Source organism: Calypte anna, chromosome 3 (assembly GCF_003957555.1).
Source record: "Calypte anna isolate BGI_N300 chromosome 3, bCalAnn1_v1.p, whole genome shotgun sequence".
NCBI classification, from domain to species: Eukaryota; Metazoa; Chordata; class Aves; order Apodiformes; family Trochilidae; genus Calypte; species Calypte anna.
In genome coordinates this window covers 16,506,179-16,567,126 of record NC_044246.1, presented here as the reverse complement: position 1 = coordinate 16,567,126, position 60,948 = coordinate 16,506,179, and the positions used below count along the sequence as shown (strand labels likewise).

Sequence of the window (60,948 nt, the reverse complement as noted above, 5' to 3'; positions counted from 1 at the left end):
TTTTTATGATTCATGCTGTTTGGTTGCCTTGTTGACATTTCCAAAATGAGGTTTTTAAGCCCCAGTCTCTCCTTCCTCCCCTCTCCCCTTTTTGTTTACCCCGTTTATGGGCCTGAGAGAAGTGTTTCCAACCCTGATAATATCTTCATGTTTTGTTGACAAAAGGTCAACCTAAGAATAAGCCAAACTGCTTTTAGGAAAAATATTTGCTTATTTAGTAAGGGGATGCATGTCAGAGACCAAATTTATGAGGGTGAAATTGAGTCCGGTTATTTAAAGGATTCTGAAATAAGAGCTTCCCACCCACTCATGAGGGGAAGAACAAGAGCTATAAATTGCTTTAGGCTGAAGGTAATGTAGAAATAAACTTAAGATTCTGTGCAAAAGGTAATAGGATCCAAAGCAAAGACTAGGGCTTAAGACATGAGAGGCCATTCACTCCCTCGCACACAGCACTCACTCCACACTGCCATTCCTTCCAGAAGAAAGGTAATAATTTTACCCAATATCTGACCTTCCAGTTCCACAACAACTGGCCAAATTCTTACTCAGACTCAGAAAAGAAAGATCCAGCAGCTTTGCTGGTCATGGAAATCTATTTTGTAGCACGTTTTCTCTGAGTTGACTTTAAATTACAGTTCTAAGTCAGATTTTGCAAACCTTTTCATGAAAATGGCCAGGAACCCTACTCAATTCAGGAGGACCCATCTCTTCATTGAAATTTGCATGAGCAGCACTGCTGAACAAGTGTGTCTGGAGGATCATGCCCAAAAGGATTTCTCTCTCCCCACTGAACAGAGAAGCCAGCAGTGCAAAAGGTTAAGTCACCCTTTTCCATACAGACTATCAAGAGGATGTGAACCACACTCACAACTTATGTATCCTCATAGCTTTTTAAAATGTGTGTGTGTTTGTGCACACGTATGTATATCCACAGGAATTTATTAGAACAATTCAGTCTGGAAAAGACCTCTGGAGCTGATGGTGTTCAACCTCCAGAAAGACAGGTTGCTCAGGGCCTTTTCAGCTGAGTGTTGAATCCCTCCAAACATGGAGACCCCACAGCCTCTCTGAGCACCTGTTCTGATGCTGCCTCACCCTCACTGAGAAGAGTTTTTCCTACTATCTAATGGGAATTTCCCTTCCTGCAGGTTGTGACTCTTGCCTCTCTCCTGCCACTGTGCCCTTTGAGGACAGTCAGAGATGTGTATGTGTGTATATACGTATGTATAGATGCATGCACACATGCATGCATGGTTTCTCATGTTTCTTGCTCTCTGCCTCAGCAGATAACAAGCTAAGAGCCCTGGTCTGTCCCAGTGTAGCTATTCTTATTTCTAGTAAACTCTGAGTGGCTGCAGAAAGGATCTGGCATCTTTTCCCTTCTCCTGCTGTTGCACAGCTCCAGTTTCTTTGTATTATTTAGACATCTGCCCCCCTTGTGGCTTGGGACATGACATTTCTTTCCTCTTTAAACTTTGTTGCTACAAAATACAAATTGGAGGAAGAACTGTAGTTAAAACAAACAAACAAACAAAACAACTCTTTTAAGGAAGTCACTGATGACACTGAATGCTTGTTGAAAACACAACAGAGCAGCAAGTTTTTAAAGCTAGCAGAGAGAAAGGAAAGTCACTATTAAAAGAATTGTGTTAATCTTACCTCCACAATACATTTCAGCAAATTCCAGATGAGGAGAAGCAGGATGCAACAGTGAAACCTCATTTGCTCTAAATTTTATATTTTTTTTTTCACAAAATATCAACATTGTTTGTAGATGCCCTACATCTCTACGTATAGCCACCACAGATCAGCCCTACAGAATGGGAGAAGAGATGTCATAAAATGCTGCTGGAGACCTTGGAAGCTGGGCACAGCTGCATATACCTTGGGCTTACAGTCATAAGAAGAACAAAGCCTCCAGAGCAGAGGCAAAGCCAAGGAAGCTGCTTGATTGTGAGGCAAGACTCTTGCTGCCAAAGATACTCCAGGTTCATAGATGCTCTGTCCCCAAGCAGAACACAAATAGTGTCATCAAGCCTGAGGAGGAATTATTAGAGAGAAATAGACAGTCAATGTTCACAGCTACAGTTCTGATAGAGCATAAAAGAGAAGAAACTATTTGTGCCTGTGGCCAGTCCTCTCCTTAATAATGTTTGAGGTTTTTCTCATTCATGCTTTTCTCTCATACATGCTCCTGTAGAAGATTAAAGAAGTTACACAGTCAGAGCTGTAACCTCTAACCTTTACTTCATACTCTAAAAAGAGCACATCTTCACATTTCCCTTCAGGAACAACTTGGGCTTAATATGAGACAGGATTTTAATCACCCAAGTGCCACAACATCTAATCAGGGTAATTTTTTTTTGTCTGATTAACATCACATCTTCTGCTATTTGCCATCTCTCAGTGGCCCATCCACATATCTGGAGAGCTTTTCAGTAGTCATTTCAACCATAGTTTGAATTCTGCCTTTTCCTACACAAGAGAGATCCCATCACCCTCCCATCCTTCCCTCCCACCACAAACACCACTCTCCATTTTCAGGTGAAGAAGACACTTGATGGCACCTTTCAATCTCAGGTAACAAAGATCTTCACAAACACAACAAAGTCCTAGACCCAGTGCCACCATCTTTCAGAGAGATCCAGATTTTGCTCATGAAGTACAGGTGCATTTCTGTGAAATTAGCCACATTTCACTGCTAGGCAAATTGGGCAGCAAGAGGTAAATGCTGTAGGAAAGCCAGAGGTTGGGTCTTTGTCAGGATGAAATCTCAGTAGTTGATACCACTTGGGTCTGAACCTGAACTGTTTAATACTTGTGGATGTGCTCTGAGCAGCAGAAGGCAATCTGCAGAGCATCAGTGCTTCCAGGTGTGTCCCCTTGTCTGACTGCTATGCAAGAGCAGGTGACAGTGCTCAGGCAAATCTGCTTATTTGGAGAGAGAAAAGAGTTTCATCTGTTTTGTGGTGAGACACCTGAGAAGCCAAGAGAGCTGTTTCAGGAGGAAGCACAGAGAAGGTCTGAGCACTTACAACTGTGCTTTCAACACCAGAATATAAATCATCTTCCCACCACAGACCCCATTGGAATTACCTGGTATGTAAAAGCAATTAAGATGTTACTGCCTTGCTGTTACAGAGCAGCCTGGATTGCTGTTTCTTGAAGAGGTGTAATGGGAACAGGGTGGTAAGTTCTGGTTGGGGACTTTATTGTCCTGACTTCAGCAAATATGTCTTTATATGGAGTTATAAATGTGATCCCTACAAAAAGTGAGGCTGGGTGCCTTCCACCATGGGTCCAAGCACCATCATTGCTTGGGCCAGCACAGGTGAGTTTGGATCTGCTGTTCCACCAGCTTAATCTCAGTTAGACTTCCCTTGAGCAATCATCTGCAGGTGGGTTCATATCCCCTGCTATTCTTAGCCTGCATATCTCAAGACTAGGTGTTAAAAGAAACTCAGCAAAAACAGAGGAATCACTGCTGTAAGACAGAAGTTTCAGCACACTGGGTCCAGTAAAAGCACAAATGAGTTTCAAGTGGTTTTACAGGTCAAAACAGAGAAACAAAGCAATATATTCATGGTCAAAAGTGTGAATGCACCTGCATATACATACACACAGCTGCACAATCAACAAGACATTGCCAGAATTTTAAAACTCAATTAAGCAAATTGGACTGATGTATAGATCTTTCTTTTAACTTAACTAATGGTTTGTTTTTCTTTCTTCTTCCACATCTTAACCTCACATTCAATTTGAAAATGAAAGTGAGAGCTCCTAAGACAGTGCTTAATTTTCAGAATGTAGAAAATTAACCCCCCTCCCCCCACACCTTATCATGTGTACAGCTATGCTGAGTGTGCAATTATAATTCAGTGCCCCAGAACAAGAGAATATGTTGCTATATGGCTACCAAAATATATATTGCTGTAACACATAGAACTGCTAATCAAAATATCTCACAGCCAGCTGCCCAAATATTAGATTCTCATGGGCCTTAGGGCATCAATGTCCTATAAATTTAAGAGGATTTATTAGGTGAATAAAGACTTCCACAGAAGTGGAAGTTTTGTAGCAGTGGAAATGTATGGTAATGAGGTAAACACATGTGACAAAGAAAACACAAACCAATCTTGTGTTCTGTGCAGGAAACAGCAGATTTAAACAATCACTTCTTTAATGCTGAAGCAAGGCCTGTGAGCTGGCTACAGGATGATCTACTTGTTAAAGACACCTTTCTGTGTCCTGTACCCAGTTTCACAAGAAGGTAGCCAAGTAGGTGTTATGCTCCTTTGAATGCTTTGGAGGACCTTACGAATGATCCTTTCCTTCTTCAGTGGAGGGTTACATCCATGGATGCCTGGATGTGGCTTTTCCTTAGATAAGCAAGAGGAAGCGCTTTTAGGGGACCATGCCCAGAGATACGGTCGGGAATCTCTGCTTGCCCTGAGGACACACAGGGTATGGTGAGGTCTGTGCATCATGAGCTCCATCTGGAGGTGGTTTGCTCTAGTCTGTGGTTTTGAAAGGAGAGGAGAGAATATGCAACAGTGTTGGGTCAAAATCACCAAGATCCAATGGCATCTGGAAAAAAAAAATGACCTTGCAAGCCAGAAGAGCTGGTTGATGTGGAGGTTTCACACAGAGAATAATGGGTGGTGGGATGAGCTCTACTTGCAGGTGGTGGTAGCAGACCTTACAGCTCCACTGGATACACAGTCTTAGCTGTACATTTCCTTACCCATTGGTCAATGCAGCAAAGCAGAGGCAGGAAACGTGGAATGCAATCCAGACTGTCCTCCTAGACCCTGCTTAGGGAGGGAACAGCTGCCCTCCCAAGCTCCCAGGGTATGTATGTGAAAGTTTATCTTTCCCCCCCCTTAAACATAAGATGGGTGGTGGAGAGAGAATCCATAGAGCGTGTGTGGCAATGGGAATGGCCCATCCAGAGGTTTGGGGCTAGGTAATAACTGGAAGAATACAGGTGTATTAATTTGGATGAGGTGTGGCTGCATGAAGCTCATGAAGTGCTTATTCTGGGTGTAGAGCAAGTTGCTGATGACTTATGCCAGATGTTCAATCCTGGTGATTTTGCTCAGCTCCATCTTGAAGCTGTCAGCTTGCACAGCTTCAACTAGAATCTGCCACTGTTGATTTCAGCACTATGAACTGAGAAAAAAAGCTTCAGACTAGGTCAGTGCACATGTACAAAATAAGAGGGAGCTGAAATGTGATCAGACTTTCCACACAGTTACTCTCACTGCCCTTTCTGATGTCAGAGACAAAAAGCCATCCTGTATGATTCAGCCCCAAACCACCAGTGATTATCTTTATTTTGCTGCAGGTCTCAGGGCAGCGAGGGGTCTGACAGATGCAGAACTGCTGAGTTAATAACAGAGCCTCCTGTGCACAAGAAGGTCATGCTGAGCAAGCATCCCCTTGTTTGAGGACCTGCTGCTTGTTAACACATTCAGTGTCCTCCTATCTGAGGGGAAAAAAACCCTGTAAGATTCTTAAACCAAGCCAGAGTCCTACATAACCCAAGACACCTTTCCTGTTCTGACACAGTGAACATCTTTATGGAGTTAGGGAGGTCAGGAAAGGTATTTCCTTCATAAACTTTGACATACAGGCTATAATCAGACCCAGAGCTGTAAATACTATTGCTAAATGACTGCACTCTGCCACAAGGTGCCCCAGCTGCAGACTGCCATGTGGGTCTAGGGAATTCAGATTCACTTTTATGCATGTATATTTAAATTGTTTTTTTCATATATTTAGCATATACACAGTAAATAGGAACATTTATAAATACATGCAGGAAGAAGATCCATGAGGCCTGGCCTTGCACCACAAGGAGGCTGCCAATGGTGTAGTGGGAAGGGGCTTCCTACACTGACATACTGAGGGGCCAGGGGAAAGGGTTAGGTCCTTCTAATAAATGTTTGCAGTGCTGTTACCTCTCTATAAGGATGCCTGCTTGATCTTTGGACTTTCTTTTTTTGCTTTAACAATATTTGGTGGTGAAGAATGTCATAGCCTAGTTATAGACACTCAAAACATTCCAATGGCATTAAGATGGTGCTTTGCTTCTGTGTTGTGACAGGAGAGGAACAGGGTCCAGTAGAAGCCTTTCCAGGATACCCTTCCATCATTTCTTCAGTTACCCTCTGATTCAGGATAAGCAGTGCCAGCCTCTTCAGTCCTGTGGTGTTTCTGCACCTTTATAGCAGTGTGTGCTCACCCTTTGCAGTCCACTCCATACCAAGTGCTCCAAGAGCAGAAATTGCATGAGGGAAGAGTGGAAACAGTCTTCTTTTAAAAAAAGAACTTTTTCTTCCCCACAGAAAAGGAAAAAAACAAAGCCTCAAGTTATAGACTGTGTTTACTGTGACAGTATTTTCAAACAGCAGCCACAAAATAAGAAACACTAGGGTTTTACTACTAATTGCATACACCAACATGAATAAATTTTATCTAAGCTGTGGTGAGGTGTATCTTTTTTAATACTTTTGGTTTTGTATATTTTTATTTACAAAAGGAAAATGAGCCTACAGTTGAGCCAAAAAAAAAAAGGACAAGGCTAAAAGTGGAAAAAGAGACAGAAGAACATGTGGGCTTTTACTTTTTTAAAAAGTATCTGGTAGACAAGCAGGACACACAGGGAATGCTAACAGCCAGAGTGGCTGCTGATGCCCTTGAATTTGGAACAGCATCTGAAAAAAACAACTCTTTTATCTTTCACTTAATGTGTGGTAAAAAAGAGTCCAGAACAGAGCAGTCTTTCAAACCTCAGATGTATTCTGGGAGTGCATGAAGCTCAGTAGCCGTATTTTTCATTAAGATGAGTCTTGCCATCACCACTTTGACCTAATGGACAAACAGGAAGAGTTGCATTATGTTTTCCCCCCTTCATTCAAGATAAATTTGTATCCAAGTATGAAATAGTCTCTAGGCAGCACCATTCAGACATGTGCAAAGAGGGTAAATCAGACCAGATATTAAAAAGATTTATACTTATAATTACTCTTAACCTTATTAAAAGTGTCAAGATCACATCATATATTCTTAGTTTTGTGTTGGGTTTTTTTATTTGTTTATTTTCTGGTGCTCTCATTATGCCAGTTTAGACACAAGTTGAGTCTGACTATTAGCAGGCAAAAACAGAGAAAGGAGCTCCCTGTTCCAGACACAGCTCATTTGGCTATCCCTGACAAGACCTCAATGAACTGGGTATTTTGTGGATTCAAGACAGAGAAGTGCAGTCTTCTCACTGAAGGATGATTCACCAGATTATAGATAAATGAAATTTATTCTCATTTTTGTTATTCTCTCTGAAGCCTATGTATATATTATAAGCCTGTAACAGCCTTATAAAAATTATAGTAATGAATCTACTAAATGACAGCTAAGCTTTGCCCTTACTATGAAAACCTCAATGCATTAAAATGAATTCTGCATTTTAGTGAAATTGAAAATTTATTCCACTGTTTAAGAGTAACCTCTCCTAGCTAAAAACTTCGGAACTAAAGCAAAAAATGCGTTCAACATATACTGGATGCATGCATGAATTATTCATTGCCTTCACCAAAGCATTTACAAGATTTCTCTCAAAACTGCATGACCCAAAGTTTATGTTAGAGTCATTTTTGCAAAAATCTGACAAGACTTGAAAATTTCACAGACTTCTATGAAAATTGAGAATATTAAGATTGCTGGAGCACTTATCCCTAGTGAAGGCCTGAGCCTCTATCATGATGTGCATAAGGAGTTGGTGCTCTCAGGTGTTACAAAACTGAAAAACAAACTTCAGGTGCATCTGTTCACTGAGATGAAGCTACCACACATTTGGTCTTATTTCACTGCAAGATTTGCATGGTGATACAAACAATGTGGGGCATGACATGCCAGAAAACATCATGTTCTGGGTAAAGTATGCCTAGACTGCTTTTTGTCAAGAAGTTACAAGGATATTCTGGCTACTTATTAGGTAGATTTTTGAGTTGTAAGACTAAAAATAGTAAGCAAGTGGCTGATACCTGCAGGAGGAATCCATATGCAGTAGTCTGGGTCATCATCTGGGTACTGCGAGGAAAAAAAAGGTTGCTGGACCTGCAAAAGGAAGGAAGATTTTTAAGGTGCTGCACACCCCTCTGACAACGTATCACAGACACTAAATCTCTCATTAATTCAAATACTGGAAGGTGAAGTATATTTCTACAAGAGTCAAGGATGAAAACAAGAATACAGAGGAAAGAAGAAAGATCAGACCCTCAAATAGATCCAGTTTATTCCCAATAGAGTCACAGAATAATAGAAATGCTGGTTAGATGGGATCACTGTAGGTTGTCCAGTTCAGCCTCCTCATCAAAACAGCAGCACTGCCAACTGTCCACTTCTGGACAGTTTAATCTTGTCATCCTAATGTTTGTTACTGTCATTTGACACAGAATTTCATTATGCAAGCAAAAGCTCTAGAGCAGGATTTTCAAGTGCTTTACTGATTTCAACAAAAAATCCCACTGAAAACTTTGGGTTTAAGATGATTTAAAAGTGGAGTATATAACAGTTCAGCTGTTCGCAGTTCAGCTGTTCAATTCAATTTTTACAAAAAAAAAAAAAAAAAAAAAAAAAAGAAAAAAGAAAATAAAATTTTTTCATGTCTCACTGGTTTCACTGAAATGCTTAAAACAAACTGAGATGGGCTACTTGCAATTCAGATGTTGACACAGCAATTTATTTTTGTTCCTAGACTTTTAGGTTTTGCCACATCAGCATAATTTTCTCAACAGCTTTTGTTTTCAACAACTGCAGGTAGCTATAAAAAAATCATATAGCTGTAGAGTGAAAGACTTAGGAGTTCAAAATGTAGCCAAGATACTCAGCACTGATTTGAACTACTCTTCAGAATTATGACACAGCCATAAGTTATGCAGCTGAAGCAATTTTTCATTCCCTCAAAAACATTCTTTCCCCAAATTAACCTCTAAAAGATTTCTTGTGGAAGACTAATGTTTTCCAAAACATTAGACTGCAGAGTTGAACAGTTTTTAAATATGGCTTGTGAACAGTCACTTCAAAATTGTTTTTCCAGTTTTATAGGATTCAAAGTTACTCCTCAAATACTAAAAGAGAAAAAAACAAACAAAAAAACAGAGCAAAGCTGACTTCTGGTTGATATTTTCCATGCAAGATCAGAGCCCAAAGGCAGAGACAGCATGTGGAAAAAGTGATTTGTGATGGGAGAGAGAATATAGCTAAGCCATCTGGTATTTGGAGAATGCTCAGTGTTAGAGTGAACTCTGTGCTGATGAGAGGTGCTGACTTGACTCCCTCAGCATGAGAAGCTGCTTTGTTCTCCCACATTCATATAGGAAATGGTATAACTTGGGCTTTAACAGTTTAAATTTACTTACGCTTTCTTTATCAACAAGCTTTATAGAGCAGCAACAAAGGGCAGTTTCTAATTACCTAGTCCTTGGCTCCTTTGCCAGAACTAACAAGGCAGCAGTTAGCACACACAGCCTGCAGGGAGTTAAGGTGCTTTAAGTAAGTGATACAGGGCTAAAATTGGATTGCCACCACAAACAAATTGTCATAATGATCAAAACTCAAGGATCTCTTAAGACAACTTCCCTCTTTCCACATCTACAGGGAAGGATGAGGTTTGGTAATGGCAATACAGATTACCCACAGTTGTAGTACAGCTTGTTCTGAGTCAGCCAGTACATAACTCCCAAGGTAATCTCCAAGGAAAGTTTTGCAATGCAATTGCTAAAGCCCAGAGAGCATCTGTGTTGTACAACACTCATGACACAGCAGAAGCAGCAATTAGTAGAGGCAAACTGCCAAGTGAAAAGGTGAAAAAGCAAATTTGATTGAATTGAGAGCCTGTATCATGCTTGAAAGGCTGTGTTTTACCTTCTTGTGGGAGACTGCAAGAGCTGTGCCCAACAGTACTGTGTGATTCTACCTTTGGGTCTTGGCAGAAAAGCACTACTAACACCAAGTTCTACTCAGTCAGAGTGGTACAGTTTCACTAATAAGGAGCCTACTACATGATTCCTTGAAACTCTTAAATTACAGGAGTCCTGGTATCATAACAGACCTTGTTGGAGCTACTGGTTTTCTTAACTTTCTCAGGTGTCTCTTCAGGTTCCTTACATACTTCCTCAGATCCTGACAAGAAAGAGGATTTGGTTTACAACACATCACAACTGACCAATTCTATCAGAAATAACCTTATAGAGAGTTCACAGACAAATGGATACATCTAAAAGGAAATCCAAGACACTCTGCAATAAAATTCATACTTAAGACTGCCAAACATCTTTGTTTTTTCTAGTTTAACTTATGCTTCATACATTGCCAGTTACCAACCTGAATGCATTTTTATAAGGTCCTATATTTGGGATTCTGTAACACAATTTCTCCTAAAGACAGATGTTTATTTTCTAAAAAGATATTCTCTATCTGTATTCACTGCAGTGGCTGATTGGGAAAGAAGTAGTAGGAAATGTGCAGGACCAGCATGATATTTGTTTTGTATAAAAAAAAGTAATTTCACAGTAGCATAGATAAGAGGAAGACAGAAAGACAGAAGTATGCCTGTTTTTCTTTTTCTGCCACTTCATCTGTGAAATATTGAGGCTCTTGTGGGTTAAGTTTATGGACAAGACAATATGGACAAGACAACATCATCAAGAGTCTGAGTTAAGAAAAAATAGAAAATTTATACAGACCTCCTCCAAATACACTGTACACCAACCACAGCTTTCATTTTGAGGACAAAATTTCATTTTTTGTGTGTGTACATGTAGAGGGGTAATGTGAGTCATTAACAAAGTGCTAGCTAATGTTACACAGTGTTGTCACTTTATAAAAGGAAAGTTGTGTCCTTAGAGTTAAGAGCTACTGCAAGACAATGCGGGGGGAAAAGGCATTCTGCTTATGCACCTACATTAAAATTATTTTTCTTCTCTTCTCATGTTATTTTTGTTTAAAACAAAGGATCTCAAAGCAGTTAATGACCATGAAAAGCAAGGAGTTGAAATGTAGTTGAAGTGACCTGTCTTCACCATACATTCACCATTTTTCAAGCAAAACACCATTTAAATTCTAGATTCTTACTTTAGGCTCTAGATAAGGCTTGGTTTCCTTCCACTGGCCAAAGATGACAACAGTTCCTTAAGACACATAATGCTGCACAACAAAGTCTGAATTGTACTGCTCACCTTGAGATTTCTCTTCTGAGGGTCCCATCTGAGATTTATTTCTTAGTATCTTTGGCTCAGGCAGAAAATGAACCCCTGTAACAGAAAAAAGTGCAAATAAAAGTACAACAAAAGAGCTGCATGAGCACTCTGCAGCAGCTCTGATGAGTAGAGTGCTAGTAACTCTGAGACACGGTACAAAAGGGAACTCTTAGCTACATTTGTCTCAGGAAGAAGAACTCTTCTCTTAGAAGTTCTCCAAACTATTTCGTCCACTAAATGCATCAGAATACCATGTTAAAGAAAAACTTGTGACCAATTAAAACATAATTCTGAAGAACAACCTGCTTGGCATTAAGAAATCAGAATTAGGTTTCTGTCATCAGACATAATTTACTGAGAAACACAATTACAGAGTTTTCTAATGCATCAAGTTGATGTAGAAAAGAATGGATTCAAAGATAAACCACAAAGATGCAAGGAAAGTAGCCCTCCATTACCACTTTTAAAATTATTCCTCCTTACAAACTGGTCTGAAGCTTTACACACTCATTTGTTTTCTTACTAAGTCTCTATCCCTGCCAACAATATATTGTATTTGCTCTGTTAGAGACACTCAATCAAATGAGAGCAGAGCTTATCAAAATAGGACCTTTCTTTGGTCCAGAAGTTTTCACCAAAAGCATGAAAAACTGACTGCCAGGCAGAGTTTCAACTGGAACCACGTGAAACTCATCTGTTGGCACATAGACTATGGGCTCAGAGCAGAAGTCTATGGAAAACAAATTTGCTGGAGAACTTGTGACTCAAACTTCAGGAGATTCACATAGCTCTGAAGAATTCAGCAGTAACAGACTCAGTTTCATTACTGCAAAAATCAAAACTTATGGTTTACCATCCTGAAGGGAGTTTACATTCTTGTTATTGGAAGTAGAATCATCAGCAGCAATAGTTTCTTTTCCTATTTCTTCCTCTGTTGTAACTTTCATTTCCAAGTTTGATGCTCTGCTGCTTTTTGCATCTGCTTCTTGCTCATCTTCCTCTTCTTCCTCTTCCTCCTCCTCTGGTCCATGATCTTTCATTTTTAACAAGCTTTCAGGGATGTCTGGACGCTTAAAAGGCAACTTCTGTGGCAGAAAAGATTTATGTATCAGTGCTAAGATAATATGGGAGTAGATGTCACAGACCTTCATAGCAGGAGATAGTGCACACATTACTGTCACAGAGCAGCTGGGAAGGAAAAACCCTCAGGATGAAAAATACTTAGGTTTTACAGAAAAATTATTAGTAGAAATGGAAGATGAAAAAATACATCCAGACCAGAGTGCAGTCTTTTCCTAAAAGGGACCTTGGAAACTTAATCAGTCTTGAATATGATCTTATCTAAAAGATCAAGAAAAACAAAGGAAATTAAAGAACCAGCTGTTGAGGTATAGCAGTGGTTCAGCCTGGTGTCCCCAGGCTGCCTCCACTTGATCTATTGCCTCAGGACCATAGCTGTGCCCCAGAAGTGGGACTGTACAAGGGCACGGAATGGCCACTCCTGGCAGCAGCATCCAAGAGCCCCTGCTTGCTGCCCTGTGCACCTCTCACTGCCACAGGATTGAGCCTCCATGCTTTTTCCATGCATGTGAGAGGACATGGTTGCCACCACTGCAGTCTCCATGGTTTGAGAAGTAGTCTGAGAAACAGTCTCCAGCTCACAGCACTTATGAGTCTAACTTACCCCTAGGCTTCCAGTTTTCAGCTTGAATTTGCTCCCCCCTTTCATTGCACCAAAGAGAGGCAGGGTAATCTTTTTAGGCTTCCCCTCTGCTTCTAGACTGCAACTTCCACTCCTAATAAAAATTAGATACAAAAGAAAACAACGTACAGAGTATCAAATCAGTCTTACACTTACAAATAGAAGAAATCTGCAAATTAGAAGTAAATATATAAAGCCCCTTTTGTTTCCCTCTCGCTCTGAAGCACCCAAGGAGAAAGCAGCAGATGATGATGACCGCATCATACATACACATTATAGGATTCAGACACTTGCTGTAACAGGAAGAAAATGAAACAAAAACAAAAATACCCCTCCCTCATATCACACAAACTCCCTCGAATTCAACTGCACACATACTTACATATGTACATAACATGCAGGTATAAATAAGAACACACTTGGAGATCAAACCTCAATGTAAGTAAATTAATTAATTAATTAAACCTCTAATCAAGCTGCCACTAACAGTGATGAACTCAGCCCATGCCTGCTTTAATGGCAGCAGCACTGCTAGGCAGTAGTTGAACAGGTACACTTCATGGAGTGAAAGTGCTTTTAACTTGAGTTTTACACTGTCCACAGTAACTGTAAAATTTTTCAGTTTCTTTTGGATAGCTATGGGAATAAAAATTAACAAAGCTGACACCATACTTCAGCTCCTTGTCCCTCATCCCCCTGTGTGGGTTTATCTGACTACAGTCTTGTGGTGCATTTGCCTCAACCATGGATGCAGCAGCAGCCAAAAGGCACAGTGGCTCTTTGAAAAGATGAGCCAGGCAGTTTTGAAGCTTGTCCTGTTTTCGTGTTTGGAAAGCTGTCTGCTTGCTGGGCTTGCCAATGGACAATAACAACAGTAAAAGTAATCATTTTACATTTCAGCCAAGACTTACTGGGGCTTCAGCTCGGGCAGCTCTGCAGGCTTGACAAGCTTTATTAATGCTTTCAGTCTCTGTTGCTCTTTCTTCAGTTCAAACGAGCGCAAGTGAAGCTTCTTCCGTGCCACGCTGTCTAAAGTACCTCCTGATTTTATTTCAGTCATAAATTCGTCCAAGGAATCTTGAGCAGCTGGCTGGGACTGGACTAAGCAGGATAAAGGGAAGATACACATTGTTATGGGTGAGGAGATGAAAGTTGTACTCATCAAGTCCTACCTTCAGAGAATAAAGAATGTATGAATAACCATTCTCTGTGAGCTTCTATTGAATAGTGAGATAATGGAGGCTGTTAGCCCAGGAAAGATGAGAACATTTCTCCTAACAAAAGCTGTACAGTAAACCTTAACCCATGCACATTCCAAAACCTCACTTGAAAGTGAATGTTTCTTTATGAGTGTTTAGGTTGTTCACTTCACTTCAATATCTGCTGGCCCTAACAAAGCAGCTTATGGGTCCTTTCTGTAGTCACAGACTTTAGTCACACACACAGCAATAAGCTATCCCACACCACTCCATGGGGAATCAGATTTTGGCTTCAACACATGATGCTGCCTACTCCCCCTGGAGGATTGAGTGCACTCAAGAATCATTCATACAGTAGGCCAATCACACAAAATTTTTGCTGCAGAACAGTGCAAGGGTGCTTCAGCAAGTCAGATTATTCTTCTTGCAAATGGGAGGTAAAATCAGGTAGCTCAACTTACAGGCTTACTGTTAGGATTCATTATCTGTCACAGCAGTTTTCTACACTGTTGAAATAAGACTTGACATTACTAGGAGGTGAATCAATCATAGCTATTATACTTTATATTCCAGGTAAAAAGCTGTAGGGCTATTTACTGCACCATCAATTTATTGATAATTTTCTTCTGAACAGGCAACCAACGATGAGACTGAGGAGCTCTATTACTTGATTTTTCATTCAGCTGCATCAGCGAATGAGAAACACCAAGTAAGTCCATCAGCAGTTAGTTCCAAACTCCAGAGAACAATTTATGAACTTCTACTGCCATCTTCAATAATCACTTAATTCCTCCAAGTGCTTGGTAAGAGGTGTTGCAATTTAGCTTGCCATTCACTCCTTGGTCACTCTACGTTCTTGTCCTTAAGCTACAAATAATAATTTAGAGCAAGCAAAAGTGTTTTAAGGTTTCAGAACTGGATGTAATGCAGCAGTTTTGCCAGGTGAGCTCCTGGCTTACACTTGTACTCAACATATGTGATTAACCTCAGGCATCAAAAAAAGACAAAAACCAAGTATCTAGAACACACACACACAATGTACCTGATGATGCAGCATTTGCTATGTTTTATGGGGGTCTCCTTCTAGGAGACTGCCTTCCAATATTGAATTACATTGCATTGCTCTAAGTGCTGAGATGGCAATTTTTCCAAGACTCTAAACTATCTGTGTAACCAGTTACGATTTACCATGATAACATATATCAGAACAGTATGTTTTTAGAAGTCTATAAATTAACTGATTCTTCCCTTCTCCCAGCCTCTACTAAAATACAATTTAACAGTCTTTTTGAGACACAGTATCAGTTGTAACAACGGCATCATAACATATGAAAGCTTGAAATTATGTCACAGGTGGTGGAAAGCATTAGCTTCTCCTGCCAGTCAACTGCTAGCTACTTATCAGTATAGCCATGCTGAAAACAATTCCTTCCCAGTTAACTGACCCATCAGTTAGCATGCTCAATGGAACAGGAAGCTTTTCTGAACAGCGATCTGGTATAATCAACCACCACCAAAACTGTGTGTTTCACAAATGTGTTTCAGCGTGGGACTGAATTACTAGAGAGAAACACACCTGTGTAATGCAGAAAAGAGAGATTCCTGGAGACAATTTCTTTTGACAGTCTGACATTGCAACCTTTATTAATGCCAACTCTGTTAAAAAGCTTTTTGTATGAAGTACCATCCTAAGCATATTTCCTTCATGCCTTCCTTTTATTCTGCAAGATACCAGCAATAACAGAAAGCAAATGTAGCTGTTTATATAGTTAGCTCTTAAATCAAAATCATTACAAGATACAGTCCCCACTTTGGAAAGGCTCTGCCTTTGTACAAAAAGACATCATGCTGGAACCTGAATGGAGCCCTTATAAGCTAGCAAGATCACTGAACATACAGGCTAGGCATTAACTGCTTTGCCTCCACATTTCTCTTCCCACCCTCCCTTTCTAAGTTGCATTTGCAATGAGAGAAGTGAAATAAAAGATACTGTCTGCCAGTTGTTTGTTCTTCCCTTACAAATGGTTTGGGAGGGAGCAGAAAAAAAATGTTCCTCAAATTAAGTCAGTTTCATTAATAAAGAGCAGATAAACAGTAATAATGCTCATCCCTCTTGAAGGTCCAGAAGCTTGTACACTCACCTTACCTTAACTTAGATGTTGCAGATACCCATAAGATACATTTTCATCTCTTTACTGTTCTTTATGAAAACACTAAGATCAAATGAACTTCATGCCTTACCTTTCCCTGAAGCCTTCAGCTTCTCTGTTATCTCAGAAAGCTCATTTTCAGCTTCATTTAGCTTTTTGACCTATGAAAGAACAACATGCTTACAAGATCTTATCTTCTTAAAATCTCCTTTTAAGAGTTACTGAAACGTCCTACCAAATTACATCCATTTTTCAACTTCTGATCTTTGACCACGAGTTTCTGGGCTGAAAAAAATACAGCCTAGATTGTTCCTAAACAACTTACCAGCCCTTTCATATGCTGTTCAAATAATTCTCTTTCTGAAACACAAGAGCACATCTAATGCTTCTGCATCAATGTTCCACCACCACTGGGATTCTCCAACCTTCTCTAACCCTGCTCCTCCACACCTGTTATCTGTGTAGAATTCCTACTTGCCATGTATCTGTCAGTCCAGGCTGCTTATTCTTTAAAGCAGAACAAGATCTTTCTCTGGGATGTGCCATGTGCACTTGAAAGCTTGAAATTATTTTCTGATGGTTTAAAACTATTTTTAAAGTACTGTATTCTGGTGCATCATTTATCCACTGTTGTGACCCATTAAACAGAAGCAGTACTACACAGGCAAAAGCAAGGTAGTACCCTTCCACTTCAATGAAGTATGCAGGTTTTTCAGGCATTCAGAGATATAGTCCACAAGCAAAAAAACACTATACAGAGTTGCAAAATTCTCTCATCTCCCCTAGTTTATGACAAATTAAGTATCATACACAGTGACAGAACTCAAGGACTGAGCCTTGTTCTCCAGAGAGTGGACAACACAAACAGTTGAAAACTACTTTTTTTTGCAGATTGACTTGGTCTGAATCCAGGACACTTCCTGGTAACAGGATAGTTCATTCTCTTTGGCCAGTCATCCTCCTTCCTTAAGGTAGCAGATGTGGTCCAACTGGTAGCAGACACAATTATGGTTTCTGTGATGTGGATACTAAGCACTAAATTAGAATCAAAAATACCCAATTTCTGTTAAAGAAGTCTAAGGTTTCTTCTATGTCTGATTTTTCTCCTATCAAGATCTTAGAAAACCTCCCATTCTACAATCATCAAATCTAGTCTATTTTTATTCTAACTTGGCCAATTAACAGGTAAAGGTCTGAAATTACACTAAGCGTTCAGGCAAACAAAAAAAATATCAGGAAATATTTCTGATTTTCCTTCTTAGTAACGCTACATGCATGAGAGAATTAGCCTGGCACAATGTACTAATTCTTCTTACCAGGGAGTCATAAGTCTCAGGTTTTTCTTCTATTTTACCAGCTTTTTTCATTCTGTTCAGTCGTTTCTTTTCTACAGCACCAGTTCGATCAAGGAAGGTGTCATCATCACTGTCATAAAAATCTGCATCTTCCCAGTTCTTGGACTTCCTTTTTCGGGATACTGGGAAAGGTAAGGGAAAAACAAAATTATTTGCATACCACTGAGCAATAAAACTGATTCAAGACAGCAATCTCAAATCTCTAGTTTAGGGCTTGAACAATCACAGCATTTGTATTCACCTGCTTCTTGCCTCAGTACTCCCCGAGCATCGAGCAGCCTGCAAGCTTCCAGTGCACACTGGATCATTGCTTCCTTCTTTTTTCCTGCATGGAGAACCTCTGCCACCAGCTGCTTCCCTGATGCATCATCCACAGGCAACCTGTTCAGTTTGAAGGATGAGAGGACAGCTCCAACACAAACAGCTTTCCACACACATCACTCAGATATTGCATTTATCACTTTGGCATTGTTTTTTCCATTTCACACTAATCTTTTTTTGGAGATGAGGTATTTTCACTTTTCATTTCCTACAGAACTCACCAAAACATAAGCAGCGATGTCCTAAAGCATGCAAGTAATTTTTTTTATTTCAGTAGTCCAAACAATAACTCTTCCTATATTACTTCCACTGGAAATACAGGGAATTAAAAGATTAAATGTCAACACCCAGATCATTTTAAGCACCACTATCTTGCACCCATTAAACACCAGTAACAAATTTTTTGCACCACACTGAAGCAAAGGTTTCTGAAGCAGAACAATCATTGAAATGAAGGACCTATCCACTTGACATCTATTCTGTTGACTTAATTTCTATGTCACCTTCTCCTTTCTAATAAAACAATGACATTAGTGGCCTCTTGCATGAACCTGTGTTACACTCCAGAAGAACTGAAACTGGGCAGAGCAGCATGTTGGGTTTTTTTATTCTCTCTCACTGGGAATTAAAAGATATTGTCTCCCAGTTTCTCTTTTTGTATTTCGACTTCATGTGTTTCTCTGCTGCCAGACCACTGTGTTCAGACACTGAACCAGGCGCTGATCCTTGAACCTCAGTCTCAGGCCTTAGGTCTCACTTCAGCTGTTATCCCTGACAGAGTCACAATTCCTTCAGCTTTCATTTGTGAGTTCAATGAAGCCAGCTTCTCTGTGTAAAAGTGGAGATATACATACTTGATCCTGCATAGCCAGCTATTGTGCCCACGATCATCATATTCATATAACAACTCTTCTCCTACAGAGAAGAAGAAATAAAGGTGACATAGTTACCAAAATGAGCAGGAATAACCTTTCCAGGGGAGAGGAATGTCACAGTTAAACAAAAGAGAAAAAAGGCCCTTGGTACATATCAAAGGACAGAATTTGCCCTACCCACATCTTTCTGTTTGTTTGTTTTTTAAAGCCCTGGGTTCTTCAGCTGATTGTGCTCATTTGGTTGTTTTTCACAATCAAGGCTTTTTCAGATCAAAAATCTGGAAGTGGACTGTTCAGGAATATGTAGTTCAAAGAAAAAACAATATTGCATCTGCAGTTATTAAAGTAAATCACACTGAACTAATGATAGTTTGTAATCTGGATTCACAGATACTGTTTATCTTGAAGATTAATTTTTCACTTTAGCAAATAAATGAGCAATCTAAGTTTTGCTAGCAACCAAAGACTTAATTAATTCACTACTGCCTTTTATCTTTTTGTTTTTTCTAATTCTATCTCTCAACCATAGCAATCTCCAATTGGAATTTGATGGTTTTTAATTTTCCAGCATAGCTTCAAAACATGGGTGTGATTTGATTGTCCTTCCAGAAGAACACAAGGTGCTCTCTGCAACTCCCAGTTTAGAAGTTAGTAACCAAGTCTCAGATATACAGTGGTGAGCTAAGTTTCAAAAAAACCCCCAAAACTAAATAAACACCCCCGTCAAACATGACCAAGCAAATAAACCATGAATGCAAACACCACACTTTGCTAAATAGAAAAAAAATAAATTCAGTTTGAGAAAAAGAAAAAAAAAAAGTACCTTCTCTGTCAAAAAAGCCTTGTAAGGCCTTCCTAGGATCTTTCATATAAAAAGCATCTTGCACGTCCTGAAAATCAATAGCAATAGGATTTTCTTCAACCTCATCGTCCTCAGCATCCTCCCCTAGAAAACATACAAAGTGCAGAACAATCCAGTGAAATGTTAAACACACCAGGGTATTTCAGCTTTCATTAGTTTGAAAGAAGCATCAGCTACATCATCCTAAAATTATTTCCCTTACTTGAATATTATTTCTGCACTCAATTGAAAACCCCACCCTGCTTCTTTTTTGCAAATAGTGATTCCACTATACAGAGCAGTTTAGCAGATGAATGTCACTGCAGCACTGGAACAAAACACACAGCATTTATCTAAACCCCCAGTTTCATGGTGTAGGCCACTTGCATTCTCCCTGATTTTAAAAGGACCTGTAGCATACTTCTCACCAGACACAAGCTTGCCTTGTCACTGCACTCTTAATTCTAAAAGGATTGATTTGTACCCAACAACTTCCACAGGACTGGGACACTGTGGAAGCTGGAATTTCAACCCTAGTATTCACTCAAAACTGGCTTGAAGACCTTCCAAGGTCTGTCAGCCCTTTTATGCCTCATCACTTACCCATTCCCCAGGAGCAGCTCATATCACTGTTCTGACTCCTCTCGCTTGTTTCCTCTTTTTTTTCATCTTCCTCATCAGAGTCCTCTCCCAACATTGTCTTTTCTAGTTTTGCTTGCTGCTGCTTACGCAGGGCCTTCAGCTGGGTCACAGTCAGTTCTGACTCAGACTCCTGGTCCTCTTCAGGTCCCTACGTCAAAAAATGGTAAATATACAGAAATGTTTTTTCAAAGAAACGAAAAAGTATTTTCAACACACATGCAGATTATGTACAGTAACATAAATCATCATAGGGCTTTGCAAAGAGTAGACTAATTAGGCCTTCTGTTATCATCTATGCCCAACTATATTAGTTGTAATATCCTTTCTAGAGAGAAGAGAGAGGGGAAAGAAATGAACATACTGTGCACTTGCAGAGAGACCAATCTCAAATGCAAGTGGATTTTAAAGGTAGAATGCAATTTTTTTTTCTTCTAGCAGTGCCACACAGGGAAATCTGAGGAACGAGCAATTAAAACCCCTGAAGTGCATGTAGGGCACTCCCAAGTGCTTCCTAAGTTCCTACTAACAAAAGCTCCTCTCTATCACAAGAAATACCAGTGCCTGACTTTCCTGACCCATCACACTGTTGGGGAGGCTTCCCTGGTACATCAAACGGATGAAGAGAAACACTTTTTGCAGCCTCTGCACATCACTAGAAGCTGCCATGACAGTTCTCAGGCCCGAGCAGAGCTGCCTTGCACCCAATTCATCAGGGCAGGGGACCTCACAGCTCCACTTTCTCCTTCAGCCCCAGACCCCCCGTGGAGGCAGCAGTGGGTACCCACACCTGACTGCTTTTACTCAAAGAGCACAGTAGCGCTGGGCCACTTCTGAATTATTCAAACCGCCTCGAAACCCAGAAACTTTCACTCTCTCCAAAGCGCCAGGGAGACGGGAAGGAGCCGCGTAAATCCCTCAGCTTGACCGCGGAAAGCCTTTACCACACGAAGCCCACGACAGACGCCCCAGGGAGCGCGGCGAGGCCGCCCTGGCCCGAACCCACCTGCAGAAGGAAGAGGCGGGAGCTGCCGCCGAAGCGGAGCCCGTGGCCCACCCGCACCCGGCAGTAGGTGCGGGGCGGCACCCGCGCCTTGTTGAGGAAGGTGCCGTGGGTGCTGCCCAGGTCGTACACGTAGAACCCGGCGGCGTCGGAGTCGTCGGGGGAGCAGCCGGCGCCGCGGTACTGCAGCACGGCGTGGTGCCGCGACACCGAAGGGTGCTCCAGGGCCAGGGCGCAGCCGGGCAGCCGCCCCACCAGGAACCAGCTGCCGCCCTCCAGCCGCACCGAGCCCAGCACCACGCCGCCCTTCAGCACCTCCAGCCCGTACCCGGCGCCGGCCGGCGGGGGGCTGCCCCACGAAGGCTCCTCGTAGCGCGGCGCGGCCGGCGCGGGGGCCGGGCGGGGGGCAGCCGGGCGGGGGGCTGCCGGGCTGGGCCCCGTCTCAGAGCCCTCCACGGGTCGGGGCGCGGCGGGCAGCGGGAGGCTCGGGCGCTTGAAGCCGGCGGGCTCGGCAGCCACCTCCGTCTCCACAACCTCCGCCATCTTCGTGTGTCCGTTCCGAAATACAGTCCTCCGGGAACGAGCACCGCCACGGCTGCAGTACATGGGCTAAGGTGCAGCTCCAGGGACAGGCGACCTAGCCTCAGCCGCCCCCCGGGGTAGTATAAGGGGTGAGGCAGGGAAGGAAACCACGGCAGGGGAGGCGGGAGCGGCGGCCGCTGTACCCCCTCCCTACTAGGAGCGAAGGGGCGCTGATGGCGGGGGATCCGCTTATGGTGCCGGACCGGGGCCGATTTCCGGCTCGGCGAGCGGGCGCGGAGTGTTGGGGTACGGCCGGAGGGCTTCGGGCTGGGAGTGCTGACAGGCTCCGGGCAGGCTCCGGGCAGGCTTGGCGGGCGGGCTTGGCGGGTCCGTATCGAACCGCGGGGTTGGGGCGAGGGGTGGTCGCAGTCCCGGAGGTGAATCGGGAGAGGGGGGGGCGGCGGGATGGGGCGCGGCACCTGGAGTTTCTCCGGGCACGTCGGGGTAATCGCGGGTGCCGCTCAGTGAAGTGCCGGCGTGGGGCCACACCAGCCTCTGTTATGCAGGAATAAGTCAGGAATAAGTACCGGCTCACGGGTGCGGTGCTGTCACCTTTCGGTCCTCAGGAGAGGCGGCGATGTCACCTGTCCCGTGCCAGCTCTGCATCCCGGTGCCGTCGTGGAAGTGTCGCAGCGCTGAGCGAGAGCTCTCTCGACAGCCCTGATTTGCCCCGTTCAGAGCGTCCTCCCAGCTCCGTGTCGGTGCCTGAAGTCGAGCGCTTTTCCCTGCGAGAGGGCTCCACTGTACTGCAGCCTGTGGCAGCCTTCCTCTGGGCTTTGAGAGCAATACATGTCCTGTGTGAAAATGCTGCGCTATTGGGGTGAGATTCCAGTTTCATCAAACCAGGCCAACCGCAGCTCCTTTGACCTCCTGCAGCGTGAGTTTCGTACCGTGGAAGTCCAGGACCCTCCACTGCATCAGCCCTCTGCCAACAAGCCCCGTCCCACCACCATGCTGGACATCCCCTCAGAGCCCTGCAGCCTCACCATCCACACCATCCAGCTCATCCAGCACAACCGGAGGCTGCGCAGCCTGATCGCCGTGGCTCAGGCTCAAAACCAGCAGCAAGCTGAGGGCATAAAAACTGAAGACAACGAACCTCTGCCCTCTTGTCCTGCCTCTCCACCTCTCCCTGATGACCTGCTCCCTCTGGACAGCAAAACCCCCAAAATGCCATTTCAGCTGAGGCACAGTGACCCAGAGAGTGATTTCTACAGGTGTGTTGGTATTTCTTTGGTTCTTAGTTCTTGGTATTTCTTCAGTTCTTGAGTGAAGGAAAGCTGAAGAAAATACATGTATAATTTTATATGTAGTTCTTTTGATTCTCTGAGGCTGAAGGGTCAAACAGCTTTGTATAAAGTATAGAACAAACTTCAGAAAGTTTGGATTTCTCCTGTGCGGATAGCATGCACATTGTTTAAATTAAATGTGCTCTTGTTTCCCATTTATAAATGTGGCTGTGTAGTGCTAATATGGCTTGTTAGGGCTACGCTAAGTGTTTGTGAATGGTTTCACCATCTCCAGTGGTATTTTGAAAAGTTTAGTCACAGAACGTGAAGCTGCTTCTGTCTGTGTCACAATTACACTTGCCTTATTGTAAGAAGATGCATGACTGTGTTTTGGCTGGTTAGTTGTAGGTTCTGAACAGATGATTTGATAATATATTTGTAAGATTTCAGTGACCAAAGGCCTGTATTGTAGTAACTACCACATTTTACTGTGTTGGTGTTATTCTGGTCAGAGGTGGCAGTGTGTGTGGGTGAAGGGAATTCTTTTCTCTGATACCACCAGCCAAGGACTCAGGAAAATATAATGGAAGGCTGCATTGCTTCTACCTCTGTAGCCCATCTTTGATTAAATAGTATTTGCCACCACCTACCTGCCTACTCTTGTGACAAGCACTGAAGTCACAAGATCTTGCAGGATGTCATGGTACTTTGTAGGATACGTGCAATAAAATCTGGGGATTAATTCTTAGTAGTATAACTGTCTGTTCTTAGATTAAAGACTGTGCACCAGTGAACATGGTGTGGGAGAGGATAATACATTTTAGTTTTTAAAATAAGGAAAATGTTCACTAGATAAAATATAATGTCTTGGTCTAATGCCACTGAGATCTTTAATGTCCTGAGGTTGTATAAAATGCGTCTTATTGGAAAGTGTTGCTTTTGGTAACATAGTATCACTAAATAGTAGAGTCTTTAGTGCTGTTTGTGAAGGAAGACATCATCCTTTTTGGAAGAAATAATGTCATTAGCTTCGAGGGGTGAGGGCAAGTCCAATCCCATAAGGATAAAATCTGAGCACTGTGACTCCTGCTCTCTGTCCCTCCCCTGGTGGCTTCAGCTTTAGGTGCAGGTTTTTGTGTTTCTGTCCATGTTTTGGGAGCTGCTTTGAGTTTTCGTTGAGCCTTGAGAGTTTCAGGGGTTTGAGTAAAGAGGTGTTATTTAGCAGCCGACCACATGGGGGAGTTTAAGGACTGGATTGTAAAAACTGGATAGACAATTTAGAAATTAAATGTTCTATGGCTGATAGAGAGTGGATTTATAATGAGCTGCAGTGTAGACTAGAATTTAATTGTGTGCTTACTAAACCAAATGCATTTATGCTTTTCCAGAAGGAAAGCTTTGAGTTTGTTGTTGCATGTTTATCCTTAACTGTTCTAAGGCACTTATATGAATTAAGAACAGCAGCTGCTGTTAGAGTAGTAAAATTAAAGTTATATGATTTGCCAACGCTTGTTCCTAGTGTGTAAAAACAATTTAAGGAAGATCATTCTTTCCTGTGATAAAACATGCTAGTGCATGTTTTTGTGCTGCCTTCTGAAACCCCATTGTCACAGTTGCAGTATTTGACTAAATCCATATTTTAATTCAATTTTCTTTGGTTGTAACCTGGGTCTGATAAGCAGTGTATAGGTATATTTAGACATAGGAATAAAGAAAGGCAAGAGTGGTCAGCCTGAATCAGACTGTAAGATTATTTATTGTAGTCATGTCCTCTTCTGTTTCCTTGTTATTAATGTTCTATCTTTTGACCTTACACCCTTGTCTTTCATTATTCCCTGGATTCATTTTGGTTTTCTTCCCCTCTGCCCCGCCCCGTCCCTCTAACCCCTACCTCCTTGTCCTTTATAAGGCAAGGAAGAGGCAGAACCTAATTTACTGCTATTTTTCAGTTGTTTTGGTCTTTTCAACCCTCCAAAATGTGTACCATCAGCAGTTTTAATCATGATGCAATTCCTCTCCTCCATTTTCCCAGAGTTGTATCAATGTGTTGAAACAAACTGTGATTCTGGCACAGATCCTTGAGGGAAAACCTGGGCTCCACAGTGGAGGTCTCTTACATACTGGCTTGTGAATGGATTTGGAGGGCTATAGTAGGTTTGTGAAGGAGGTTTTCCATTTATAGGAGGTGTCTGGACTCTTTCTGAGTGTATCATGTTTACCCATGTATCCTCTAATAGTGTTCCTGTCTTTTCTTTCAATTTCCCTGACCAGAACATATCAGGCTTCGTAGCCTTCAGTTCTTCACATCTTTTCTGAAGAAATAATAGAATAAAAAGTTTTCATTTTTTCTGTATTCTGATCCTCATGGGCCGAGGCAGTTTCAAGCAAGAGGTGACTCACTACACCTATTCAACTATCTCATCGTTGAATTCCTTTAGTATTCCTGGATGAATTGCCATCTGGTCCTGGTGATTTGCAACTGTTGCTGTTAGAGTTATTGGAATACACAATTAGAGCTTAACATTTGGTTTTTGTTGGTATAGAAACAGAGGTAAGCCTAAAGCAACGAGTAAGGAACTGCACATTTGAAACTGCCATTGGAACAGGAGGCTTTTACCATAAAGCAGCTGTGAGCTTTTCCTTCTCTTTTCAGCTCCCTCCATTTAGCATGGATCTGTCTTCAGAAGAAACGTAACCTTCTCATTAGGTGCCTCTTCAGATGCTTTTTCTTGTGTGTGCGTGGTTGGATTCTTAACAGATTTCTTTGCCATTCTCTCATTTGCATTCCTGACCACACTGCGTGTGTGTTTTGCACTGTAAGATAATCAATCTGTGGATAAAATTGGTAGCTTGCACTGGGAAGCCTGTTCCTGGCAGAAGGGCTGTAGTTATGAAATGTCTGTGCAGAAGTAGGGAAGCATGTGATGGGGACAGCAGGTTTAACGTTGGGAAAGGTTTGGAGCAATGGAAGTTCAGGCAGGCAGAAGGATTAAGCTGGATTAAGCACTTCCACTTTGCTCCTGAAATATCTGCTGTTCTGGATTTTTTTTTTTTCATTTTTTTCCCAAGTGTTTTCTGTTACCTGTGCAGCCTTCTGTAAACAGAGCTATTTAAAGATAGGCTTAGTCAGAATGAGGTGGAAAGAGGTTCTTTTCCAAAAAGAAACAACTTTTTGGCTCAAGTTAGCATGCTGTGTTCTCTGATGCACTAATCAAGTAATCTTGTTTTTCCAATGTTCTCCTTTATTTTACTGTTTTGTGGGAAACGTCTGTGGAGTGAACTTGTTGCACCTTATTTGGTAGGAGTTCCAACTCCACGATGCAAAATGTCATTAAATTGATGTGCTTATCAGAAAAAAACAACCTCTCTCTCCATCTTCTCCTAGCCTATGCTCACCTAGGAAGGAGCAGAGCACTTCAATCCATTATTACAGCTGAGTGAACCTCTGCTGCTGATCTTTGTACTGACTCAGCCCAAACAATTTTCCCTGAATGTAGATGCACAGGAAATGAACCACAAGGTCTCCATCCCTCTAAGAAAAAAAGCCTTACAGGAGGATGGGTCATGGGGCCTCTGGGGAATGTCTTTTTGACATGGAAGATGGGCCTTTATTGAGTTCTGAAACCTCATTACTCCTGATAATAAGCCTGGCTGGCATGAAGGGACACATTTTTCTGTTGTGCAGTTCTGCATGTAGCAGGTTTGCTGGCAACAGTGGGAAAAGGTTGAGCTTTTGGTTGGATGAGTTTATGGCTTGGCAGGTAGATTTCTGTCTGGAACATCATTTGATGTTGGTGACCTATATAAAAAAATATCAGTCCTCTTGGAAATAGAAAATTGAAGACTGACAAGGTGGCCATTATTTGTGATAAATTTCATGCTATATATTCTGTAGAGATGATCACCTCCAGGTCACAGGCCTAATTCCAGTCTCGTTAGTCTCTGGTGACAGAATTTTAGGATTTAAAGCACTCTTGTTTTCTTACAGCTCTATGACCCTGGTAATATGTTAAATAGGCTTTGCTTTGGATGGGTGCTGGGTGGGAAGCATTTCAGGAATGTACTAAGTGCTGTAGAGGGGAGCATTCTGCAAAAATATGGTATCTGGGAGGATAGTTAGGTGCTAGGTATCTGGATGAGATGGAACACCAAGACCCTTTACCTATGATCAGGGAAAAGATTTTTGCTGCTCCTTTTTGGAAAACCTTGACATTAGAAAGCTGCTTTCAACATTAATGTGTCTATATGAGTGTTTTTATTTATATGCATTCTTATCAGACAGTACCTGAAGGTTAAAGGAGATGAAGAAAAAAAGATATTTTCTCATTTGTTGCTTTCCATTAACATCTACAACAATATTTCAATTTTTGCCATCTAATCAGGTTTTTAATCATCTTCCCCTATTGTTTGTGGGAAACAGGCAAACAAGAGAAGAAAACATAAGAAAAACAAAAAATAATTGACTGACCTTACCAAGAACAAAAGGTGAAGATTTGGGTTTGAGGACAGTATCTGATATTTCTTTTCTCTCTGCCTTTGACTGATTAGATTTCACGTTGATTATATTCCTTTCAGCATAGTAACCTCGCTGCATTTTAATGCTGGCAATTAGTTTCTTTTCCCCTAGGAGTTTAGAAGAGATATAGCTAACATTTCTGCTGCTGCTGAGCAGTGATATGCATTGCTAAATGGTTGTTGTGCTCTACTTTATAAGTGACTGAGTATCCTTCTTGGGCTTGCCAAATTCTGTGGCTTGTTTAGGTTTGTCCATACTGTTTTGATTGGATGGCAGTGTCAATAATGGCTCTGTATTTCTGTATTAGTAATAATCTGATGTTTGGTGGTTTTGGTAGCATAAGGTGCTGTCAGCTGATGGCTGCTGGACTGCTACAGATGGCCTTTCTTTGTGTTAAAGAGGAATATATTCTTTTTCATAGGCATGACTTTGGATGGTTGTTTTCTGGTTGGTTTTGTTTGATGATTGTTTTGTTCTGTTGTAACCTCCTGGCCTCAGTGTTATGTGAGACATATGTTTGTCAGCCTCAGAAATCTGTTGCCGGGAGGTGGAGGGGGGAGTGAGGAAGATGTAAAAGCAATATGAGTGACACTTGTTTTATAAGGGAAGTGATGATCTTATAATTCATCTTGTCAGAGTGCTGTCTGTCTTCTTTACAAAGTAGTTACATAACTGAGCAGGAACTGGGATGCAGGTAGTTCTCCAGCAGTTAATAACTGGAGTGAATCCATGACTTGAGATCCATGTGCTGCTCTTAACGTCCACTTAGAAATACAATCTCTGCAGCTCTTAATATTGTGTGATCCCCCTTTATATGAATTATCAGAAAATGCTGAGCTGTTGTTCTTGAAAAAAAGCTATTTTGGTTCTGAGAGGTCTGAGTTTAACCTTCCATTTTCACTTTCCTGAAATACTACCTTTTTTTACTGCTGTGTTTTAGTGGCTTTCTGAGGGTCAGTCCTGAGGATCAGGGGAGCTGTGGCTCTATGACCAAATGTCAGCAAGACTGAATGTCTCTGCAAGACTGAAGAATACTTAATGGTATCCTTCATTGGAGAAACAGGAATAGTAAGAATTTCATCAAGGCATCAATGCTGTTTGTGTACTGTTTAATCAGATCTTGTTACTGGAAAGAGTGTGTGGTGATAGGCAAGTAATGTAGGGTGAGAGTGAGGTGAATCTCAGGGTGGGCTGTGGAAGCTGTTGGGAGAAATTGATCAGAAGCAAATGAAGGGTGAAATTGTTAGCTTAATTCTGCCATTGGTGTTGAATGAAGTGTAAAAAAAGGTATATAAATACCATACTTAGCAGAAAGGAAATTTGATTTTTTGACATCAACATTTGAAGACTGTGTTAATCATACAGGCAAGTACATTACACGCATTTAATTGTGAGTTGAGAAAGCTGGTACAAATGTATTTGCCTTTCAGAGGTCTTGCCTTTTCTCTTCTCTTTTTCCTATGTGGAATTTCTAGTTGTTACCTTCTCTTGATGAAAATTTTCATTGCCTGACTGTAAATGAATTATGTTTTAAGTGTTCATGTGAGTTGCTCTCCATCTTCTTCATCCCTGGTCACTCCTTACTGCTTAGCCACACTGAGAAGAGAGGTCTCAAACTCAAGGTTTGGGAATGCTGCTCTGTGGCAGAATCTCTCCAGGCCTGGTGGTGGCACATAGAGATACTTATTTCAGTGTTATGCTTAGTTACTACTGGAAATGAGGCAGGGAAGTGGTAATTTTGGCTACAGTGTACCTTCATGAAGTGTACGTGTATCCCATTTCATGCTTTTGATGGGTGTCTTTTGCATTATAAATTCAGATATTGTCTATCCTGGAAGCCTTTATATTTGAGCATTAAACCTTTGACATCAGAGACAGTAAGGAAGAGAAATGTCATTAGTTGAGAGGGGAAAAGATTTGCATTAATGTTATTTATAATGCCTTTCTTTGTGTCAAGGGCCCATTCACATCTTCAGGAGAAAAGCTCTTGAGTGGAAAGGGAGTTGCTTAAGGGTTCAGAAGAACTGCATCCTACATTCATGCATCACCTGAGGAATCTTCTGGTGTTAGAAGGGAAAATGAGAATTGGCAGTACTGATTTAGAGGGAGGGGAAAAATGAAAGCATATAAACCCTTGTAAGGTAGTGTTTATATGTAATGAAAAACCTGTGGAGAGCCTCAGACAATTTGCTTTTCTCCTGTACATGACCTGATGGGTGACAATATCTTTTTAACTGACAACTTCCTTTCAGGTTTTAAAGGTGGGCTGGTTTTGTCTTGTCTGTTTTTCAGAGGAAAAGGGGAGCCAGTGACAGAGCTGAGTTGGTCCTCCTGCCGGCAGCTTCTCTACCAGTCAATGGCCACCATCCTGGCACACACAGGCTTTGAGTGTGCCAATGAGAGTGTCCTGGAGACCCTGACAGACATTGCCCACGAGTACTGCTTGAAATTCACCAAACTGCTGCGCTTTGCTGTGGATCGGGAAGCTCGTCTTGGGCACACCCCTTTCCCTGATGTCATGGAGCAGGTATTCCATGAAGTGGGCATTGGCAGTGTTCTCTCTCTGCAGAAGTTCTGGCAGCACCGCATTAAGGATTACCACAGCTACATGCTTCAGGTGAGAAGAGCAGTAGGGACCTGATGGGTCCTGAGCAATAAATGTACCCCCAGTACAACTGCTTATGCCTGTAGCAAGGCCTGGGTCTTACTGAAGTAAAATGCAACTAGAAAACCTCTTGGGTTTGGAGGGGAATCATCAAGGAAAAGAGAAACAGGATGTTTTTGATTGGAAGACAGAGACCCTTATTTGTGCCCCTGCTGAGGGTAAGAATGCTCGGCTGATGGTTTGTCTGGGTTAAGAGCTCCTGAATGACCTAGACAAAAATGTCAGTGCTGACGAATTGCATTTTCTGCTTTAGTGGAATATTTGGCTGCTCACCACTTAAGAAAGCAAGTACCAGAAGATCAGAAGTTACTTGCCTGTGCAGTGGCTTGTGTTTGCTTAAGCAAGGGTTATCCTGCTTAAGCTTTAAAAATACAGGGTAGTAGCATGCTGATCTGAGTTGGGACACAAGTGCTACCTTCCACTCCAGAAGGGACTGCTTTTGTGGAGAAAGAATTCTTAAATTCCCTGGAATGACAAGTGCCATATCAGTGCAGGTTGTAACATTAAGGGTCTAGGTTTTTTTGGTCCAGGTATTCTGGAATAGGAAAAATAGGGGGAAATAGGTTTTGCTATTCTTTTTTCTTCCTTCTTCTAATAAAAAGCCTTGGGCTTTTCCTGAGCACAGTTTACTGACTGTTGGGATTCAGTGCTACACACAAGCATTTGTTAGAAGCAGATGAAATCTGAAATTTTTAATTCAATAGTTTACAGTTGTTAAGTTTCTAGAAGCAGAGGTTAATCCCAAATCTCATTCCTGTATTTTTTCGTCTCTGACTGGAGAAACTTCTGTATTTTTTGCTGTGAATCTGACAGAAGATACCCAAGCTTTCCCAGTAGTGACTACTGAGCTGATGAGTATGTGAGTTGCTTGGTTTTCAATGCAGGATCAAATTTGTTACTGGCATATGGGGCATAGGCTTACAAGTAAAACCGAAAAGCAAGACTGAGGCACTGCTTTTGTTTCGTGCTGTTTGAATTTCTGGGCCTCATCATAATTGTCTATGAAATAAAGGTGCTCATATTTACCAAGCAGATGTGCAAATGGCTGAAACCTCTTAAAGTCCCCTGTTTTAGTACAGGTGTTCTTAAAAGGGAAAAAAAAAATCTCTCCTCTGTAGCTGATAATCTGTTTACCTGTTTGCTGAGGTCAGATGTTAATAGTATTCTGGAAACAGAGCACACCACAGTGTAATTGCCATCAGAGTCTCTGAAGTCACTCTGACCTTTCCGGGCTCTTTCTCACCCTCCCTGATCTTTGACAGGTTAGCAAGCAGCTCTCTGAAGAGTATGAGAAGATTGTCAACCCTGAGAAGGCAGCAGAGGACACAAAGCCTGTGAAGATTAAGGAGGAACCTGTTAGTGATATTACTTTCCCCATAAGTGAGGAGCTGGAAGGAGATCTGGCTTCTGGTGATCAGTCTTTGCCTGTTGGGGTCCTTGGAGCTCAAAGTGAGCGCTTCTCTGCCAACCTGGAAGTAGAAGCTTCCCCACAGACTTCAGGTAGGGGGTTCTTGATATTGCTGGAAGCAGTCTATCAGCTGTTCCACATGATCTGGTTTGTGTTTTTAATAGTGGACCCCAGTGTGAGGAAGGAGAGGGAGAAAAAATGTTTACGTTTTAATAAAAAGATTTGGATCAGAGAGAAACCCTTCCTTGCTTTCTAAAGACAAAACCAAAGAATCAAAAGTGTAAATGATGAGGGTTTGTTATGCTATTCATGGGCCCTGTGGAACAAAAAGTACTTTATATAGTATTTTTTTTTAGGGAATTGTTACATTTCTTGGCTTTGATATTGGTGTGAGGCAGATTGTTTTTCTACACAGGTGGCCCAAGGGCTTCATTGTTGTTTTATGATCTAGGGTATTTGCTGCAGATGTGAATACTGATGTTTTATTTTTCCAGAGTGATAGAACAAAGACAAAAATAACTTTGGCTTTTATATCTCTACATATATCTATATATCTATGCTTCATTTTAAAAGAGATGAGAGTTATATCCTTATTTCTAGTAAGGTGAATACTGGATTTTTAAAAAAAATTTTATTTATTTATTTATTTATTTTATTTTTGCCCAGAGATTCATTTTACTGCAAAAGTTGAAGGCCATGTTTCTTGTGAATGGAGTAAATTCAAGACCCTGTATAGTTTAGGCATTGATTGAAATGGAAATATTAATGTTACTTGGAGCAGTCATTCATATTCAGAAATCACCCTGGCAGTGACAGTCATTGTTTTATGAAAGTTTAGCAGTGGCTTATGTGAAATGGTCACACAGGAGCCTCTCCTAATGTCTCTATCCCAAAGCCTTCTGTAGTTAGCTGAAGCCATGGAAAGTGACCCATTGAGTGAAGTAGCGGGATTAGGGAGACTTCACTCTTTTCCTCAAAGTGTCATCCCTTGATGTTGGTCTCAAAGCACACTGGTGGCCACCATGGGAGAATCTGCTACTGCTGTGCTTTTTCTGTATCTACATACAAGTTTTATTCTCTGCACCATTCAGTAGTACTACATTTTCTGGAAAATGAAGAAGACATCCTTCTCCCAAAAACTACATCTGTATAGAAATTTCTAAACTCTGGAAATCCCTGTCATAATAACTGTTTCACTTAAAAATCTGGTTAAAAACCAGTAAAGGCTGTCATCCTGTTAGCCCTCAACTAAGTAGCCTATATAGTAAGTTAGAGTATAGCTCTGAGTCCATTAGTTGTTTTTTACTCTGTTTTCTTTTTTCTTTTTTTTAAAGTAACTGAGTTTTATAAAAGCACAAATCCATCTGATGTTTATCTGAAAGCTCAGACTGTTTTTTATAGTGGCTCTGAAATGTGAAGTGCTCACATTTTTTGTGCAAGAGGGAACAGCAGACTCCTCTGGCCCATCTGGGGTTGCCAGTGATTCATCTGGAAAGCTTTGTATTAGCATCTACCTCTTGAGACCCAGGGGTTAGCAAGCTAGCTGTATATTAAATGCCTCTTGCCTCTCTGGTACCGAATTGATGTTTTATAATTAAGAATACAAGTGCTCTGTTCCCTGAAAATCCCTCTTCACTTCACAAGGGCCTTTGGAAATCTCGTCACTGTGCAAAGTCCCAGTCTAGAGCTGGGCAGGCTGGAGAGTTTAATATCGTCAGAAGTGAGTAAAAGCTGCTGCAATTAGGACACCACCACCTTGAAAATATGAGTGTGAGGCCCATGGAGAGGGCAGCAAGACTTCAGTGTCTTGAGGGCAAAACTCTCATTACTGCCTTCCATGTTCTGCTTGTGTTTCTGCTCATGCCTGATGTTGTAGTTGTGGGCTAGCTGCTTAACTTTGTTGCAGTTGGGGAAATGGAGCCAGAATTGGGGTCCTTGTTCCTTCACCCAGCAGGAAAGCATGAGGATTAGTTAATTTGTAGGGTACTCTCAAGTTAAAGCTCTTGGAAGATGAAGCATGATGTGTTGATGCTTAAGTACTTCTAGTCATTAGTGACACTCAGTGACAGGTGATAGAGCTGAGAGCAATGAAGAGCAACTGATCAAAGTCAGAGTAATTTTAGTGAGCATCTTTGATTATTGAGTAGTCTGGAGCTGCAGCTCTGTGGAACTGATAGTGTTTTAATGATGTGTCCTTTGTTGTTGAGAGGAACACATGCACTTATAATAACATGAAAAGGACTTTTCATTAAGGCAGCTGGACACCAGCAAGCACTTTCATTCTGGCTCAAGTGCTGAGCTAAAGTAGGCTGTTACTACCAAGTTCTCCTAAATTTTAGGTTGGGCTAAACTGCTCTGGAAAGGATTCCTGACCGCTTCATATGGGAGAATTCACAGTACAAACATGTGTTGGAAGGTTTGTTCTCAGTGTAATTGCTAGTAATAATATTGATAATAGGGCATAATCCTAGGTTTGGCTCAGTAGAAGAGGATTGATTGGGCTTTCAAACTGTAGCCAAGCTCCTTGAGATGCAAACTTTGGAAAACCTACTAAAACTGATTCCCAATGTTTTTTAATTTTCAATCTGAATTCAACCCCCCACAAGAGGGACCAGATTTAAAAGTGAGAAGATTTCAGGCTTCAATTCTGGGCTGTTATGCTGATCTTAGCAAGGGGGCCAATTAGTGTATTTTTAATAGGATTTTTAGTTCTCTTAGAACTGTGAATAAGCAGAAATAATGCAGTCTATAATTACTGCTCTTGGGGAGAAAAACATTTGCTGTTATCAAAAAGTATGGTTTTGTAGTCTTGTACAGAAAATTCTCAGTCTGCTCAGATTGCACACTAGACCAGAAGGTTGGTTGTTTTTTTTCAAATGGAGGGAGGGGCTATTTCCTAGCAGGGTGTCTGGAAGGTTGAGCCAAGACAGTTACTTTCTCTTCTGCTGAAGAATGGGATGAGGCCTGAATAAGAAGTCAGGCAGTTGGATGCCTGTCAGCAGCTCTGATGTCCCTGCATTTCAGTGCTGGAAGTGAGAACTTGAGGCTGCTCATCTACCTAGACCTCTGTCCTCTCACTTCACCTCCCCTGCAGAACTTACAGAAATCCAGTATGTATGACAGCTTAAAGGAGGCTGCTGATGTTGCAATAATCTCATTATCATCATCAATGGCTTCTGGACTGCCTTTAGGTCCTGCTTATGCAGGGTTTAGTCCATGTGCAGTTGGTTTACTCACTGCTGTGGGGACATTACTTCTGGAAAGTGATGTGGACTTTTAAAGTTGTTGTTTCTCATGGAGAAAACTATGTGGAAGATTGCTGTGAAAGGATTGCCATCATTTGGTTTAGAATGGCAATTACTGAGCTATTAAAAAAACCCAACAGATTTTTTTACTGTTTCACACTGGTTGATGTGTTTTGTATTTTTCCCCCAGTTCATGGGTAGCTTTGCTTTTGTTCCTTCTTTGCCAGTGCTGCTGTCTATTCCATCTACATGCTGTTTGTAATTTGTCTCTTTACTCAGTTACTGTTGTTTGCTTTTTCTTTCTCTAGGGGCTGAAGTGAATGCTTCCCCACTCTGGAATTTGGCACAGGTAAAAATGGAGCCACAGGAGAATGAGGAGGGCAATGTACATGGCCATGGTGTTCTGGGCAGTGATGTCTTTGAGGAACCAATGTCGGGCATGAGTGAAGCTGGGATGCCACAGAGCCCTAATGGCTCTGAGAGCAGCTATGGTTCTCATTCTGCTGACAGTCTGATGGGATCCTCTCCTGTCTTCAACCAGCGCTGCAAGAAAAAGATGAAGAAGATGTGAAAAGAGACAGTCTTTTTATTTAATCTTGATGGTGTGTAATAGACTTGAAAACAAGTAAGAGAGCACTATGGTGGCTGTGATTCCTGAACAGGGCTGGCCCTGGTGCATGAGGGACCTTGCATAAAATTAGGATGAAACATTAGATGTGTAGTGCACTTCAGCTCCCCTCTTTGCTGGCTCTGTACTCCAGCCTGACTCATGAGATGGAAGATCATCTTTTACATTTGATGGTGTCATGGCTTTGGTATGAAGTTACCAGTTAGAAGTTAACAGTGGAAAGGAGTTTTGAGGAGATTTGCAAAGTCATAGAATCATTAAATAATTTGGGTTGAAGGGATGCCTTAAGGTTTCTAATTTCTATTCCAGCCCCCTGCTTGAAGCACAGCCAATTAGATCAGGTTGCTTAGGACCCTGTCCAGTTTTGACTATTTCGAAGGGTGGTGATGCCAGACTTTCTTTGGCTTTTTCCACATATTTGACTACCTTCACAGTAAGAGCAAATATATTCTTGCATCCAGTTGGAAGTTCTTATGTTCTAACGTGTACATTGCCTTTGTTTTGTCATTGTTCTCCAAGAAGAGCCTGACACTGTCTTCTCTACCCTGTCTGTTAATGTGTTTGTAAACAATGAGATCTCTCTTTATCTTCTTTACTTAAGTCTGAAGAAACGAAGCTCCCCAAGATTCTCCTTGTATGTGCTGTGCTCCATCCCCCTACCCAGCTTTGTGGCCTGGAATTCCACAGAAATTTCTGCAGTGCTCCTCCTGTAAGGGGGAGCAGAAAAGCAGAGGCAGTCTTCCAGATACCGCCTCACAAGCACCTAATAGAGAGAAATAACTTCCCTCAGTATGCTAGCTACATTCTTGCTAACTTGCAACAAGTTCCCAAGTCATGTTATTTTACTCTTGGGAGCTTTTGCTGCTGTTGACCTTGCAAAGATGCCCTGGAGTGGCCTCCCAGTGCCATCAGCCAACTCCTTCAGTGCCCTGCATGCCTGGGCTGTGTCTCGATATCCCTTCTGGGCAGCCCATTCTCACTGCCACCGCTGTGTACCTTTTTTCTGTGTGTTTGAGCTCAGTCAAGAGTTCCTTGGTCATCTGTGCTGACCTTCTGTCATGCGTGCTTTACTTTCTGCTTGTCTTGAAAGACTGTTCTTCGACTGTGAGAAAGCTGTCTTTGAAAATAGGACAGCCCTCTTGGGCCCCTTTGGGAGGCCAGAGCAGTCCCTTGTGAGATCCTGCCAAAGCAATTCCTTGAATAAACAAAAAAAATGTCCTAAGGGTCTGGGATGCTGTTTGTCTTGAACAGATTTCTGAGAATTTTAAATGCCACAATTCCATGCCTTCTGCAGCCAAGACCTTCACATTCTTCACCAATTCTTCCTGGTTAGTAACAAGTCTTGCAGAGCTTCTTCTCTAGTTATTTCTTGATCATCTAGTTCAGAAAGTCAATGTGTTTTTTCTGGAGAGAAAGCAGCAGCTTTCTGATGTGAGCCAGCACTGACCATGAAAACTTTTCCTTTGCTCTCATCAGACTGAGTGCAGCAACTTCAGGCCAGCAGAGGTTTTATTCAAAGTTGTTATCTTGAAAACTTAGTCTGAAACAGAATCTATTTTTCTGCTTGCTTTTATGGCTCAGCTGACTGATGGCGTTTTTCTTGTTCTGGGCAATCTTCAGTTGATCAACTCAGTCTTTAACTTGATTCAGTGTGTATCTCTTTCAAAAAAGCTAGAATGAACATGAATCAAGAATGAACAGCCACTTAAACTGGCCTTATACCTGTAACCCACTGGGATTTTTGAGGGAGATTTACCAAACCTCCCATTTGTCTTTACAATTGCAAGTTTATCTCTTGAAAGAATGAGCTCTGGATGTAGTATTTTTGTTTCTGTATGACATGCCTTGCCTTAATTCTTTTTTTCCTAACTGTATTACTTCCTTTCATTTTATAGAAGTGGAAGCCAAACATAAAATTCCTCAATGTCTAATTAGGATGTGTGACCACAGGCTTTTATGGACATTGGAGATAAAATTGTCCATCACAGTTTTAAAGGTTTCTCCCAGGGGGTAAATTCTAGTTATTTGAGGCCTAGTCAGTAGTAGAACAGTGGACCAGTGTATTAGGAAATCTGTATTTTGATTCCCTCTGAGTCACCATTAGCCATACTGCAGTGTGTGTTTTCTCAGCTGTAAAAAAAGAAGAGAGTACTACTATTTGCCTTAGATGTGTGTTTGAGATTTGGATAGTATTAAAAAACCTGTCATTGAGCCTTTCTCCACAGCTGCTTTGATAAGCTGTTGTAGCATCATATTTGTGAGGCTGGAGCACCTAAGTAAAGTCCTTTGCACTATTTTCAGGAGGTAGAAGACAGAGTGGCTGCTGCTAGCATCACTTGCTCATCTGCAAGATTTCAAGTGGGCTAGAAGTTAAAATCTGCTGGTTTCCAGGTTTTGGGTTAAACATTCTAAGCATCAATCTGAAGTGCTTTTTTTACATTGCTCACGTAGAGATGTTCTGTCTTACTTTTAGTTGTGTTTTTGTATACCACATCCCTTTTCTGTACCCATTTCACCTGGTAACACATACTCTGTAACAAGCCATTCCTGAATGCTTCAAGTATATTTAAATGCAGTAGAAATTCACTCTTCATTGATTCAGTGTCATTGCAGTGTAAGAAAAAGATGCTACTGACTCTCTTCTGGATGCACATTTACCCAGAAATGACAGATTCATGGGCATTGCTTGTATGTTTTGAAATTATGGCAGAGTAAAATCTGTACCCCCCATCTCTCCATTACCCTAAACATTGCTTCTGGCATTTGTGTGTTTGACTTTTCCTTTCATGTCTGTGGAAAATTTTCCTTCTGGGTGAACCCTTCTCCTCTGAACATTTTACTGTCCCTAGGTTTACAGAGGTGCTCATCATGCATGAAATGGTGAAACTTCAAATCTAGATCACAAGGCCAGATATAAGCAATAGGCCTTTTTGATGAATCAAATAAGATTTTCCTAGGTGTTAATGCAGCCTTGAGCAACTACTGAGGATTTCATTGACCACATAATCCCCAAAGCCACTGTTAGGTTGTGCAGTGGGTTGGAACAAAGCTCAGCTCTCACAGTTGCTGTTTTCTGCTGTTTAGTGGTAAAGTGCTCTGCTGACCCACCTGCTTTAGTCTGTGGTTTTGTTGGTTCTTTCATCTTTCTCCCTTCTCATTCCAGAGGTGGGTGGATGGCAAATCAGAATGTAGAGTATTGAGCACATCCGTATCCAGTAGCACTGATGTCTTGAGTGATTTATTTTGCTATGATTGAAATTGGTGGAAACTTTGATAGCAAATTGGAGAGCAAGATCTGGGAATTGCTTGGCTTTTGAAGTGTTTTGCATGGGAATCATAGAGGACTGTAGTTGAGAGAGTGCTGTGTGTCGTATTCCATTTTCCCTCTAGCACTACCTTTTGATTCTTTTTGAAGAGTTTTGCTGGTATCCAACAAAGGTCCCTGTATAAGCAGTGGTGTAACAGCAGCAGTGTGCAGCTGCATGGCAGACAGGGCTACTTGCTGGTTTAATTCCAAGGCCATCCGTGCTAATTTGCATATGCCTAATGCTGTGCAGAAAAAGAGATGTTTCCTGCATAGAAATTTACAGTTTAAAAAGAAAACAAGGAAATAAGATTAGGTAGGGTAGGTGAGGCCAATCTGATTATGTGCTCAATTCTGAGACTAATGCGCATGGGATGTCTGAAGGTGTTTTTACTAAATCTGTTTTTGTAGATGCATGTCAATGAAATACATATTTTTGCTTGTGTTTATATGGAACAAAATTGCTGGGAAATATTTCAGAATTGGGTGGTTGTTTTTTTTTCTTCCTTTGCTCTCCTGGAGAGAGTTTCTTTGTAATTTCTAATAAAATGAAATAATTATTCAGAAATACAAAAAACCCTAAAGATGTGTGAATTTTTCTGTTTGTTCTGAAGAATGCTTCTGTGAATGTGAAAGGCCAGTCTTGGGGTTCTTTCTACTCTTACATGGGATCTGGAGTAGACTGGAGCAGGCCTGAATAAGGTACTGAGATTATATCAGTGTTCGTGTCACAACTGGGGAGACAAGATATTATTCCAAGATGAGGCCAAAGAAAATGGAAGTCTTATCTTTCATGGGTTCCAGTGCTAGTGAGCCTCAAAAGTTATCTTAATTTTAGTATTGATATTCATCTAGCATAAAGAAGTTGCTGTTTCTGAAGCAACTACTTATGTATACTTCTACTGCTTTAATTATCAGACTACCTCTTAACCTTGCTCCAAGCCTTGTGCCTTTGTCTCTTATGTGCTGGTCTGCTTGTTCTGCATCCTGCTTTTTTCTCAGAGACTGCTTTAGACTCCAGTGAACGAAGCACAGTGTATTTTCCCTCCTGTTCTCTGTGTCATAGTAGAACTGAGGGAGGATGTTTGATTCTTGAGAGCCCTGCTAAGCAATTGCAAATAGGACATCATAAATATAGGCCTGTGTTGCTTGCCTGGAGAGAGGGAGTAATAATCACAGTGTTTCCTGGAGTCTCTGTACCTGAGAGCAGTCTGTCCATGTGACTGCTGTCCTCCAAAACCTGTGCTACTGAATTAATTTACCAGTCTGTGGGTGAGTCTGGACTGTGCTTTTTATTTCCCTGGAAGGTCCTGGAGGAAGATGACAGCAATCACCAGTTTGGATTGGACCTCACCAGGTTAAAGTATGAACCCACTTTCCTCCCAGCTTTACTTCCCTCTGCTCCAGCAACCTGAAGGTCTGTGCTGCAGCAGCCCTGACTGAGACTACTTCAGCAGGGGGACCCCACTTCCCAGTGCTGGCTTCTGGGCTCTCCTCTGCCCAAAACTCTTTCCCCTGCCCTGCTGGGGATGTGACTGGGGCTGATCCATGGGGCAGGGGATGGCTGGAGCTGTGTGGTGGTGCTGGCCATGTGCTGCTGCTGGCCATGTGCTGCTGCTGGCTGGGGGGATGCTGGAGCAGCTGCAACGAGAACCTCTCTCCTTCCCCAAAAGAGCCCAAACCATGTCTTTTAAATTGAGATTAGAATCACCTTTTAGCTGCTATGGTCTATGCTTCAGGTCACCTTCTTTCCAACATTATGAGTTATGATGAAATCTCTTGGGGGAGGGCTCAGAGAGCAGCAGGGAGAGTGGGGCTGGGGCATGGGTAGCAGGAGGTTCGTGGGGTGGTCGCCCCTTGAGTGCTGATGCTCAGCAATTTGCAGAGCTCCTGGGTCTTTCCTGAGCTCTGTGGGCCAGAAACAGCCCCTGCTTATGGACCAGGGCTTGCTTTTGGGAACTGCCTCAGGAGTCATGGCTGCAGCAGTTCTGCACCCAGGCTACACATGCTCCTGCTCAAGGGTGTGTGTGAGAAGACACTGCAGCAGGCAAGGCTTGGGTGTCCTGATGCGTTGCCTCTGCTTCTGGTGTCTGTCAGGGCTCTGGCATCCACTCTGCTTTTGCCTCAAATCCCAGCTGCTGCCTCTGGGCCCTATCTGAGCCCCTCTACCTGTGCCTTGCCTTTATCTTAGTTTACTCAAAGGTGACCCTCTGTCCTTTTGTTCAGTGCTATGCAGTCCCCTGAGTTAATCTGCCCCTGTGTGTATGATGTCCATCTGTCTGGGAGGCAAGGGATAGGTGGGGCACTAGACTGTGAGGAAACTATGGATTTTCAGGTCATGTGCTGTGGTAATCTGGGCTATTATTAGTACAGAGCAAGTGCTAATGACTTTATGTTCCTCTGAGAAGCTGTGGAGTTTGGTGGAAAATGAGCCTTTTTGTTTCTGGTGTGACTGCTGAGGGCTCTTCTCAGTTGCTGCATCTTGTTACTGCTGGACAAACTGGTGACTGCATTCCAGCTCCAGCATCAGACTCCTCCATCCCTGATGCCTCCAGGAGAGCACGAGATAGGACTTGGAGAGTGGGAGATCAGGTGGGGGTTCACTGCAGCAGCCTGTGCTGGGCATGGAGCATGCTCTGGGGTCTGTGTTGCCCTGCTTTGCCAGAGCTGGCATTTGTTAAAGGGTAAAAGGTAATCCTATGGCAGATTTTGTCAGTTACAGAACCTTACCCTTTCTGGCATCAGTTTCAGAATATTTTGTGAAAGACTGGAAAAATTAAGTGTTTGCCAATATTAACACAAAGAAACACGAAAAGCGGGCTTTAAAAAGATGCATTTAGAATCATAGAATTAGCCGGGTTGGAAGGGACCTCAGAGATCATCTAGTCCAACCCTTGACCCACCGGAGCAGTTGCTAGACCATGGCACTGAGTGCCACATCCAGTCTTTTTTTAAATGTCTCCAGGGACGGAGAATCTACCACCTCACCGGGCAGTCCATTCCATAGCCTAATCACCCTCTCCGTGAAGAAATTCTTTCTAATATCTAACCTAAACCTCCCCTGGCACAACTTAAGACTGTGTCCTCTTGTCTTGTTGAAGGTCGTCTGTGAAAAGAGTCCAGTTCCCACCTCGCTACAGCCTCCTTTCAGGTAGTTGTAGACAGCAATGAGGTCTCCCCTGAGCCTCCTCTTCTTCAGGCTGAACAGCCCCAGCTCTCTCAGCCTCTCCTCATAGGGCCTGTGCTCGAGTCCCTTCACCAGCCTGGTTGCCCTCCTTTGGACCTGCTCCAGGACCTCTACATCCTTCTTAAACTGAGGGGCCCAGAACTGGACACAGTACTCGAGGTGTGGCCTAACCAGCGCTGAGTACAGGGGAAGAATCACCTCCCTGGACCTGCTGGTGACGCTGTTCCTGATACAGGCCAGGATGCCATTGGCCTTCTTGGCCACCTGGGCACACTGCTGGCTCATGTTCAGTTTCTTGTCGATGCAGACTCCCAGGTCCCTTTCCGCCTGACTGCTCTCCAGCCACTCTGTCCCCAGCCTGTAGCGCTGTAGTTTTTCTTTTAATTACATTTTCCAAGAATGGAGCAGCCACAATGTTAGTTTTGGTTGTCCTGATCTTGCTGGAGGAAATTTGGTGTTAGTAAATGTGGTGTGGCTGCTGCTACTGCAGTTCCTTTGAAGACAGAGATGCTGAACATTTAGCAAAAACCATTCTTTTTCATCTGCAATGTCCAATTTTGAATGGGCTTAAATGATTATAACCAGACCAGCATAACACTCTCCATCTTCTCTGACTGGCATTCTCTTGACTCTTGTAATACCATAATTTTGCCATTATTTGTATTGATATAAACTCTTCTATAGTACAGCAGTGCTGAATTTCTCTAGTAAAGAAAGGAAGCAAGGAAAATAGCTGCTGGCAGCTCTCAATGCCTAAGAAAATTACATGAAACAATTCTAATCTAAAAAGCTTTAGGATCTAAACCCATCTTCTGACACTTCCTCATACCCTCTAAAGAAGCAAAGGTACCTCCACTTCCCAAGTTCTTTGCTGATCATATTGAAAGCAAAGTAGCTGCATTTCTGTAGTGGTATCTGAGTTAAATTTGTCTGAGATGTTACAGCCTTATTAACTATAGGTGTCTTATAGTACATTTTATTTTTTAACAGGGAGGGAGAGTAAAATAAAATTGTTTGTCTGTGGAATGGATTTTTGTGTGGAAAGGAGTGAGCGAACTGCTGAGTTGCATCTCAGTATATCCAAATCTTCTTCCACAACTTCAAAGAAAGCAGAGAAATTAAATGAATAAAAACATTCCTTCACGTATTCAGATTCTCTAGCCTAAAGCTCAGAGACCTTCCTGCACTCATTTCCAGTCTTCAAAAAAATGAGCTTTGCACACAGCCGATCAGGGGGAGCTCTGCAGCTCTCAGCAGTGCATCTGCTCCTCTTTTCTCTGTGTCTTACATTTCTCTTTGCATGCTCCATTTTGATAAGATGGGTTCTTCTTGGATTGGGTGCAAAATATCTTTCCATAATGAATGAATGTATTTCTCCTTATAGAGCATCTAATAAAGTACCTTACTAGACCCTTGTCCTGGTTTGGGCCAGGATAAAGGTGGTTTTCTGTTTCTGTACTTTTGCTTTTAGCTAAGTCCCTTGTAAGTAGTTGCATTTGCTGAAATTAACAGCAAGTTTCTCAGACAGTGTGTGTGCTTTTAGGACTGATAACACTTGATGTTTATAGTTACTGCTAGAGACTGGTATGCAGGGCCAAGGACACTGCTTTCTTCAGCTCTGAGGAAAATATTTTACCGTCCAGGAGGACACAGAGGCCCCACCTGAACCCTCCTTTAGGGAGGAACGGACAAGATAGATGCCAGAATTGACCAAACAGAGTATTCCATCCCATATACGTCACACTCAGTATAAATTTGAGGCATCACGTGGGCCGAGCCAGATCTTTTCCTGCTTCCCTTCCTCCCCGGCATCCTGGAAGGATCCTGTCTGTTTGTGTGCCTGTGGTCCTGATCCGTGCCAGCCCATATCTGTGTGTTCCTGCCTCCGGTTCCCAACTGCTGCCGACTCCAGGAGTCCAGCCTGGACTTTCCCAGGGCTGCCCTACAGCCTCGGTGGTGACGTGAGAGTTATTGGGGGAAAGGAGGGAGGAATGTGGTTTCCATTTTCCTGTATATTTGTATATATTTAGTAATTTTACCTATTTATCACTACTGTTTCATTAAAGTTGTGTAGTTTAGTTTCCAACCCATAAGTCTCTCTCCCTTATTCTCTCTCCTTTCTCTATCAAGGAGAGACAGATTAATAGAGAGCGTCTGTTATTCGGTTTAATTGCCGGGCCAGTGTTAAACCGCGACAACCCTTTTATGACAACTAGTTAGACAGACTAGGAATTTCCTGGTCTTATAGAGTACTGAAGCAAATGGGAAGATGCCTGTTCTGGCAATTGTGGGCCAGAAGGGAGATTGCTTGTTGGCCTAGCACAGACCCTTATGGAGAGAATCTGTTTATTTCATAACTGGTTCAGGAGTCTGGCACCTTCCTGAACCAAAGGCAGTTTCAGAATCTATGGACATGATGCTGTTCATGAGAATTTCTTGGGTGTTTTAATGAAGCACAGAGGTAACAGCACAGTCACGCTGCAAGTAAATGTGTGCCCAGGAGTGTCAGGATGTCACTGTGAAAGAACTGAAATTTCTTCTTTGAAAGGCAGATAGCACAGACAGTGACAGAAGGTGCAGAAAGCCTGTGAGCAGCCTCAATCAGAAGGGAAGTGTGAGCTCTTGGAGCGTCTACTGAAAATTTGTATAGGGGTGAAGGATCTAAAAGTGGAAGAAAAGGCAGAGGAGAGAGGAAGACGAGACAAATTCTTGGAACTGCAAAACTTAAAAATTAGAAGTCTTGATCCTTCTCTTCCCCCCTGACCTGAATAGTGCTGCATCTGTAAGATTTTCGTTGTTCAAAGTGACTTAGGAAAGGCTGAAGAGACAGAGAAGGTAATCTAGACAGCTGTGTGTTTGGGAGATACTGATGTAGTTAGTATTTGTGTATGTGTTTATCTATGCAGATATGTACAGAACAGTTATAGACATGAGTAAGCATTATAGACATGACCATCATACCACTTATAGTTCCCAAAGGGTTGTGGGTGGTTCCCATGCTGCTTCTGTCACCATCTTGGCTTCATGGGATGTATGACCAGAAGAATTTTGGGTTCTTGAGATAACCATGTAAGGCTTCTAGTCTTTCATTTAGCTATTCAGATAAGCACATCTGTAATTCACAGGGTGTGAATGTGCTTTGAAACATGGGTATACCTCAAGGTTTGCTGGAAAGAGCAGTACAGCAAAGGAATTAGCAAAATTAAAAAAAAAAAATGCTAAATTTAAGTCAGGATCTACAGTTCATCTCTCTGAACACCTGATGCCTCTAGCTAAGTGACAAGTTTGGGAATGATTTTTTTATTCAACTGATCTGACAGCACCTGTCATTTTCTTATACGCAAGTGTCTATATCTCTAAATCACCTCTGCCACTGTTAGTCCTAATTGGCTCCCTTGCTGCACCCTTAGAGGAGCATGAAAAGTCTGAACAGAAGCTGAAGGGTTACCTCCCCACAGAACAACCCTGGGACATCCTGTGGATACATAACAACTTTTGCTTCCACACCATGATCCTCCTGTTGCCATTCTGCTCATAGGCTCATAGGTCCATGAAAATACAGAGCTGCAAGAGCTATAGAGGGTCCTGTTGTTCATTGCCTTGTTTCATGTAGGATCACAGGTACCAAACCATTTCTGACTGACATTTGTCCAAATCTTTCCTTGAAGTTCTTTAGTGACGGGTAACTCCACAACTTCCCAGGCAATCTATGTGATCGAGCTTCTTTCCTTGCTTTTCTGAAAAGCATTTTCTAATGAGCATCCTGTATGCTTCTTGCTGCAGGTTAAGGTGCTATAGAGCAGTCTTCTGATTTTCTGGAAAACTCCTAATCAACCCTTACCTTTCCGTCCTGTGTTTGTGCTGCTGGTTATTCAACAGTGTAAAATCTCACACATGCCCCTTCTCTAACCTCTTCCTTCCCCATACTATTTCTACAGGATGTTAAAGTCATTCTGAATCTTGACCCGATCCTCCATTATACACACAATCCCTTGCATCTTGGTGCTAGAAAATTTAATAAACATAATCTCTCTTCCATCATCCAATCTTTAATGGAAAAACTGGATAGAGGCAAACTGAGGACAAGACATGCAGAGCAGTTTTTGAAAAACAGTGGTGGCAAATAATTCAAGGCAGGTCATATGATTCTCAAAGCTAATAATTGTTATTTTTCCAGTAAGTGCCAGAGTGTCTTTATCTGGGCAATCCTTGTTATAATTAAAGATATTTGCTCTTATTAGTACTGGCTGCCATACCAGTTGGATCTCAATCCCTAGATTACATTTCACTATTCTTGAATTATTATTGAAGGGACAGCATGGCTCAACTCATACGCTGGATCAGCCCTTGGGTCACTTCTTTCCAGGTGGCTTCTGTCTCTCTGAAGTGCCACATCTCTCTGTGCAAGGCAGTGCACCGGCTCCAGATTGGCTGCATCATGCTGCCTTCACCAGACAGAGCTAGGACAGCACATGAAAGTTCTCCAAGACACAAAGACTTGGCACAGGATCTTCTCAGGAAGGTGGGAATCATGCTATCATGACAGAGATTAGTGCCAAGATATCAAATCTGGTCTGGACAGGAGATTCCACTTAGAGGAGCTCTAGTACCTAACTTTCACAGCCGTAGCTGATACCTGCTCAGAGAATAAGTTAAGGTGGACTTAAGAATTAGTATATCCACAAGTAATTGTTTTTATTTTGTTTTGTTTTTTTCCTTCTGGGTGCTGAGGTCATTCAGTCAGGCCTCAAGAGTGGGATCTGAAATACCTGCTTGTACAAAACTACAGCCAGACATGCAGCATCCTCCTTTGTCCATCTCTTCCGACTCCCAAAATAAGTAGCTGGGGACCATGGGGGGAGCTGCCACAAAGCAGGGGTCAAACCTTTGGGTTTCTCCTCTGCCTGGCTCATGAATTCACTCTGTGACTATAAGTAAATCTCTTTTGAGTCTTGAGTAATAAAATAGCAGTAAGGATCCATCCATCCCTCAATAAATTACCCAAGAGACTGGGGTGCCTTCAGTAGCCTGACTACTTTTAGAATTTTCTGAAGATTTCAAGACCATTGTGCAAGCTCAGCAGCCCCACGAAATACAGACCTTGTCACCAGCCTGTGACCAAGGGGCTTGGCAGTCCTGAAAGTAACACTGGCCTGCAGGCCCTTCTTTAGCTAGTAGGAAGAAAAAGATGCCAGCAATGAACATTTCAGCCCAGATATGTGTGAGCTGTCATGCTTATCATTAGCATTGTTCATTTGCTGTAAAGCAGGTGTTAGTTCAGAAAAACATAAAAGCTGCATTCTGGATTGTTTGTTCCTCGTTAAAATGATCTGGGCCCCTGTGGGCATCTGTTGTCTTAATATTCTGGTGCAGAGAAGTGCTGCATTTTCATAATGAAAGCTGTTGCAGGAAAGCAATTTCAACCTCAGATAAAAGGAGAAGATTACACTTGCCAGTCGAGTTATGGTATTAGAACAACTGATTTTATTTGTTTTCATTTCATTTTCCTTGTCAGCTGCTGCTGAACCTCTGTGCAACATTCTTCAGGGATGTTAATTGTATTTTGTGTGCCTGGATCCCCCTAAGAAATGACAAATGTTTTCACTCACAAATTAGATGTCTCTTTTCATTTAAACACCAACAAGAAAAGCTAATTTAAGAATGGTGGAGCCATTGTTCCAGCAAGGGCTCTGATGTGTGATAGAAGCCTACAGATAGATTTAGGGACATTGAGCAAAAAAGTCTGTGTTGGGAATATAGATATATAAAATACTCATTTAATTTCTCCCTCAGGTAGTTACAAGTGGTCACATCTATGCAGTAAGATGCATTAATAAAGTAACTTCATCCTGTTTTCAGGGATACATTCACATAATTTATGTCCAGCATAGAAGTGCACACAGCAACATTTAGACAAAGTTCCTGGGGACACCTGTAGGTGCTTTGTCTGGAGAGACACTGGAAGGTTTTCTCTAGGCCTTGAATGAATGAAAAGGAATAAAATAACTGGTAAATAACACCCAGAGAGATGGACAAAATTATCAGTACAGCAAACACTTTCTGGTAGACTTTGTGCTCCTGTAAAAAGTGGCACAGTCATTGACCAGACTCATTGCTGTTCCCATTGGAAATTGCTTGAAGGTGACCCCAAAATGCAGGTCTTTACAAAATTTTTCTTGCCCCAGCACTCAAGAAGAAAGAAATCACTCCATAGTACTGCAGTGGGACTGCCAGCTGCCATGGGTCCTACCGGACTGTGGCCTCAGCTTATCCACTGTGGATCAGGCTGTCTTATTTGGCCACAGCAAGTTTTCAACTTCAAATTTCTGTATATTTCCCTGTGACTCCAATAGCTTGTCAAATGTCTAAATTCAGAGGAATTTAGAGCAACCTTGGTACCACTTTTTGTCTTGTGCCAAGCATAGCCTTGTGGAGAACCATGGCCTGTTAACATGGAAATTAGATAGCCACCAGGCACCTCGTGCCAGAAAAAAGCCAGGAGGCTGTGGGGACTGGGACTACCACAACGGGAAGTCTTTCTATCGAAGTTTCAGCCCACAATATCAGAGAGTCATTAAGAGCTCCCTATTTATTTTCTAATGCCACTGGGCAATTGGCAGAGCTGCAGGAAAGCCAGTTCCCAGGGGAGATGGCTCTGACTTCCTGTATCCCTCAGGGCATCCCTCCTCAGGCACTGAAACCACACAGCATCTCCCCACACAGCCTTTAGACTGTAAGCTTGGTTCTGGCAATTTTGCCTCTGCTAAGTAGCATCTTCCTCCATGAGTGGTCCTACTGCAATCAGTGGAGTAAGTTCCTACCTGAGTGAGGAACTCAGGCAACAGCTGAGCCTCAAGAGTTGTGTGTTAAAAGTCTAGCAAGCAAGCTGATTTCCATAAAAATGGAAATGAGAGAGGAGAGAACCATATTTGAATACAAATACAAGTAATTAGCTCAAAGCCATTACTGTAATGGCTAGAAAGATTTTTTTTATTATTATTATCATTACTGAAATGCATTAGCGATACCTTTTTTAAAAATGTAAATGTACACACCACAATCCCATCTGTCTGCCAGAGCATGAAGTAACCCCATTTCAGTGCACCGGAGTCTGTGGATGCTCTTAGCCACAAAGACAAAACAGTACAGAAAAATGTGAATGAAGGCATTACCAGGAAGCACTTGAGAAAGGGAGCTATGAGAGGAAGGTACTGACAGAAATATTTGCTCAAATTGAAAGCTGGACTTGCAGAACAATTCCAGGAATAGCTGCCTGGCACTACCTGCCTTCCTGTCCTTGACCTCTGCTGCTGCCCCTCTTCCAGAGAGTGCTGCTTTTTGCTGAGTGCCCAGCATGCCCTTCAGAGGATGCCTGGCTTAAGGACTCACAGGTCCCATCAGAGAGTAGAGCAGCACTGAGGACTTTCAGGGTCCTACTGGTGTAGGAGATGGGTGCCAAGTGCCATGGAAGTCATCTATCAGTCTCAAGCTACTCTTGGGCAGCCTTGGGGTTTTGTTCAGAGTATTTTAAGTCCTCTCTCTTCATCTACCTGATTGCATTTGCAACTACATGGTTAGCATAGATGGTCAATGAATGCAAAGATTTTCTATTTAAAGAAATGTAATGTAAGTGAAAAGGTTTGGTTTTGTTCAAGCTTGGAGTTAGGTGGAGGACTTCTCCTTGATTGTGAGTGGAAATGGGTTGATTTTTAGGTTGCTTTTTTTCCATCTTCCTTTTACCCTGGAAACAAGAAAAAAAAGCTAAAATAAGAGAAACCCCCAAATTACAGATTACAGCAGCTGTTTTGTCTGTCTTCAAAAGCAGCAACTCAGGATTCTAGAACCCTGTTACCCACCTACAAGATAGCCAGTGCAACCTAGTCTGCTGCAAACCACTTTCACATCTCCATGGGATTTCTTTGAGGGCAATTGTAGCATCAGAATTGTGAGGCATTGCCTGCATGAAAACAGCCTTAGACATACACAGAAGGTGCTGAAGTATAATTCAGCAGTGATCAGTCCCCCAAGGCAGACACACTGCCTTGATGTGAAGAAGATCAAGCAGCCAACTAACTCAACCCAGTAAGTATGATTACAGCCATTCATTTTTCCAGATTTGACAGAGCCTAGGACATCAAGGAGAAATGTTCTTTTGGTGAGCTCAGGAAAGTATCCATGCTTTCTAGGTCCTGAACATTGCTTCCTCAGTTACAAAGTTGGGACCTAAACTGTGCCTTCCGTGACAAATACTTGCATTGGTAAGGTTTTCTTGTGTGGATACAGTGGTTGGTGTGGTGGGGGTATTGAGATGTGTTCTCACAGCTCTGCAGCCCCATTGCAGTTCTAAAAGAACTGCCCCCTTGCTTACCAAATTGTAGAAAAATACCTGGCAAAGCACAGTGTGAGTAACAACTGCATCTTCCCTGGCACTGACTTGTCAGTGTGAAAACATTGAATGGCTCTTTGGGCAAAGTCACTGTATGGAAGTACAGATTTATTGACACCAGTGGCACTGCCTGTATCTGAGCTGCTTGTGTGATGTGAAGGCAATGCTGTGTGACAGTCAGCTTGCTTGGAAATAGAGGTGTTTGCTTCATCAAGCAAGGAAGGCTGAGACTTGGAGACCAACCTTTGCCTTCATGGCTCTCAGTGAAGACAGGAGAAAGAACTAGGCTTAGGTGGTGTGGGACAGGCTATTTAATCCTCTGTGCAGCAGTTTCCCTACAGACAAGTGGTGAATTCACTGTGTTTGGTGCTTGTGGAAGTACCCTGTGCATACATGTGCCTGCAGTTTATTCTTTCTTTCAGGGGAGTCCATGGGTTTGAACCTGGCCCACAGGTGATACAGAAGACATTGTCTCCTGGAGAAAGACATATATTTTATACTTGTTGTTTTGGATTCAATGAGGTGACAAATGTAAGCCTGTTTTATTATTATTGTCTCCCTGCTTCATTTCTCACAAGTGCTTATCTGTCTGACAGAGACAGAAAGCCCTGGGTTGTGTGTTCCTGCTATTCATGTACAAGGCCGCTCTCCATAATCCTTTCAGAGGGATGAGTGGTGCCCTCAGCCCCACTATCTCAAAGGGGTGCTCCTTTCTCTGGGAGGGTGCTTCTCACCCTCAAAATGGTGTGGGGAGCACTTGTCACCTAGTTACTGGCTAAACTCATGACATTTTCCTATCACTACACATCTTTCTGGAAAGTCCTTTCCCTGCTTTCCCAGTATCCTTCAGATACTGGAAGGATCTCCCTGGAGCTTGTTCCAGGCTGAACAACCCCTATTCTCTCAGCCTGTCCTCATAGGGAAGGTGCTCCAGCCCTCTGATCATCTTCATGGCACTCCTCTGGCCTCTCCAACACCCCCATGTCCTTTCTGTGTCGGGGGTTCTGGAACTGAACACAGAACCCCAGGTGGGGTCTTGTGAGAGTGGAGTAGAGGGGCAAGCAGATCCAACCTCTCTTGGCCAAGCAGATCATCCTTCCCATTTACCTTTATGAGAAGCCTCTTCTACGCCCAGCATGTGTTCTGTGTGGGAGTGGGAGAAGCATCAGGAGGGGACTGTCACCTCCCTGCACTTTCCCAGCAGGGAAAAGCTTTCCAATGGATGTCAAACACCCTTGAGATTCTGTTTGGAAATGGCTGCTCCCAGCTATTCAAACAGGATAAGGAGTCAGAGCCAGATGAAGGAGATGTGTCTGCTTCTTGTATGTATCACAGTGGGGGAAAAATGATGATGCTCACTCTGTGGTGGGCCCTGTGTGGTGGGTCTGGAAGGATTTCCCGAGACAGAATATGGACTGGTGCCAAAACAGGGTTCACCAGGGTGAACCAAGCAGAGAAGGGTGCAGTTCATTGCAGTTCAGGATGGACATTGGCTACTGACACAGTCCATTAATACAGCTTTTTGTTATGCCAACTTGTGTCTTCAGAAAGAAAAGGGAAAAAAAAATCAATATTCCCAGTTCAGTTTAAAATCATAAATAACTACAGGTTATTGTATATTTATAGGAGTGCTCTTGGGTGGGAGAGCAAAAGGTGCCATGCTGGGCTGTTTGGCCAGCAGAATCAGGCACTGCAGCAATCTCTGAACTATTTTTCTGCCTCAAGGCACTGTAAAGAGAACCTGCTTCTGAAAGGTGATGCATGGAGCAGATTTGACCTGACCTTTCACATCTATCCTGCCTCCTTGTTGCAAGCTGCTTTTCCTCCTCTCACCATTTTAGCATAGCAGGTCCCAGCACTCAAGCTCTAGTCCATGGAAATTATTTCTTCTACTCGTTATTTCTAAAAGAAGGCTCTGACCCAGCAACTCCAATGCTTGGTTCAAGGACTATAAGGCAATTAGTGAAAAAATTCTGCAAGTGGGCACAGACCCAGCCTCAAAGCTGGGGTCACTGGTCAGATGGAGAGGGTGGGCAGGAGCCACTCCAAGCCCAGAGTCACAGATCAGAGACTGCCCAGCACACATGTAGTCCAAGAGAGATCAAAGAGCATTTCTTCTGTCTACTCTCATGTAGCACAAGCCATGGTATAGGAAACATGATTATGTGTGTAAAACAGGCTATTTTCTTTATGCTATGCTTGAAGAATGTAATTTCATGTCCATCAGCTTTCACCTGGTTTTCTCATAAGTCTTCTGCAGTTCTTGAAAATTCATGAGATGGGTTGGGAAATCATATGATTAACAAGAAAACACTAAAGATGGTTGAGTACGGTTTTTTTGTTTTTGTTTTTTGTTTGGTTGGTTTTTTTGCTTGTTTTTTTAAACCTGTTAGATTTCTAAGTCTATTTTATCTCTGCAAAAGAAGGAGAAGAAATATCCATAAAAAGAAACCTAAAGATCTAGGTGGGAGGCCTTTAAGTTGTACTGTAAATATTCAGAAATTATGATGAGCTCCCAGTTAGTGACAAAAAACTGTCTATTTAAAATACAGCCACTCAGAGATCAGGACCATAATTTAGTCTTGCATGTGGAGAAATATGCTGCAAGTGTTTTAAAAATTGTAGAAATTATAACGATTAATAATAGATGAAACACGAAAAAAGATGAATCACTGCATTAGGGGACCCAGTGAAATTTTTTTGTTTCTTGTCAAGGATCCTTTGCTGACAGCCACATCTACTACAGCAGCGTTTGGTGGAAAAATGCTCTGAAGTAGGACGTGGTTACACAGATTTGCAAACTGGGTGATGGGTATCTGGGCCACAGGATGACAGCTTCATGAATCAGTGATTAACATTGCTCTGCACAGCTTGCTGAGCCATGAGACAAGTGCCTTCTTAGCATGGGTTGAACATGGCTTGGCTAGGTGGCCATGGTTCTGGGATGGACATGATGCAGATCATCCCCCTGCCTGGGCCTTGAGCTCTCCTTGAGCTGATCCCAGAGAGATTAACATCTAGTGTAGACACTGAGCAAAAAGAGTGAATTTTGGCTTTGCCAGCAAAGCATAAATCCCAGCTAAATGGCTCAAAAGTCTGCCCAGGGCACACCTGGAGGTAGAAAAAGCCAGAGGTTTGTGGAAACATTGGATATGTGGCAGCATTTCCCTTTCCAGTTTTAGCAGCCTTCTCTAGACACATTTCTGATGAGTTGTTTACTCTGAACAGATCTGTATATTGGACATTGATTTTTAGTTATAGAAATTTTCTTTTTGCTATCATAAAAATGTAAAGGAGCCATATGTGGAATAATGGCAATAACTGCTAGAAATGACAGATTATGTTTGTATTTTTAAGTAAAGGCACACAATTTGGAGCCAGTGTAATGTGGAGAGTGTACCATGACTACCTTAGATATTGGCATTATCAGGGGTACTCGGTGTGCTAACTCCAAGAGAAATTTGAAGGAGGATGGAGCAGTGTGGAGATGCCACAGCCATGCTCTGGGGCAACAATATCAACTAACTGCACTTCTGATACCCTGGGCCAACAAGCTGCTACTCTTTGACTAAATACTGTTTTTAAGGTGAACTTAGCTCATTATAATCTCACTGTAATACAAAAAACACACCTGCATCCCTAGAGCTACCCTCCTCCAAGGTGTGACCATCCCTCACTGAGCCTGAGCTCTGAATTTTCTCCAGCCTATACCTATAAATGTGAAGCAAGAGAACTTTGCACCAATCATAACATATGGTTGACTAGAGTCACACAAGCCCCACCTGTCAGGTAAAATAATATAAAAATAGCCAACAGGGGAAAGGATGTCATGGAAGATACTATCACAGGGTATCTTCTGGGACCAGTGGGACTGAGCCAGTCTTCTCCCCATTGGGATGCCTTTGTGTAAGGTTTGAATGCTTGACTTTAATAAATCACACTATTCATTAATCTGGTGGTGAGAAACCTCACTGAGAAACCAATTCTAGTGTGTGGCCATGATAGTTCCTGTTAGAGACAACAGGATGAGAAGTGTGGTGTTAATAGTGCATCTGGACCCTGGTTTTCCAGCCTACTAGAGATAAATTTGCTATCACTCAGAATCTAAGCCCAGCCATCCCCAGCTCCTCTAATATCTGAGGGTCATCTGGGTTGCAAGGGAGTTTATTTATTTATTTTATGCCAAATGTCTTTATTCCCTTTTAACACAACACCATAAAATAATAATAGACAGGTTTTTTTTTTTTGTTTTGTTTTTTTTTTTTTACTTTGTGAAGTTGTCTTTACATTGCCAAAGCTATGAAAATTGACCTGAGTGTAAAATGAGCCTTAAACCTAAATTGCAAAATGTTGTTCTTAACCCTTGTCATATTTCTTCTGAGTGTGAGGTTTGCCTCCATCCTCCTTCAGAAGGTACTGAAATTTTCTAAGCTGGTTAGTTGTAACTCACGTCTCCTCTTTATTTTTTTAGGAAACTCTGATTATTTTTCTGATTTGAAAATTCTCTATTATTACAGTCCTCATGCAATGATTCAGCTATACAGGAAAAAGGTTTTTAAGTATTTCCACCACATCTAGGAAGATCTTTTGCCTCAGTTTTTACAGTGTTTGAATACAATCTGTTTAAGCTCTAATTTAAACTTTTGTTTGATAGAAGTGGAAACTTTTCCTATACCTTTGTTTCCACTTCATATTTTCCTTCTTCTTACTCAGGAAAATTTCTTTACCATCCATTCTCTTGGGTTGATCTTTCCATTAGGATTGACTCCAGGCTCCACTATTGCCGTTTTTCCTCTCACAGCCTCGGACTTGTAGCACAAGGTGGGGAAACCAATAAAAAGGGATATCAAGTATCTGTCAATATTATTAATGGTTATGGCAGTTTCTCAGGATGATGAAACAGAGCTGTTGGCAAAGCAAGAGCATCCAGGAGTCCCTCTCTGTGGCCAAGGTCACTTTGGACAAGCTTTGCAGAGACACAAGGAAAAATGTCAGGGATTGCTCCCAGACATAAAGAAAAATCTCAGGAGTACATTATGGATGAAGCAGATATGGTCAGTGTGGTTTCAGAATGGCAGGAAGGAGAGACTTCCCTGTGGAAGGACATTATTCCTCCTCAGCTGAAACGTGAGTTGGAATTGGCCTGTAATAGACCAGAAGAGAAATCAGCTGCAAATAAAACTCATCTGGATTTAAAACTGCATCAATGAGACCATTTGTCTTTACCTACCATGTGCTCACACAGGTCCCAGTTACTCATGATTTTTAATGCCATGTATTTATTGCTTAACTGCCCTTGAAGAAAGAGAGAGAAGGAGAACAAATTCTATGTTGTTTCCATACTATGTATCCTTTCCCATAATCTGAATGACAATTTGACATCAGAGTCTATTGTCACTTTTGCCTAAGGAAGGGTAAAGGAAGAAAAATTGCTGAAGGTTTCCAATTACAAATGTAATGATCTCCCCAGAACAGAAAGTAGTGTCTGTCTATAGGGTAGACAGGTTGAAACAGAAGATGTAGAAGATAAATAATAGGAACAAGAGTATGACACACACATACAGAGATGCTTCTGACATCTGTCCCCAGTGATCCTATGTCCTTATTTGCTGAAAAACTCAATTTGCTTATTTGGGGATGAAAAAGGAAAAAAACCTTCCAAACCCAGAAGCAAAGCATTGTGTGGCTAAAGAAGGGAATGTTCTTTCCTCTCACCATCTCCAAGAGTTTTGGAGAGCTGATCACTTTCAAATGGCTGGACATTCTTGTAGGTACCTAACCATATGAACAGGAACCTAATGAACAGGAAAGCTGGCATATTTTAATTTTATCAGAATGCTAATATTACTGGTTTTGTCAGACCTTGGACCTGCCTCCTATTTCAGTTACACCAGCAAAGTCAGGTCTTTTCTCCACACATCTTCTCCCAAGGAGAGAGCCTCAGTCACTTTGGGCAGTCAGGTCATGTATTGTTTTTCCTATTTCTCTGACTGAAGGACACATTTCTCCATGTCTGGAAAGAGTATGATCAATGTAGTAAAAATGGTGCCATGCAGAAGGTTGGATGTTCCTCTTTTGGTCATCTGTGGCATTGTTTTAAAACCAAGCAAAACCAGCAGCCTTTTCCTCTCCACTAATTTCACCTTACCCTATTTGTTTCTCTGCTTCCTCAGGACTTTTGTAAGGAAGGCTGTTTGACATATCAGATGCAGTTGCGGGTGATAAGATGATGACTTAAAAGAGCAATTAGCACAACCAGCAGGGGCATCAGGTACAGCATGGTTTTGGAGAAATCTTATAGACTATTTATTTACTTATGCAATGTTCTTTCCTGGGCTTGTTTTAACTTTTCTTTTGAACATGTTTTATGTGGTTTGGTTTGTGTTTGTTGCTGGAATTTGTTGTTATGTTTTCTCTAAAATCCCTGATGCTGGTGTCTTTTTGTGGAGAATTTTCCCCCACCTGTATTGAGAGTGTCAGTGCTGTATTGTGTATGCAAGGCCAACAGGAATCTTTCAGTTACCCCCATAAAGCCCTCACTTCTCAGCTTTTCAGGTGAGAAAGCTGAGATGAACTGAACAAAGTGCCAGGTGTTGCAGAGCTGTGTGTTAGAGATCATCAGGCTCTTCACAGAGCTCAGTGCTGGCAGCTGCCAGCTGGGTCTCTGTGGAGTGACAACCAGAGTACAGCCTTGGTACTTTACCAAACAGTGGGTGATGTCTGGAGCTGGTTTCAAGAAGTAAGCCACATGTGCCCAGATATGTCCAGCATCAGGGAAGAGAGGCCAAGGTCATCATCATCTACCCTAATACCTTACTTCTTTTGGACTTTGTGTGGTAGATAAAATCTATGGCACAAAGTGAATAAAATCTCTTTCTTCTGTCTGACTTCTTTTTTCTTCCTGCCTCTGTACAAACACCCAGTGATAACATTCAGCTCTCCATGGATCCCACTTAAGCAGCTGCCTTGAAAGGTGCCTGTTCTGCAGTGGCTGGAAATACAGAAGAAGGGCACTGCTTAGTTTACTTCTCCTTTACTCCTGCTTTGAAGATTTTTTTCAGTTTGTTTCCTGAATTGTGAGGAATTCCAGGCATTTTCATCCCTTTTCATCATATTGCAGGGATCTGCTCTTTACCTATTGCCTTTGTCCTTACAGCCAGATTACCTGGGTGGATCAAGCCAGTGCCATTGTACCACCAGGTAAAAAATTTGTTTAGTGGGTTTTGCCCTCTTATTTTAGTTTTGGAACTGCTCTGAGCCAGGCTGACAAAACCGGAGGTAATCTGTGTTTCTAGCAGGAAGACTTGGTGGGACAATAACAGCTTTTACTGGATACTGACCAACCCTTTTCACTGCACAATGCACCTTTTAGATGTATGGAGTGACAGCTTCTTCAGGCTTTAGCCATAGGTCTGGAATGCACTTTTACCCCATGTTTTAGTTAAGTGGAAAAGAGCAGCCTTCTCTGCATGTAGTGTGGCATGAAGCCTGTTGTTCAGGAACTTTGAAAACCAGTGTCTGTCTCTGCCTGAGTGTTTCAAACGCTGAGCTGGAATACACACAGATCCACACTACAGAGCTCACAGTGACTGTCAGGGTGTGTTCAGGCAGGCTGTGGGTGCCAGGGCCCTGAAGTGGTGCACAGAGATGGGCACATAGGTTTAGCAGCAAGGAAGGACCTGCTCAACTATCAGGTTCACAGGAGAGCCTGACCTGATTTTTCTGCTTGGATGAGGTCATACACTGTCTAAATTGATTAGAATTCTGTTTCCAATGTCTGAGGCAAGAGCAGCCTAAATACTCTGACTTCTAAGAATGGAATTTGGGCACCAGCACACAGCCTGGGTTAAAATGCATGGACTCCTGGGCTGGTAGTAAATTTGTTTCAGACTTTGTCCTGTACTGCTGTGAGCTCAGTGCTGCCACAGTGTGCACTGCTGGAGAACTGGGGAGGAATAACGGGAAGTGCAAGGGATTCAGCTCTAGAGTCTGAGAAATTCTCCTCTAATGCCAGTTTTCCAGCTGAGTAGCAGCTTGACTTTAGTGGAATTACCCCTGATTCCTACCAGTATATGTAAAGGGTGGGTTTTGCATCTGACTTGCTGCTCATGTTTTAATTTTCTGATATCAAGGGTGACTTGGATGGCAATCCTATTTTCTCTCAAAACCCAGAACTCAGAGCTGTGGAAATATGGCTTGGATTTGGAGCCCCTCTCTGACAGCCTGTCATGTCTAAATTCACCATCCATCTTAAGGAAAGCATAAGCCTGAATTGCCTCTGTCACCAAGAAAAACAAATGAAATTTGAACAGTGTGTTAGGTTTAAGACCAGAGATGGAGATTGGAACAATGAGAGGTTTACAGACCCATCTAGCTTTGTTAATAGCTCAAGAGAGGAGACATCAATTCTTTTAAAGTCAACTCAGCCCTGTTAATGTTGCTTTAAGAAGAGCAAGGGCTAGGTAGAGATAGAAAGGTTTCATTCCAACTGTTGGGATTTTTGCTGTGAGCATTGTTATTCTGATCAGCTTTGACATTTTATAAAATAGTACTTATTCTCAAAGTAATCCGAGAACCTCTTCAGAATTCATGAGGTTTTAAGTCAAAATAATTACATTTATTGATCTCTGCTATGTGAAGAAAATTTCCAATTTATTGCAGCCTTCTTTGGTGTTAGACCCCAAATTAGGCCATGTCAAGAATTTCTTTTTTTTCTCTTTTTTATGCTTTTGTTGGGCCTGAGGTTGTTCACCTGATAATAAATGCTGTCAAAACTTGTCACTGAGAAGGAAAAGAAGGGTGCCTGGTGCCAGCAGCAAGCCCTGGGCCAGGCATACCCTGTGCTGACCCAAGGGAGGAGAGAGGGGCTGAAGTCTGCAGCTCACATCTCAGATGCTCTGCTCCCCACCCTTCCATGGCCTCGTGGCAGCAGGCTGGGTGCCAGCTAATGCCTCTGATCTGGAAAATGGAACGGGTGTAGAGCTTCCTGCAGTACAGAGAGGTTAAAATCCAAGAACTTGCACCCTCTGCCTGGAGGCTTCCTCTTCAGGAAAAGGAGGCTGGTGTTTCTACTGCTTTTGCCAGAACTAAAGGGAGATCATCAGTGTGGCTTAGCTGTAGCTAGATCTGTCCATGCTATATCTCCATCTAGATTAGTTCCCAGGGGTATCAGATCTTAATCAATCTTTGCTGGGCTGGGGATTCTGTAAAGTACAAGTGGACTAAACATGTTTTCAGGTAGTTTTCATCCTATTTGCCCACTGCTAAGAGAGCTCTGAGCCCCAGGGAAGGGGAGGCAGACACTGTATCTGTACAGCTGATGTTGCAGGTCAGGCCTGAGATGCACGGACACATCTCCAGGTGTACACAGCTTGGAAGAGCTGAGGTCAGACATCAGTGAACTCATCTGGGAGTGGAGTGGAGTGCTGTCAGGACCTTTAGTTTGTCAGTCACTTACAAGAGACCAGCCCAGTGCCTACTTGAGGCCCAGGATGGATGATGGGGTCTGTCTGGAGAACTCAGCTTTGGGATGTACATGTTTGTGCTTCTGCAGGTAGATCAACAGGTCCCCAGCAGAGCAAATCACTTGCTCTGAGCTTTGCTTTAAGCATGGAAATTAACCAGGTGCTTAAACCAAGAAGCCACCTCAGACATTCAGAAGCCAAAGCTGATGCCTCTAAGTGCCATGGTGAAAATCACAGGGATGTCTTAATATCTGCTGCCTCATGTATTGGCTTTCTCCTGGGAGAAACAAGGACTTCACAGCTTGCTGCTTGCTCTCTCCCTTGCTGCTGGGCTCTGCACCAGGCCCCGGGGCAGGGGGACTGGGAGGGCTCTCCCCATGCTGGAGGCATTGGTTTGGCTTGGCCATGGCCACAGGAAGACTGATTATCTCAATGCCCTGGAGCTGTACAGCTGCCTGCACCCCTGCTGCAGCAAGGCAGTGTGGGCTTCTCTGGGGCTGGGGGGCACCCAGCAGGGTGGGAAGGGGATTGAATGCACTGCAGGATGCCTGAGAGACTGGAAGGTGTTGGCACCTGGTTAATCAGTGATGCCTTTCTCCAAATATGCCTTTACATTTAGATCTGTGTTTCATAAGGCAGTCCTCACATGTTCTTTCAGGGAACATTTATTATTTAAAAAACATTTATAAAGGATTAATGTACTCTGGAGCCCCACTGACACAATTCTCTATGATTTCCAGTGCCAAAAGCCAAAACAGTCCAGCTTATTCTAAGAAGCCCTTTTCATTTGTGTATTTGTCTCTAAATCTAGCATTGGGAAAGTGTTTGACTCACAATATTTTGTTTATCTGCAGGAGTCCTTTGTTTATCCAGTGAACAGGGAAACACAAGGAGTGGTAATGCTGTCTCTTCCCCTGCTCAGTCAAGCCTTTCTGTTTGGCATGTAGTTAGTATATTTGCACAGGGAATCTCAGAAGGTTCTGATAGA

General features: G+C 42.4%; 2 protein-coding genes across 3 annotated transcripts; one reads left to right on the top strand and one right to left on the bottom strand.

Moving 5' to 3' along the window:
- Positions 1 to 6,380: 6,380 nt before the first annotated feature.
- Positions 6,381 to 22,250, bottom strand: SLC4A1AP (solute carrier family 4 member 1 adaptor protein). The gene is made up of 14 exons (XM_030447305.1): positions 21,350 to 22,250; positions 20,308 to 20,494; positions 19,687 to 19,809; positions 18,843 to 18,903; positions 17,909 to 18,048; positions 17,629 to 17,789; positions 16,404 to 16,473; positions 13,875 to 14,064; positions 12,946 to 13,057; positions 12,115 to 12,346; positions 11,241 to 11,315; positions 10,115 to 10,185; positions 8,046 to 8,118; positions 6,381 to 6,876 (listed from the first exon to the last, which is right to left on the bottom strand). Exons 1-14 carry the CDS (start codon positions 21,950 to 21,952, stop codon positions 6,827 to 6,829), a joined length of 2,148 nt encoding a protein of 715 aa, XP_030303165.1. The 5' UTR covers positions 21,953 to 22,250; the 3' UTR covers positions 6,381 to 6,826.
- On the top strand, positions 22,117 to 36,493 carry SUPT7L (SPT7 like, STAGA complex gamma subunit). Of its 2 annotated transcripts, none has more exons than XM_030447306.1 (5): positions 22,117 to 22,174; positions 22,495 to 23,145; positions 29,966 to 30,290; positions 31,601 to 31,838; positions 35,300 to 36,493. In XM_030447306.1, the coding sequence occupies exons 2-5, from the start codon at positions 22,718 to 22,720 to the stop codon at positions 35,560 to 35,562; spliced, it is 1,254 nt and encodes a 417-aa protein (XP_030303166.1). In that variant the 5' UTR covers positions 22,117 to 22,174; positions 22,495 to 22,717; the 3' UTR covers positions 35,563 to 36,493. The 2 variants fall into 2 exon arrangements, with proteins under 2 accessions (XP_030303166.1, XP_030303167.1); XM_030447307.1 differs by having other exon boundaries at positions 22,156 to 22,255.
- Positions 36,494 to 60,948: the final 24,455 nt, after the last annotated feature.

What these genes read in the sequence shown, in the direction of transcription:
- SLC4A1AP (XM_030447305.1), bottom strand. Translation starts at nt 21,952, where the DNA reads ATGTACTGCAGCCGTGGCGGTGCTCGTTCCCGGAGGACTGTATTTCGG. An exon ending in CTCAGAAGAGAAATCTCAAG is followed by an intron (nt 10,186 to 11,240) that starts GTGAGCAGTACA and finishes CTTTCTTGTCAG; the next exon opens with GATCTGAGGAAGTATGTAAG. An exon ending in AAACCAGTAGCTCCAACAAG is followed by an intron (nt 8,119 to 10,114) that starts GTCTGTTATGAT and finishes TTCCTTTTGCAG; the next exon opens with GTCCAGCAACCTTTTTTTTC.
- SUPT7L (XM_030447306.1), top strand. Translation starts at nt 22,718, where the DNA reads ATGTCCTGTGTGAAAATGCTGCGCTATTGGGGTGAGATTCCAGTTTCA. An exon ending in CCAGAGAGTGATTTCTACAG is followed by an intron (nt 23,146 to 29,965) that starts GTGTGTTGGTAT and finishes TCTGTTTTTCAG; the next exon opens with AGGAAAAGGGGAGCCAGTGA. An exon ending in AGCTTCCCCACAGACTTCAG is followed by an intron (nt 31,839 to 35,299) that starts GTAGGGGGTTCT and finishes TTCTTTCTCTAG; the next exon opens with GGGCTGAAGTGAATGCTTCC.